Source organism: Carassius gibelio, chromosome B20 (assembly GCF_023724105.1).
Source record: "Carassius gibelio isolate Cgi1373 ecotype wild population from Czech Republic chromosome B20, carGib1.2-hapl.c, whole genome shotgun sequence".
In the NCBI taxonomy this organism is placed as follows: Eukaryota; Metazoa; Chordata; class Actinopteri; order Cypriniformes; family Cyprinidae; genus Carassius; species Carassius gibelio.
The window spans coordinates 3,256,956-3,329,044 of NC_068415.1; the positions used below are offsets into that span (position 1 = coordinate 3,256,956).

Sequence of the window (72,089 nt, forward strand, 5' to 3'; positions counted from 1 at the left end):
TTTATCATGCTATTATCATTGCATATCCTTCAACATTTTTCCACCTTTGTTCCACCTTGTGGAAAAAAGATTATAACCACGGTGTAGCCATCAGATGCCAGAATAGCCATTCATATTCAGTGCTGTGTGTACCATTCCTTAGTTACTGAGCAGTGTTTTCAGGCAATATTGTCATCACACCTTATTTATTTCTGCATTGTGGCCGATTTGTAGATTGTACACATAAAACATCTCTGTATTTTTGCGTATTTCCCGATCATTTCTCATGGCGAGCAACTATGACTATTTTTTGAAAAACACCATTAAACTTTATTTTTTTGTGTCATTGTGACTGCAATAAAATTAACCAAGTTTTGTATCATTGCCATGAAGCAGCATTTTTGTTAATTTACAAAAAAATTTTGGAACTATCAAAAATGACTAAACAACACCAGAGGGTTAAAAAAAAATTGTCATGCAAGGTAATACAATATAAATCAAAACAGAATATAAAATCATTCAAAGTATACATTTTATCAGTTCATGGATTCCCTTGGCATTCATTTGTGAAACATTTGACTCAGAAAATGCTCAAATGCATATGTTATTGTAACAATAATAGCAGACCAGAATTATTTTTCTTGCATAAATATGGTCCAAATATACTAGAAATACAAATACAACAAATTCAGTTGTTAAGTTCGATTCACCCGTTTTTTACTGCACCTATTTTGTCATTTTTTTCTTTGTTGAACAGAGCCCACAGTTGGTCCTTTCCAACGGAACAGACAGACTGAACTTGACCTGTACGATAGAGAGCACGCAGGCAAGAGCGCTAAACACTTTAGACTATTTCTGAACAGCTCCATTAGCCTCAGCCTGATGGATCGGGCTCCATCTCACATGCATATCGTTCTAATGAGGTCTACCTGTGCTATTATGTCCCATAAATGTGTCATTTGCGTGCTGAATACATTTCATGCCATTCCGAGAATTAAGAACGTGGACGAGACAAAGACAGAAAAGACAGAGAATGCTCAGATCTATTATTCATGTATTATTCATAGAGATGAGGTTGTAATTGAGTTACTTTGCCTCATTTTGTAGAAGAATATGCTATTTAGAGTTATGTAATGTAACATGGTCTGAATAGTGTCTTTGTGTATTAACAGCACTATTGTTAGATTTATCCTGCACTGATCTTGTGATACTGAGCCATAGAGAACAGAATAAACATCCAAGACTGTTGGATACAGTCAGTGTCCCTAAATGTATTTAGATATTTAAGTCACCCTGTAATGTTTGTATTGTCTTGTTAAAACAAGGTTTATTCAGTTGACTGCCTCTCAGAAAATCTTGAATTTATACAGACACGAGTAAATGATGCTTCATGCAAAAGCAAAGATTTTTTTTGTTATCGATGCCAATATGGAAACCCATCTTTCACGATCAGTCATGATTGATATTGTAACATCAGTTAGAGTCAGTACTTTATTAACAGAATGGTCAAACAGGCAATGATCAGAGGACAGCGTCAGGTATGTAAGGGGATATCCAAAATCAGAACCAGTAACAAGCAGCGGTCGGGGCAGGCAGCAGAGAATCACAGTCGAAATAAACAATCCAAGATCAGACACGGAGGGAACAAACACAGTGAAACCGCTCAGAAATGCCAGACAGAACTAAACAAGACTTTACACTTTATGAGAGTCCAAACACAGTTTATATAGGAGAGTGGTTATGGGGAACACCTGGTGGTGTTAAGTCCTAAGCACGGGATTCTGGGAAATGGAGTTGGAAATGGAAAGTGAGTGGAGTGGAGTGCCCTCTATAGGAGTTCATGGGCATTCCAGCTGATGATCATGACGGATATATTGTGTGAGAAAATGTGACAAATAAAAACTTTTTTCAAAGATGTTATTACTTTTATTCATCAAAGACACATGTGACACAAAAGTGACAGTAAAGACATTTATAATACTACTAAAGACTATTTTTAAATAAAGTCTGAGAAGAGATGATGCCAACCCTGAAACAGCAAACAGAACTATCAAATTTTGCTATAAGTTTGATTGCATCATATAATGATTGCAGTTAATAGTGTTCATCGTCTTTTTGATTATGTCTTTAATTGATTGTTCCATACATTTCTGCCATATGCACATAAACTGACATTATGTGACATATTGTGAAAAAGCGTTTTTATGAATTATGGACTCATTTTTATCAGCTGTTTGGGCTCTCCTTTTGACGGCACCCATTCACTGCAGAGGATCCATTGGTGAGCAAGTGATGTAATGTTAAATTTCTCCAAATCTGATGAAAAAACAAACTCATCTTGGCGTGCATTTTCAAAACATTTTCATTTTTTAAAGAACTGTTCCTTTAAAGGACCTTGAGACTTCCAAAAAGTGATGTTACTGAAGAGAAAAGATCATGCAGCATTTGAGACATGCAGATACAGACACTTGACATTAATAAGTGTGGCTTCAGTATCCAGGTTTTTTTTAAAGCAACAGCATGTTCTTTCCAGCTGTCCATCAAAACTGCAATCATCCATAGATCAGTGAGAATTATGACCATGAAGAGAAACACACATTTTCGCCCACCTCTGACAGCATTTAGATGCACTTATCTTCCTCTCAAGAATACTTCTCCCAACATATTATGATTGCATTAATTTTCAAGACAAAACAATGTGACGGCACTTGAGATTAAACCAGCAACATGACAAAAAGCAGCCAAATCTATGAAACAAAGAAGCTTGTTTTATAAATAATCAAAGATCTGTATGATTTTGGCTTGTCTCACCCTTTGACCTTCAATTCTGCAAAATGTTTAAACTTTAAAGCCTGATTAAATTCTTTATAATATAATATTACGAACCAAAATTTGATTCCAAAAATGGCAGCCACTTATGCTTATTGATTTCTATGTAGAATTTTTTTTTTTTCAACTTTATTTCCAGACTCAAGGTCCACTAACAAGAAACACACAATACAAACCAAAACAATACACATTAAAAAAGGCGTTATGTTTGTATAAACCTATTCTACCAAATAAACGGTTTGCAATAATGAATGAGAAATGCTAACCACACAAGGTCAACACGTTTGCTCTGGTAAAAGAGGAAATGATGCTCCGGATGTGACCTCTGTTACTGAAGGTCAGCAGGTAGAGACACAAGACACCAGGACGACTGAAGGCCAGAGACATTATTACAGCAGCTGGACGAGATCACAGCCATCTAATCCTTTCAATAGTGTAAAACGACATAATGGTTAGAAACGCAAAGAGGAGAAGCTCCTTTAAAATATTTACATTAACAATGGCAGCCGTTGAGTGTGTGACCCACATCCGTTTTCACTTTAAATGACCTAAGTGTAGCTCAGAATCTCATTAACGTGAGAGTAGGGAAGGTATCCTGGATCCTTGGTTTGTAACAGCCTTCAGACTCAGAGAGGAATAAAATCGCACAAAGCAAGGCAGAATAATTTCTAACAGCCCCTTAACATTTTAAAAGGTAACACCTACCTAACAACAGGTTGTATTAGCAAGTCCTGGGTGATCAGTTGAGTCTCTATCTAGCAAAAAGTCTTACACAACCAACATACACTCAATTTTTATCCATTTCCCAAAATATGCTGCAGCCATAATGACTAAAACTATGTTTTAGTTCTGTATTACAAGCTGAAGTAGTCTATAGATGCATGACAAATGGCTTCTGAAAATGTTTGACTCCCTCTTGTGCTGGAGGCTAACGGGAAAATGTGTTTATTATTAAAATCGTGTTCGGTGGATCCTCACCCTTGGCATCTCTATGCTAATGTGCAGGTAAGAGCCCTTGTGCTTTTGTGTTACTGGGCACAACAGGCCGCCTGCCAGTGTGGTGTCTTGCTTTTAACTGAGTGCTTTCAATTCTCATCAATTTAGCCCAATTAAAGCGCTCTGCCTGCACGAAGAGCATTTTAGAGCCACGTTACAAACCCACTCTTTTCAATTAAACTCCGTGATAAAGATCCAGGTTTCACTGATGCATTGAAATGCACTGCGCCTACTTTCTGTTCAATAGCGTAATGCAAGGTCGGCACACTTAATATGAAGCAGAATTCAATGCTTTAACATTTACTATGAATGCTACTAAGCAGTAATACTGTGCACTTGAAAAACATAACTACATTATGCACCATAAAGACAATGAACATGAACATCATAATCATAACATAAATAACCAATTTTAGGAGTTCTGATGAAAGTTTTAAATATCACATCTGTATGGTAGTGTACAACTAATCATTCATTATCAGTAGGAAACAACAAATTTGTACTCTTTCTTGAATTAAAAATAGACCCAAAATATTGATGACTCATCCTGCACCTCACACAGTTTTGTCCAATCAAATGCTATCTAGCTGTCAAGCTGTAAAAAAGAAGGAAATTAACAACAACAAAAAATCTATTTCGATATTAAATGAGAGAGGAAAGTCACCCGTTCTCATAAATTGAATTTCTCAATAATGGGACTTTTGATTACAAAATCTTTTGAACATAAAATAATATATTATGATACACAGTTATTCTACAGTTGTGCAAAATACACGCAATTTCCAAACACGTCTAACGTTATAAATAACCCCAGAGACAAATTTGATTAGTCGAGCTCTATGCTGTCTGTCTTTTCTCATAAAACCATAATTTCTATGTAGTGTATTCAATCATGTACATGTATTAATTAATTAAAATTTTAATTAATGTATCTATTGTATTTATTTATTTAAAATGTAATAGCACAAAAATTTAGTCACCTGTCATAGCATGCTATTTGTTTTTCAGTAATGACCTGCTGACAAAATTATCACTTTCTTAATTTATTGTTTTTATTTGTAAATATTTCATATTTTTACATGTTAATATAATGCTGATTCGAAGTTGGAATAATAGTTGGTGATAAATTTACAAAATTATAGCCTATCTGCTGTTTATGTACTAGAAGTTTACTGTATTAACTTATAACAGTTAGAAACGTTACATACATATTAGAGCAATTCAGCAAAACATTATAAGGATCTAATGTCTTGCCAAATTCACAGAAGCCAAAATAAGTTTACATGGCATTTGCACTCATTTGCGCCATATACCTGCCCAAATGTCCTCTTGGCTTTCATTAACACATCCTGATTGGCTTTAATAATGCTTATTAATTTTTTACCTCAATATAGATAAGAACAGAGGTAATTTTCCGTTCTTGTTTAAGAGTTTGAGTGATACTGAGGTTTAGAGTCGAGGGCAATTATGCTGTTGCCATTTATTGACTTGTATCTGTACTCCTCTATCCTATTTTCCTCAATCATGATTGCATCAAAACAAACCAAAAAAACTATTCGCTCAAAATTATGAACAGAAAAGGATGCTTTAATTGGTGTGGGTCAAACTGACCGCTTTTATATAAATAAAGTCTGGCTATTAAGCCAAAATGTTGCTGTTATTTACGTATGTTCTTCCTTCATTGCTAATTAGCGGATGTTTTAAATTCAGCTCTTTCATTCTTCTGGAAAAGTTACAGTTGTGATGTCTTTGGGTTTTTTGGCAACTGGATGATTGACTTCACAAGTCCTTGTTGCAAGCTCCGATTTCAGTCCAAAATTGTACTTTTCACTAATCCAAAATCCTGCTAGAAGATGCTAATTTTGATGGTACACGAATGAATGTCAGTTGTGTTGGGCAGGATTGCTTTTCGTTGTGTTTTTTAAAACAAAACCATCTTGAGTGGTTTCTTTTCTAAGGCATTCAGAACCAGGCCCATGGTTCGAGACCAGCTCTCAGCCTTGGGTGCATAAAATGATCCTTTGTAGCATGTGAATTGAGACAGAGCTTTTCACGTGTTCACATTCAAACTTGTAGATGCACAAAAGGGTGTGTGTTTTATGCAGTTTTTAATGTTTGTAACATCTCACAGAACATGTCCAAGTCATATTTCTCACCAAAATCCAAGGTGAAATTTCATTTTGCATGATAATTCAGCACCTTTTAGACCTTTTTGCATATTAAAATATGATGCTTGTTGAATTGCCTTATTTTATAATGTAATAACCCTCTATTTTGGATGAAGAGATGCTTATTCGTGCAACTGCTTCTGCCTAAATGCATGCATGCTCATTTGTAAGGATGCTCGTTCGCCCAGTTCATTAAGTAATTGGTCTGTGGTTGTTTATGTGAGTGTTAAGGTTGTCCATTCAGGAGCCTTTGAGAGATGTATTGTTGTCAGGTTTCATGTTGTGAATCCAGAATGAGATGTGCTGTTGAATCCTCATTGGTCAAACCTGCTACTCCACTGAAAGGCCAAAACACTTTGTCCTGCCCTGAATAATGATAATGGGAATAATGCCAATAAACCATGAGGAATAATTTACTTGGTCCTCCACAAAAGAGCAACTGTTTGCACATTTGCCATTGACATCTTTTATTTAATTGCATTGGTATAAAGAGTAATTTGATGCTTCGCCATAATTTTTACATTTGTAAAGAATGCAATGGAAAACTGGAAAATGGGTTGTAAAATAAAAAAATGCACCGTTAAATCCAAATGTGGCACATTCAGCTGAGAGTTAAATGACTTTATTGATTCAGAAAATATTTAGTTCACAGTTTCTTCTGTATACATTATAAATGTGTTTTATTTACTTCAGATGCTTTATATGGACTTCACCAAATATATATCAGAATAAATGTTTTGCAAACATGCTGTTATTTTTTATGTTTTGTCTTTGACAATTTTAGAGCATTAGACATAAACAGACATACATATACAAGCAAGAATGTGTATAGTTTGATAGAGAGTTAGCATTACTTAAGAACATTTAAAATGAGACATTAAAATAAGTGAAAAGAAAGGTATTGTCCAGTAGAGGACGCTGTTCTTCAAGTTGTAATATTTTTGGTTCTCCAAAATGACATAGGCTTAGGCTACTACCTGCTCACCTACATCTTGAGTCAGAACCTTGAACATGCAATTGTAGCCATCTGATGATTTATTTTAAAGTGTTTTATATGTCTTGTGTGTATTTCTTCAGGTAGTTACATTGTCGTTTTATTTTGTATACCTTTATAATGCTTATTTCCTAAAAAAAAATGCATACAGTTTGATTACAGAAACATGGACCCATGTCCAAATCCCTGCAGGGCATAGAAACATAATAAAACCCTAAAACAAAGTGGGCACCAATATTTGATTTTCTGGTTTTACAGGGGTTTGAAGCCCTTATCAGCTGGAGTACAATTTAACACAAATGAAAAACTGCAAGTGCTGCTTTTCCCCTTTTCACATTTTCTTGCATATGAATTTTATTTTATCTTTGAAAAGGACCATTTGTCATGCAATGCATTTTTGTTTGCATGAAAATGTTTTACATTTAAATTAAGCACTTTTATTAATGGCATAGTTCACAAAAAGGAATATTTAAATGTACTCTCCCTTAAGATGGACTCTCATTCTGACGGCACCCATTCACTGCAGAGGATCTATTGATGAGCAAGTGATGGAATTATACATTTTTTCCAAATCTGTTCCCATGAAAAAACAAACTCATCTACATTATGGATGGACTTAATGTAAGTACATTTTCAGCTGAATGTAGTTTTTGCATGAACTATTGCATTAATGTATGTTTTCATTACTTGGGAGCATCAGAGGATTCAATTTCAACATGTTTTGTTTGCTCTGTTTATTTTTAATAAAGGATCATCCTCATCTCGTTTCATTAGAGCTCTGTAGTAAATGTTGAGTCAGTACTGGCCCTGATAAAAACATTTAGAAGCTCAATAACAGAGGAAAAACGCATCTGAACTACCAAAATCCACCACAAGAGAGCAGTCAGACTATGAACGGGAATGCAGAAAGGAACTTGTTCACTGGAGAATCACCTGCATGCAGGCACTTGACCACAGATAACTAGCAGTGGTTTATATAATGAACTGAGAATTGAAACAGAATGCACTCTTATATTATTACTTTTTACTTGGATTGCTGATATGCTTATTGCTTGCTTCAAAAATGTATGTTTTTATATACATTTTAGACCAAAACACGGTTTTGTTTATGTTTATGGAGAAGTATATGATTGAAAGTAAGTATGCCATTCCTAGCTCCCACTGAATATGACTCACAAGAGCTGCTGGGATGCTGATGGCTTTTCGTTCTTTGTGTGTGATTTCAGCCACAATTGTATAAATGTGTGTGTGTGTGTGTGTGTGTGTGTGTGTGTGTGTGTGTGTGTGTGCGTGCGTGCGTGTGTGTGTGTCAATGTTTGTGTGACAAGAGGCTTCATCAGTGAATAAGCCTCTGGGTTCATGGATGTAATGTGAAGACTCAAGAGCAAATGAAGATAAGGACAAACTACTGAATTTGCATTACCAGAGATCAAACAGCTCTTCACCGAAATCAGCTGAATACTTCAAGTGTCCATAGATTGTCATATGATGTTAATTTGCATTGGAAAGGATCTACATAAATCTTCCACTGTGTAGTGAAAGAAATGCAATTAAAACACATAAACCTTTATTCACTGACACGAAATTCTGGATATATTATGGCTAAAATGTTAAATACCTAAAATTACTCTAAAAGTCTGAATATTATTATTTTTTAATATTATTATTATTATAATTATTTATTTATTTATTTATTGCCAAATGTGCTTAAGGACAACTTTTAGTTAAAACTGTAATTTAATAGGCTTAACATAATTTATAATAATATGGTTAATAAGAAATATTAAGTCTCACTTTTCATTATCTTATAATTATTTATTTATCTTTAATTCACACCTTGTTGTAAGTAGCAGTTTATTTGGAGGCGCAATTTGCTTTTTATCCAGCGCAGGGCGCGTGTAACGTCACTTCCTGATAACCCGGAAGTCACTCACAGTGTACTGGTATAAATAAACTGCGTGTTCGCTGTTTGTTAGCTGTTTTCATCCTTCTGCGTGTTCCGCTGTTTTTAACCGTTTTTAAAGTAGCACTTTCGTTCAGAAGTGCTGTATTTTTACGGGAGATGGGAGTCCCCGCGTTTTTCCGCTGGTTGAGTCGGAAGTATCCGTCAATAATAGTACACTGTCTTGAGGAGAAGGTGAGAAACACTAGCATCTCATCGACTGTTTAATTAGATGCGTAATGAGTAATTTAGTTATGATCATGTTGGTTGTAATCAAATGAGGTTTACGGTTCTGGCTCTCAGCTGTGATTTTACACTTTATTACAGGTTATATGTGTGCGTTTCAGTCCACGTGGTTTAATTGTAGTCGATGTTTTGATTGAATACATGTTTACTCTGGTTAAATTAGAGACGCGAATGTATGGTTGTGTCCCAAACACCTTTTGAAGGTTATTACCTAGTCCTAGACCGCATTTTTAGGGTACCTACATGTATAAGACCGCTCGAAAAATCAACCAATCACAGATAATTATGCAAATTTCCAGCCAATTGTAAGGATGAAGGTGGCTCAAGTACCTAATCAGTAATATTTCGCTTCAAAACGCAGCTGTAATGCATTGTAACTGAAGTAGTTTGACAGTTTACTTGGGTTTTAAGACTGCAATGTCCAAAATGTATATCACTTAGGTTTTGCTATCTTTTTATGTTTCCCTGGCAGGATCACAAAACCAGTCATAAGGGTCAAAAATCTGAAAACTGGATAGATAAGCTTTCCATTGATGTATGGTTTGTTAGGATCGGACAATATGTGGCAGAGATGCACTATTTGGAAATCTAAATATTGAGAAAATCACCTTTAAAACTGTCCAAATTAAGTTCTTAGCTATTCATATTACTAAGCAAAAAATAAATTTTACAGTAGGACATTTAGAATATATCTGTATGGAAAATTATCTGAATATACTAATGATTTTTGTCTTGAAAGAAAAATCCACAAATATACCCGTGCTTCCTAAGACTTCTGTCTGACTTTTGTGCAGGGTCATATACATGTAAATAATCATAATTTCTTCTCAGGCCAAGGAGTACAATGGTATTACAATCCCAGTTGATACCAGCAAACCCAATCCAAATGAAGTGGAGTTTGACAACCTGTATCTAGACATGAATGGAATTATTCACCCGTGCACACATCCAGAGGACAAGTGAGATTTTCTCATTAATGCATTTATTCAAAATGTTTTTTTAAGTGACTTTATTACAACATTATTTTAACTCTTTGCAGGCCAGCACCTAAAAATGAAGATGAAATGATGGTTGCCATTTTCGAATATATTGACCGTCTCTTTAACATCGTTCGCCCGAGACGGGTTCTGTACATGGCAATTGATGGTGTGGTATGTATCGTCCTTTATAACATCTCGATTAGGCCTGTTTGAGACTGGGTGCATGTTGAGCTTTTAGTATTTCTGCTTAATCTCTGTACAGAAAATTGTAGTTTCTGAGTCAATAAATTGGCTATTTCATTTAATAATGTTCTTAATTTCAGGAGTTGGCTACTGGGAATTATTACAAACTGGTGGTGAAATCATAGTTCCATTTTAAGTGCTAGAAGCTAATATTTCTGTATTTTTATTAAATGTTATAAGTTGGACATTTATGGTTAGAACATAACTCCATATGGAGTTCATAAGAGTTTGCTGAAAGATAATAGAAAACATAAAAGCTGGCATGACAAAACAAAGCTAATAAGATCGATGAAAAGTATTAGTACATAGTTTAGCAATTTGTCCGAACTCTGGTTTCCACAAATAAAGCCAGCCTGATTGATAAGGACTTGAGTACATAAAAGGACCATCGATAATCTCTCTAATACACTTATATCAGTACATTCATGCAGTTGACCATCTCAGTAACCATTTCTTGTGCTCCTCATCTGTGTTCTTGAATTGTTTGTAGGCTCCTCGTGCCAAAATGAACCAGCAGCGCTCAAGACGCTTCCGGGCATCTAAAGAAGGAGTGGAGCTTGTAGAAGAGAAAAATAAAATGAGGGAAGAAGTTATTCAGAGAGGTGAGAGATGTTGCACCTCTATTGATGTTTAAGTTGCATGTTAACACTAAATGTTGATTTGGTGTTTGTGCACATGTTCTGGTTTACCAGCCTGATAGATATTTCTCTTTTTAGGTGGTTACCTGCCACCCGAGGAAATAAAAGAGCGCTTTGACAGTAACTGTATCACCCCTGTAAGTGTTCATTTATTTTGGGTGGTTTAATGAAGTTATGCATCTTCTGATTATGTTCAGGCCAAACGTCATCTACATTTTCTCCACTTTGTTTCCTTGTTCATAATTTAAGGACGGCAGGAAAACTTTTGTCAGATGTAATGAGTAGTTTTCCTGTTTTGTGTTTAGGGGACTGAATTCATGGATAATTTGGCCAAATGTTTGCGATATTACGTCGCAGACAGACTGACCAATGACCCTGGATGGCACAATATCACAGTAGGTCATACGACTCCTCAAATCAAGTGTAACATTTGGTGTTTTTGTTCTGCTGCGGGATGTGACCAATAAATAAATACTTTGTCCTGCAGGTTTTCTTGTCAGATGCCAGTGTTCCCGGAGAAGGAGAGCATAAAATTATGGATTTCATCAGGAGACAGAGAGGTACAGCTGATAATTCGGGTTATGGTCTTGTTGTTAAAGTCTTCTGAAATATTAATTTGATTTATTGAAGACTTTTCTTTTGAGTTGAATGATTAACTTCAAATATTTTCTAATAATGCTGAAGACTAATAATGTATGATATGTGACTAGCAAAGGTTTTCTTTGGTCTAATGTCTCATTTGGGTCATTTTTCTTTTCCAGCTCAGCCAAATCATGACCCAAACACACATCACTGTCTATGTGGAGCTGATGGTAAAGTTTTAAAATGTTGAAATTAGCTGCGTATTTTAGACTTCAGTGAACAAACTCTGAAAGTGTAAACCGGAAATTAAACTTGATCCTACATACATTTTTACAGGTTGTTAATAGTCTTATTTATGAATTTGAATTTATTAGTGCATTATTTTTGTTTATAATTTTGTATTTGACTAATGTCCTTCAAATTGCACAGCTAAACACTTTCAGATTGTTTCACAATTAAAACCCCTGTTCAACTTTTCTTATTCAGTAGATTTTCACTTGAATATATACAGTATATCAATAAGTAAATTTGGCATAACTTAAATTTCATGATGACTTTAAGCTACACACAACATAATTTTGTTCACTGATTGAGGAGGGAGTTATTAAATCTGTTTGGTTTTATTAGTATGTATAAGGGGATCTGATGCACAACATTATTCCTGTAAGTGAACGAATGAGGAAACCTGTTGCTTTTGATTAGTCTGAGAGGAGATGCTTCAAAACATCCAACTGACTGAAAGCTTATGCTATTTACATTAATGAAGAACATTAGCTGCATGTTTATGTAACATAAGTGTTCATCTTTTTGTACCTGCTAGAGTCACCATTCTCTAAAACTTAGCTGGCTGAAAATATTATGAACTGCCCATTTTAAAACAACAATTCAGTTCAGTGAACCTTATACATTATTTTTTTTCAGCTGATTTGATCATGTTGGGTTTGGCGACGCATGAACCCAACTTTACCATTATAAGAGAAGAGTTTAAACCCAACAAACCCAGACCCTGCGCCCTGTGTAGTCAGATGGGCCACGAGATCAAAGACTGTCAGGGGCTGGCCCGAGAAAAACAGGGCGAGGTAATTGACTCATCCATCAGCCCAAACCGTCATATCAACTCTATTTATGAACTTATATTTTGTGTTTTCTCTCTCAGCATGATGAATTTGCAGACACAGTTCCGGTATCAGAACAGGAGTTCATATTCATCCGGCTGTCTGTGTTACGAGAGGTTTGTTTGCTCCACTTTTAAAGAAATGGTTTACTCAAAAAATGAAAAATTGCTGAATTTACTTCAGCTTGAGGCTGTACAAGATAAAGATGTTTGTTTTTCAGATTTGGAGAAATTTAGCATGACATCACTTGCTCACCAAATGATTCTCTGCAGTCTTTGTGGGTTACTTGTGGATTATTGTGATGTTTTTATCAGCTGTTTGGGCTCTCATTCTGACGGCACCCATTCACTACAGAGGATCCAAGTGTTGTCATGCTAAATTTCTCCAAATCTGTTCCCATTAAGAAACAAACTCGTTGTTGAATAACCAGTTTTCAAATTTTCAAAGGGTTTTATGCTTGTAGTTTAATTGTGTCTGACTATTGGTATATAAGAAAAATGTGATGTTTGCATGTGCACAATTTGCTGCCACAAAACCTGGGAAATGTGAATTTGTTCTAAAATGTTTTGGATGACCATATTGCTAGTATAGTTTTCTTTTCATCTCAGTATCTGGAGAAGGAGTTAACGATGGCCAGCCTGCCCTTCCCGTTCAACTTCGAGCGGAGTGTGGACGACTGGGTGTTCATGTGTTTCTTTGTGGGAAACGACTTCTTGCCCCACTTACCATCTCTTGAGATCAGGTACACTTACAGAAGCTGCTTTATTTAGTTTGTGGTTTCCGTGCGCTCTACTGTGAGTTCTGACTCTCATCTGTCTTCAAACAGAGAGGGTGCCATCGATCGTCTGGTGGGCATCTACAAAGATGTTGTGCATAAGACCGGGGTGAATATTTCAGTGTCTATATACTAAATTTTTGAAGTCCACATACATTTTTTTTTTTTAATTATTATTATATTCAATGACGTGACTTGATTTAACCGTACGAAATTGATTGAAGAGAGAAATGTATAAATAACCTCCATTTTTCTCTTTCTCTAGGGCTACTTAACAGAAAACGGCTTTGTCAATCTCGAGCGTGTCGAGCTTATTATGCAAGCCGTAGGGGTGGCAGAGGACAACATCTTCAAAAAGCGCAAAGACGACGACGTGAGACCACACAATAGATGTTGTTTGCTGTCAACACGGCACAGCAGAGGGCTTGTGACCTCTGACTCCTCACGCCGATGATTGATACAGAAATGTGCACTTCATTGGGCTCATCATGGCCTTTTATTTCTTGCAGGAGAGTTTTAAACGGAGGATGAAGGAAAAGAAAAAACGAATGAAAGTGAGTGGAAAATGTGTTTTTGGAAGCAATTAAATGTGAAGAGGTTTTACAATATTTCCTTTTGAAAGGTTAACGCATACATCTACAGTTTCTTTGAAAGACGGTGAGTTGAATTCATTCACAAGGTCGTTTCATTTAGCTGACAGTGGCTGAATGGTTTGCATCTTGACCCTGCAATAAAAATCATGCATTCACTCACAATGAATGTGCATTTATATCATGCAAATAACACACATTTTTATGGAGGTGAATTAGTAGGACTGGATGATGGAGTTGAGTAACTTTTTTTGCACAGATTTGTAAATTAAAATTAACATATGAACCAATTTAACAAATATTTCTTTCATTACTGTGAATCTAAAGTCTGCAGATGTATCTAAATCATGAACACTTGTGACTTGCCCTCTTTGCAGGCCGACAAGGGTCCATCATTTGTCCCTGGAGGCCAGTTTTCCCCTCAGGCTCTGGGCGGCAGAGACAGACCCATGGCAGTGCAGAACGCCAGACAAGCTGCATATGAAATGAGGATGCAGGGAAATCAGCGCAATCAGGTCTGTCTTTGTGATTTGTACATATGAACCACAGTAAATCAATACGAGTGCTAAGAAAACCCCTCAAATTATGGTTTACGAAAACTACAATGACGCAGCACAACAGTTTTCAACACCGCTAATAAACAGAAATGTTTCTTTAGCAGCAAATCAGCATATTAGAATGATTTCAGAAGATCATGTGACACTGAAGACTGGAGGAATGATGTTGAAAATTCAGCTTTGCATTACAGAAGTTCATTATTAAATCTATTCAAATAAAAAAGTTTTTTCATTAAATTGTAGTAGTTTCTCAATCCTGTATTTTGGTCAAATGTAGCCTTGGTGAGCTAAAGAGACTTCACAAACATTAAAGCTTTTGCAGACCTCAGAATCTTGGTAGATAAATAATCTCTTCAGATAAATAGATTTGATCATGTTTTTGCAGTGAAATAATCCTGCATTATTGTTAATCACATTCTTTGTTGATAACATGAATGGGATATTTACTGGAAGACCTGGACTTCTGTACTGCATTAAAGCTGTTGAATTCGTCCTGAGTTTCATGGTTGTTTGGTCAAGTCAGCTGTTTCTGTTCTCTTCAGGATGCAGCTCAGTCCTTGAGAGCCATGATGAGAAATGGGAAGGCATGTATCTTTTCCTCTTACTCCTGCTCTCCTGTAAAATGTGTATACATGTTTTAAATGGTTTATGCTTTGACAGTATCTGCGATTTTTTTCGAATATGACTCTCTACTTTGAAGTGTATAACAATGTTTCTGTGCTTCCTTTCAGAGTCCTGCCGGAGCCAGTAATGAAATGGATAATCGTGGTGTGAAACGTAAAGCTGAGGACAGTGACAGCGAACCAGAACCAGAAGATAATGTCAGGTAATAACAGCAAAACACTAGAAATGGGCAACAATGCAGATTTGTTGTCCAGTAGCGGACTAGACGAAATTTAGACAAATGCCTAGACAAATTAATAAGGTTTCATTGATGAAAGCATTATTTAACATTTTACTTTGAGTAATTCATTTGTTTATTCATCTTTTTTTAACCTTGATGATAATGATGACAATAATAATAAAAATAAAAAGTACTACCATTCATTGTTGGTTCATATTAGCCCAGGTCCATTAAATATTGTTTAATTTCAAAATTCCCAGTTAATGAAGCTTAATCAATACTGTAGAATTACTTTTCACTATTAAATGGAGTTTGTTAACAAATTGAACCTCATTTTAAAGAATAAGTCATGTCTTGTATCCTTTTGTTTATATAAATGTTGTTGTTTGCACCACAGAGCATTGAATTAAAATAGAAATAGTCCCGATTTCTAGCACGCATCTCGAGACTTAAGCATTTTTTTTTGGTCAATTCATGTTAACAAACGGAACGTTATTGTAAAAGATTATTATAAATGTATTCCTCTTTTCATTATTCTTTAGAGAAAAAATAGCATACATCTCGAGATTGTAATTTGTTACGTTGCTCTTGGTTTTTCAGTTTTTGAAGTTTATTAAATGCTTTAGTTAACCAACTGCATGAGAAATATGTGGTAAAGTGGTATGATGCTTTTTATTTTATTTTTATTCTTTGGAACATTGCATCTACTTGGAAGTAGTCTTGCATGCACCAAGACTTTTGCAGTCTGTTTTTAAACTGTGTATCATATGCAAAAGCCCCATATACCTTTCCAATTGTGGTCTGGTGTGTCTCATACTAGCTTAATTATACCAGCCTTCCTTAAGGCTACGAATCAATAAGGAAATCCACAAACTAGGGCTGTCCAATAATTCTTTTTAGAATTTTGAATATTCATTGAATTTAAAATAAAAATCCACATTCGAAATGAAGAAAAAAAAACGTTGCTTTGGAATTTTAGCTGTGTGTCAGCTTGTCTTATCAGTGGAGCATGAAATGCTACAACAAATGTAAGACAATGTCTTTTAAATTTGAATAGGATTTGAATATTGATTACGAAAAAAAAAAACAAATTTAGTTTAACCATTTTGACAGCCCTACCACAAAATGAATTCTTTTTTTTTTTTTTTGCACATGCCTACACGCATCCATGTGAATCCTGCAAGAGTCTTTGACTGATGCATCTCTCACAGGTGATTAATACAGCAAATGTTTCAGTCATTAGCTTTCCAACGCGGTCTAAATCAATTGGTATTCATGGAGGTCTTCCGTGTCCCATGTGGGACACTGTAGAGGTTACACTAGACAGATGCAGCTCATCCTTGATTATGTGAGCTGCATTTCCAGAGCATGTCAAAACATCTAGACCAGTGCTAAGGTGGAAAACAAGTTTCCGTCGCCTCTTAATGGAGCCAGACAAAGTGGGAATTTCTCCTAGGCATGCATATGCATATAAGTGAACCCGCTTGAGTTTGGCACAGGAGAGCTTGGTCTCGTTTTAATGAATTTGGGCCCGTCTTTGGAGAAAACGACAAACTGAGAGGTGTATGTATCTGTGACTGTTATAAATTTGTTTGGCAGGTTATGGGAGGAGGGCTGGAAACAGCGTTACTACAAAACCAAATTTGATGTGGATGCGACGGATGATGAGTTTCGGAAGAAAGTGGTGAAGTCGTACGTGGAGGGCCTGTGCTGGGTGCTCAGGTATTACTATCAGGTAAATCACTGGTACACACACCTCAAACACCATTTACAGGCTTCATTAGATCAATTGTGTGTGGTTCATGATGTCTTCAATGAATTGGGTTTCCCACAGTGTTGTTTTAGTGCCACTGAGATCCTAATATAGTTTTATTAATATTTAACAGTTCATAAAACTTATTAAAACGTTTTAATTTTAAAGTTGTTGTAATTTGTCTGTTTTTGTTTTTATACATAGTTAACTTTTTTTACACACACACTTAGATTAAAATAACACTGATTTCAGATCATGCTAAATGCTGTTCTTCGAACAATACACATGTTGTCAATATAATGAATATGTACACTCATTTATTTTTATATTAAAGCATTTAACATGCAGTTTTAACTTTTATTATAGCAGGTAAGAGGCACATTTACGCCGGTATATAAAAATAGAATTTGCACGGCATAGAATTAAGTTTTAGTTGTTAATTAATGACCTAATAATGAATGTAGTTGGTCAAAATGATTCGCAAAACCACAAATGAGTGAATAAATTGATGGATTTTTAACAATTTGAAATGCTTGCTTTGAGAACATAAAAAATAAGTTTACTAACTAGTAGATCATTAAATTTGTCCGGTTTTGTTGCTGTTTATTTGATCAAAAATCCAGTACAACAGGAATATTGTGAAGAGTTATTTATACTTTAAATAAAATGTTTAAAAGAACAGCATTTATTTGGAATTGAATCCGTTCAGTGCATCTTTGAATAAAAGGAAAACTTCCTACATTGGTTTTCTTTCACAGTTGCTAAAGCCTTGGGCCTTAACCAAAGCCAGCATGGATATAACACACTTCTGTCTTTTTGTTTTGATCAAAATCAAATCCCGTTTTAAAGCAGATCCATCAAATGCTCTAGAATCTCCTTCGCTGCTTCTGCTTGTTCACCAGCTCAAGGATCAAACAGCTTTGTGCTGTGTTTGCGCTGCTCTTTGAGCCGGTTAGTGTTATCTAGTTGAGTTTTAATGCGGGGTCTTGATCTTTAGCTTGAAATTCAGTCATTAGAGCTCTGTTCTCTCCAGCAGATCTCCGGTTGATTAGAGTTCTGTGTGCAGGGATTTGTCCGCAGTAATTGGAGCTCTATATATATATATGCACAGCCTGCACTCGCTCCATGTGCTCGGCGGACGAGAGCCGTCCCACGGGAACCACTGAACAGATTCATTATAGAGTCTCACTGCTGCGTGAGACATGTTTGCTCCCTTCTGCCACATTCGCTAATTTGCACACACACACACAGCCAAATGGTAGATGAGAGGAGGCATTACTGCTGAGTGTGTTCAGGGGCAGATCTCTACATGGCTTTTATTTACCCACATTAGGGTGTCTATTTTTTCAGTTGAGGGGTCATGAGTATAATTTCTGTTGTGCAGGTTTCTTGCACCTTTTTGCCACTTGACTGAATGGCAATTTAAATACGGGAAATTAATAGATTGGTTGACTGTAAAGGAAGCAGAAAGTTGCCACCACCTGCCAGACCAAAGAGATGCATTCTCACGCATATATTTGAGCCAATAAATCTTTCATCAATTATAAATAGAAATAAATTATATACGTGTGTGTGTGTTATGCAAAATTATAATTTATGGGCTATTTACCCATAGTAGTAGTCATAGAATGAGTACATTTATAAATATTCAGTAAATGCAAGATATTGATAGAAAGGCTTATCTTTTGAAATGAATCAGTACCGTATTTTTTGGACTAAGTGGCACCTGAGTATAAGTTGCATCAGTCCAAAAATGTCATTATGAGATAAAAAAAAAAAACCACAAGTCGCACTGGACTATAAGTCGCATTTATTTAGAACCAAGAGAAAACATTACTGTCTACAGCCACGAGAGGGTGCTCTATGATATCTATGATATTCTATCTATGATAGCATAGAGCGCCATCTGGCGGCTGTAGATGGTAATGTTTTCTCTTGGTTCATTTCTCTCGGTTCATGTCAAATTAATATTGATAAATAAGTCACACCTGACTATAAGTCGCAGGACCAGCCAAATTATGAAAAAAAAGTGCGACTTATAGTCCGAAAAATACGGTATTTAGTAATAAACTAGATTACCCTGCAATTATATTTAATGTATATGATGCATTCAACTTTAACTGCATACAGTACTTATATTAAGTGTTGTGTAAAATAAAAAAATATTAAGTGATTAATGCGCCCTTATTCTCGCAAAATGTATGCATTTATAAACCATATCTACCGAAAATGTAAAATGTCACACTGGGACTTTATGGGCAACTTTGCATGAAGAAATGAATCGTTGGATCTTGAATCTTTTGATTTCAGGATTAATTAAGTGCCATTTCAAAGAATTGATTCTCAACTCCCAACCGTAGGAAAAGAAATCCAGATACAGGCATCCATTTACAAATTTCCTATTTTCTTTCTTAATGTATTTTCCCTGCTTGTTTTTGGATCAGTTTTTTTGGGCTTGTACTTTTTTAAATCTACTTAACAATTTTGGTGACCTTAACAGTAATAGACATGGACTAAATCCAGAAATTTTGGTCTTTTTAATAGTTTGTGTCTTTTGTTGAGGCTCTCTCTTAAACTATCTGGTCTAAATGCCCTCTGGAGTGTTAATTGAGCTGTAGGTTTGACGGTGTATCAAGGTCTTCCATTGTAAGTGTGACAGGCTAATGGAAGAGGTCTTAAGAATGACTTGGATTGAAGGTCTTTCCAAAAATCGAGCGTTTCTGATTAAAGTTACTGAAGATGTATTTAACTCGTCTTTGTGTGGTGCGACGGATGTCTCTAAGTGTCTGTTTTTATGTCACAGGGCTGCGCGTCCTGGAAGTGGTATTTTCCCTTTCATTATGCTCCGTTTGCCTCCGACTTCAAAGACATCAAGGGCATGTTCAGCGATTTCGAGAAAGGGACCAAACCGGTAATTTGAAACACATTGCAGCACTGAGCCAAAACAAATAGTGCATAAGTGTTTGTGTGTCAGTGCATTGTTCTTGAATTGCTGTTGACTCTTGATTTAACTCTGTGTCATCATATTTCCTCATTTGTAGTTCAAACCTCTGGAGCAGCTCATGGGTGTATTTCCTGCTGCCAGTGGAAACTTCCTGCCACAAACCTGGAGAGCTCTGATGACAAACCCAGTGAGTGACCGATCTATAATGCTTTTTAAGTGATCGAGAATGCAGAGCTGCATTTTGATTTGTCATTTTGAGAATTTATATAGATGGGTCATGAGAATTTCTTTTATTATTATTTTTTTTTAAATGCCCAATCAGCAGATTTATTAGGAGCCAAGCACCTCAAGTATCCATCGGTTTTCTTATATCAGATTTTTCATTCCATAATTATATATTCATTTATAGCTATCTTTAAATGTGCAAGACAAGCAATTTAATTTATTTTTTTCTGAATGCAATTTAAGTTTCATAAAAAAAAAAATTGCATTCAATTTTAAAAAAAAATTTTTTTTTTTTTATTCAGCTTTATAATTTTATTGTTTTTATATTTTCTGGCATGTTGTTTTGATTTTTTTTTTTTTTTTTTTATTTTATTATTTTTTTTTTTTTTAGAAAGTTTTTCTATATTATTGACAATTGTGCACTGTAAAACCAGGGACATGTCTGAATGTAAATGGCATGAATTTGAATATTCCTAACCTTTTTTTTTTTTCTTTCTGTTTTTGAATCGGTCTTTAACAGGAATCTTCAATCATTGATTTCTACCCTGATGACTTTGCCATTGATTTGAACGGGAAGAAGTACGCCTGGCAGGGTCAGCACTCAACTTTGAGCTTCACCGTCTGAACAGGAGGAGGGAATACTGTATTATAATTTCTGTCATTGTCATTTGCTCCTCTCCTCTCAACAGGTGTTGCTTTATTACCGTTTGTCGACGAGCGGAGATTACGAGCAGCGCTAGCAGACGTCTACCCTGATTTGTCCCCAGAGGAGGGTGAGGCATATTCTTTTATAGCCGAAAAGTAGAAATACTGACCAGTCATGTTGCATAGTTTTTTTTTTAATTTAAAAATAAATAGTTTGTGCTTAAGTTTCTTTAATGTTGTAATCTTACAGTACCATCCTATGGTTGTTTTCAGTGAGAAGGAACAGTCTAGGAAGTGATGTCGTGTTTGTGGGGAAGTCCCACCCCCTTTGTGACTTCATCCGGGAACTCTACCTTGCAGAATCTCATGAGGTACTGATCTTCCTCTTATTATTAAAAACAAGATCATTTACATAAAATTATATTTTTCGTTTTTTGTCATTAGTAATTTGTGAATGAAAATTATAAATGTTGCCGTTATATCTAACTGAAATTAGTTTTTTCATCTTTATATTATTTAAAATTTCTATGCAATTTATAGGTGTGTGTTTGTATGTAATATTTCTAAAATGAAAAATTATAAATAAATTAAAAGATAATCTAAAGTGTTATCAATAATCTGTAGTCTGAAGTGTAATGTCCCAATCCTCTCTCTCAAGGAAACTGAGATCCCTGCAGAACTTTGCCATGGAATCCAAGGTATATTAAATCTAGATGAAGACCCTATTCTACCAGATAAGTAAGGGACAACACAATTATCTTGTTTTGTTTTTTTGTGCTTTTTCATGTTTTGTCATTACCTGGGTGATGTCTGTTGAGGCACTTGAAACTAAAGCCTCACAAATCCTGTGAAACACCCTTTTCTTTGTCTTTCTCAGACCAGTGGAGTCGCCCATCCCAACACTGAGAGACATCAGCAGCAACAGTGCTATTGGGTAAGAGTTGGTTTTAAACATCAACCGATTATCAGCCAATCTCAAAGTGGCCAATTATCATCTGATTCATAGGACTGATGATCAGTGCAGGGCTCGACATTAACGCTTGTCTGGGACAAGTGGATTTTGTGAAGGGGCAAGTGAAAAATTTTTACTTCCCCGACCGGTAACCTGATCAAAATTTAAATAACAAACAATAACTAGGGCAGAACCGAAACTTTGGCGAGAATGATTTTATTACCTTGTTTAAACGGCAACTAATTACGGTTAATGTATTGACCGTATCAAGGTCACGTTAGTTGAGACTCACGGAGAAATCGACGCAACAGCACACAACAATAAAAACATGAACAAACATACTGCGGTAGAAAAATATATATAAATATTCTATATAATATGTGCAACATCACATGAGCAGGAGTGATGTTTTCCCGACTTTCAGATTTTATACAGCTTTAGTTAAACAAGTAATATTAGCTGACTTAAATTTTAGACACTATGGATAGTTTTTGCTGCTTTTCAAACTAAAATAGTTATAAGCAAAGCCACAGAAGAACAGTAACACATCTGCGAGCAACACACAACAGTCTTTCGTCAAGAAATTAATCATTTTTTAACGAGTCAATGATTCAGCCAGCCATTTAGAAAAAGGTTACTTAATTTTTTTAACGAATCAGCTGAATCAATGATTCACTCATTAAGACAGTAACTTGGTTTAATTTCATATTTAGAAGTATCATTGCATTTTTCCAACATTTCATATTGTTGATTACTGATTTCATTACTGATTGGTATCAGCCGTATAGTGTCTTATTATTCTAACTTAATGTATTGATCACATGTAAGAATTCAATGTAAAAAGAGACAAGTAAATTTAATCAGTCTAGGAAAATATTGTCCTTCATAAAGTTTTTAAAAGTGTGACCGCAATCAATTTAAGGCAAATATCTAATAAAAAAGTACTATCTGATAGAGCACTGATGAAACTGCTTCAGAATAAATTATATTTTTGACAAATTTAATTGTAACAAAAAAAAAACTTTTTTTTTTTTTTTACTTAAGTGGATGGTTGATTTACTCGTCTGAAGGACAAGCTCATGTCAAAGCTTAATATCGAGCCCTGAGTGTATATAGAGCTATATTCCTTTTGAATTGCTATTTTCATTTGGGTTATTAGTTTGTGTATCAGTTATTTGAGCATTATGAGCTACTAAAGGACTCGTGTATCAGGCATTAAAACATCGGCCTTGTCCTGCTGATATTTACTGGCTCCTCTAGAGGTCAGATACGGCATGAAACCCGGATTTGTTCGATTAAAAAACTTCAGATGCAGTCTGGTTTAATGCCATCCGTCTGAATGAGATGTATCTAGGCATTGCACTTAAATGTTTGTACTTAAATGCTGATGTTTTCTGGTTGGCAGAATCAAATTCAAGGATCCGCAGTATGATGATTGTTTTGTGTTCAAGGCTGTTATCCTACCAGGGGCAAAGTAAGTATTAAGACCTTTTGAATACTCGCATGAAAGCAAGTTTGAATGGACTTTTTAGTGATGTTTAATATTTTATATTTTACAATTTCTCACTTCAGGATCCCTGACAAGGTTCTTAAACCGGGTGATTGGGAGCAGGGTAACCGCGGCCCATGGAGACCTCAACTGGGATTTAACCCAAACCGCCAACAAGCCCATCTGGACCAATCAGGTTTCAGAAAGCTGAAGTAAGTGATTAAAAATCCCACCCAATCCATCAGTTTATTTTGTTGAGTTCTTGCATGTAATGCTTTTAAGTGGTATTGAGTAAGAAGAAAGCAAATTAGCACAATAGTTGGGATAAAACGGGCTAATTTAACATCTGGTGAATTCAGGCTTCATTGATGGGAGATGAATTATGCATGGTGTTTAGAGGAGATGTATGCAGATGATGCGCACCAAAGACTTAATTTCTTAATGAAAGCTGTTATTGGGTTTGATTTGGATGGTGCAGACAGGTGTTCTTGGACTTCAGATAGTTCTGTGATCTCTAATTTGTAATCTTTATTTCATTATTAAGATTGTGTTTAAATATTTCGCCTATTAGGGATATTTTAGTAGTTTAGATCAATTATCAACCTTTTCCAATCTTGATCCTTTTATTTTATTATCAGAGATTATACTAATGTGGTTTCTTGATTATTTAATTTAAAAATTATTTTTTTGTGTGTGTGTGCACATGTTTGTTTTTATTTTAGTAGGTCAACTTTTAAATTATTTTGTTCCAATGTCATTTCTGACTGAATTTTGTTCCAGGTAATGTTAATTTAATAATTCATAATTAATCTAACAATTTTATATTGAGTTTTAATTTAGCTTTATTTCAATTTCCTAAGTTTTTAATACTTTAATTGTACTTGCTGATAGCAAGTGAACCCCAAAAAAATCTATTTACTCGACAGTCAACCAATTCTGGGACAATCTGACCAACTATGGACCAGAAATATAATTTAGGATTAAATTATATAAAGTTTTTGAAAACCTCAAAGACCTCCAGATGCTACAAACCCTGATTCTCAATGTGTATATAAACTTCCATCTTCAGTTAATGCTAATGTTTTCTTTCTTTTTTCAGTCATTATGTGGACCGAAATCAAGGGCGGGGTCAGTTTGGAGCCAGCCCATCTTATGGGGCTCAGCAAAGGGGAGGTCATTACAGCAATGCCCCGCCCCCGAGAAACTATCACCAAGGAAACTACCGTCCACCCCAAAGAGACCATTACCCTCAAAACCAGTGTGAGTTTTACACTTTCCAAGAATGGGACTTTGTCTGGTTGGCAATAGTCTTTTCATTAAAAAAAAAGGGGCTTTTCCAAAATTATAAAAAAAAAAAAGGATTGCAAAATGGCAATATTGTGTGCACTGCATGTCCCAGTAATCATTTGGATCTTAATAGCAGCATGAACATATGTTTTTGTCAAATATCCAGCAAAAGTAACTTATGACATCCAGTTCCTCACACCGATGTTTTTGTCATACAGTCACTCTTATTCCAGAGTCTGAGAGAATGTTCTCATGTCTAAGCCGTGTTTAATACAGTAATTTGGTGACACTGTGGGACAGCAGTCGCTCTTAACGTGTACAGTGAGCTTCAGTCCTCCTCAGTGTCTCTGTCGGCCCCCGTGAGCGGCTCCCGTCTCCTGTGCTGCTCTCCTCCGCCGTCACTTTGATGTGGTAATTTGCAAGTTGATGAATAATCGCATCTGTGGGCAAATGGAAGCCGCCCTGCTGCCACTTGATGCAAATAGAGGTTTGGGGTTTGTGCTGATCACTGCTGCTCTTCACTGGCCTGTGCGATGAGGCCCTCACGCAAAACCCTCCAGTTACACGTACAGCACGCTAACCACCCTGCATGCCATTCATGCTTCTATGAATAAGGCAATCAGAGTAAATATATATATATATTTATTATTAATTCTTGAGCTGATCTGATATTTGATTATAGTTTTGTATAATATATATGTATATCTATATCAGCTCCTTTGTTAGAGAATTTTAATAGTGACTTGATGTTAATTTTTGGGTAAACTATTATTTAGTTGATCCAAATTTATCATTTTCTTCTGTTACACAAAAAGAGATGTTTAGCACCTCTGTTTTTTTTAATATAAATTTTTTTTAATATAAATGTTATAGATGTTTTTTTTAATATAAATTACTATTATTCAGCAGTGATTTATTCATTTTAACAAAAGGGATTTAAAAACATTTATAATGTTACAAAAGATTTCCATTTCATATTAATGCTGTTCTTTTTAACTTTCTATTCAACAAAGAATAATGGAGAAAAAAAAAGTATCACAAAAAAATCAGTTTAAGTGACATGACATACTTTACAACTTCTATGTTAGTGCTGATTTCCTTTTTTTCTTTTCTGTGATTACTGACTTAATGTAGTACAAGAGTATTTACAGTTTTATGCAGCTCTTTTTGGTCCTCCTTGTTGCTCAACAGCCCCATTTACTTTCATTGAAAAGAGCAGCATGAACATTTTCATAAATATCTCCTTTTGTGTTCCACCAAAAAAAAGGGAGATTTCGCTTTTCTGCCAATTTTTTTTTTTTTTTACTTTAACACTTTCATCAGTCACGTCACTGCATTGATCAGCTCATGAGGTTTTCTCAGACCGCTCTGCTGGTGCCGTTTCTCTCTAGAGAAGTGAGTCTGTGCCAGTGACCAAATCCTCGTTAACTCTTCCCAGCTCGCTGTCTTTCTCCCTCTCCCTCCTGTGGTGTCGGCTCAATGCAGAGTTCCCGTGACATGCCGAAGTCTTTTGTTAACCCTAATCAAAACAGCTGGTGCTAAAGGACCAACTTGTGTATTACAGTCCTGGGGTCTTCAATCTATGGATATTGATAAGCTGTATTGTAGAGGTTCATTACAGAGATCAGGGTCCATTTGTGTGTATGTCTGCGCTCTGGGACGATGTAATCCCTGTTAAATTAATGTGAAAACCGTTTACTGTTGTGTTTTTAATGCGTAATCCTATTTGGGCTTTGTGTCAACTGGCTTTACCTTCCCAACATTCAGTGTGTGTGGACTGCGGTCGGTGTTTGTTGAGAGCAGGATGAATTGGCTGTAATTTCGTCTTTCGTTTGACTGGTTGTGAGATGAGCCGGGATGAATTAGTGTTTGATAATGGAGGTGTAAGTGGGTGGTCCGTTCTCTTTCTCTCTCAGGTCATTAGATCTCATACTGGATTTTTAAAGGTGTTTATTGGCTGTCAAATTAAAAATGTCTAGGACGTCTGACAGCAGCCGTTGATCACCTCAGAAGAGTGTCTCTCATCCTGCTTTTACACTGCATATAAGAGTTGATGGATGAAGACATTGTAGCTTATTTTTTTTATGTTTGGTATCATTCACTTTGTAAAGTTATATCCAACTTTGAATCTCCACTATGACCAAAAAACATGCAGTCTGTACAAGCACTGGAAGAGCATTAGTAAAGGAGTAGCTCACCCAAAAATATAAGACCATTGAAGATGTTACCTTTTTCTTCATGGGAACAGATTTGGAGAAACGTACGTAGCATTGCATTTTGCTCATCAATGGATCCTTTGCAGTGAATGGGTGCCATCAGAATGAGAGTCCAAACGGCTGATAAAAACATCACTATAATCCACGCCATCATCAGTTACCATCTTGTGGTGAAAAGCTGCATATTGGTTAAAAAAAAAAAAAAGTTTAGAAACAGTTTTAGACCGGTTTTATTCTTTTCTTTTAATACCCTGATGATTTTATCAGCAAATCTGATGAAGAAACACTTTACATCTTGGATAACCTGAGGTTGAACTATGCCTTTACTGAACTTTAATGCACTTTTAGGAAAATCAAATACAAACTGTACAACAGTCACATTTAAAATTTGACTGTAGAGTACTTCCATATACTTCATTGAGTTTAATTGTCTGATTTCTTCATGAGCACAGAGAGCTGTGAACTGAATGCAACCGCTCTGTTTTTTTTCTCAAAAATGTCAACTAAGCCTTAGTCTGTTAAATTAGGTGCATGCAATTTTATTATTTTCTGTGTTAAAGCTCTTCGCATTGACCCTAGGTCACTTTTTAAAGCCATAAAATCCCTTTTGGCTTCCAAACAGGGAAATTATTTTGGTTTCTTTCCATTGTTACTCCACCTTCAAGCCTACATTTGTATATGACAGCTTTCTCTTTTGGGCTGAAGTTCTTGTCTTTGTCCCACTCCTCTCTCACACACACACACACACACACACACACACACACTCATCTCTGCTCCTGCCCTATAAAACAAACAGCTCGGAGCCCCACAGCTGGTGATCACCTTGGCAACAGCGGATCAGGAAAGAAGCCGCTTGCTACTTTTTTTTAAGTCTGTCTTTGTGAAGGACCAGCAGCGCTGGAACTCGAGCACTTGAGCTCGCCGCAGCGTCGGCTGATGAATGCTTATTTCATTTAGCACGGGAAGAAATGCAAATGTGCCACTTTTGACGGCCCACCTTCCCCCTCCCAAACACTAAATCCTGTTCATATTACTGAACAACACGATTCACTTCATCTCTCAAACTGTTTTCGCTTAAATTGAAAGCTGATACAAATTAGGTTAATTAATTCTATCTCATTTATTTAGCGTTGAGACCTTTTACCCCGCTGTAGCCTGGTCTTTGGCTGTGGTGGTGGTTGTTTTGCTGCTTAATGTCAAAGAATGATTACAAAATTGATTTTCTAGAACACCTCCCACTCAGCAGTGCTTCATGTAGCGTTTGAAATATTATCTTTAGACGGCTGTAGCAGCTCTTCAGGAAATCATTGTCGTTTTAGATTCAAGGTTCTGCATTAAACCAAACAAATGAATTGAATAAAAATATATTTATTTTTTATCACATTCTGAGTGGTGCTTGCCTATCCAAAACTTGCTGTTAAAATGCTAGGGTTTTAGGGGAGGATGCCAGTGTCTTCCTAATGGTTTTTTCAGTGCCTCTATGTGATTGTTTTTAATGGTCTGTAGAACTTTTTTGTATTCTAGTGGTTACTAGGGTGTTGACAGTGTGTTTCAAATAGGTTTTGCTTATTTCTAGGATATATTTTTGTTCGTTTTAGTTGAGAGGATATGATTAGCGGTATTTTATTTATTTATTTATATATAAATCTCCTGGGTGAGGACATCTTCAATGTAAATAGCTGGGAAGATATATTTTTCAAGTTTTTCTTGAGAAAAGAGTTTTGGGAGTTATAATTTCAGTGCATGGATTTTTTTTTTTTTATTTGTTTTATCCTCAACCCAATTTTAATTCACTTAAGATTCCTCTCCGATAATTTAAGTCTGACCTTTAAGGAAAGTCACACCTCTCCTCTAGACACAATTTGAGGAATCTTTAAGTAAATGCCACTAATACAATTAATTGCCTGTTTTCATCCTCACAGATTCCCGACCAGCTCCAATGAATGACGCTGCACCGTATCCCAGGTAAGATGTTTTCTCTGTACTCATTGTCACGCATGTTTGGTCCAGAAGGTTACGGTGCACCTGTGACAGTACGGTTCCAGCTTGTCTGGATTGTGTCTCTACAAGCATACCAGGGCTGAAATGAGTATTCAGAATTATTGGCAGTGACTATAAAAAAACAAAAAACAAAAAAAATGCATGTTAACCGATGTTGTTGAATAGTCATTTAATCTCATGTGCCTTAATGTAAGGTCCTGCAATAACACTGTTTGACCATTTGGGCACTTTAGCACAAAACTGTAATCCAGCCCTCCCACATGGAGTCTAATAGAAGTCATGCAAAACCGAACCAGAAGAGTGTGGAAATTAATTTGTTTTCAACTAGAAACAGAAAACGTGGTCATGTGTAAACGTCCTTATATACTTGAGGCACAGTTTATTTTCGTTCCTCGGTTGGGGCGTCAAAAAAATCCTTTATACGCAAACAGCGCTTTACTGTTAGTGAACATCCTGATGCTGGCTGGGAGTGGCATTTAGATAGAAAAATTATGCACACTTTCCTGAAAAATGGTGTCGGTGTTCCTTTCAATTAGAATTGTAACTTGACTTTCTGATATACAGCAGATATATGAACATGCATAGAATATGTAAAACTCAATTTTACCGAACTGCAAAAGCATTAAATGCCTAATGGTGCAAAAAAGTTTAATTACAAATAACAGTGGGTACAGAAAGTATTCAGACCCCATTACATTTTTCAGTCTTTTTTTATTGCAGCCATTTGCTAAAATCATTGAAGTTTTTTTCTTTTTTTTCTCTCTCTCTCTCAATGTACACCCACAGCACTCAATATTGACAGAAAAACACTGAATTGACATTTTTGCACATTAAAAAAGAAAAACTGAAATATCACATTGGTCAAGTATTCAGCTCAGAATTTAGTAGAAGCACCCTTTTAAACGAATACAGCCGTGAGTCGTTTTTGGAAAGATGCAACAAGTTTTCACACCTGGATTTGAGGATCCTGCCATTCCTCCTTGCAGATCCTCTCCAGTTCTGTCAGGTTGGATGGAAACGTTGGTGGACAGCCATTTTCATGTGTCTCATTCAAGAACAGTCACGGAGTTGTTGTGGAGCCACTCTTTCGTTATTTTAGCTGTGTGCTTAGGGTCATTGTCTTGTTGGAAGGTGAACCTTCGGCCCAGTCTGAGGTCCTGAGAACTCTGGAGAAGGTTTTCGTCCAGGATATCCCTGTACTTGGCCGCATTCATCTTTCCCTCGATTGTAACCAGTTGTCCTGTCCCTGCAGCTGAAAAACACCCCCTCAGCCTGATGCTGCCACCACCATGCTTCACTGTTGGGACTGTGTTGGACCGGTGATGAGCAGTGCCTGGTTTTCTCCACACATACCGCTTCGAATTAAGGCCAAAAAGTTCTATTTTGGTCTCATCAGACCAGAGAGTCCTTCAGGTGGGGGCTTTCCTGTGTCTTGCACTGAGGAGAGGCTTCCGTCGGGTCACTCTGCCATAAAGCCCAGACTGGTGGAGGGCTGCAGTGATGGGTGACTTTCTACAACTTTCTCCCGACTGCTACCCCAGAGCTCAGCCACAGTGATCTTTTGGGTTCTTCTTTACCTCTCTCACCAAGGCTCTTCTCCCCCGATAGCTCCGTTTGGCCAGACGGACAGCTCTAGGAAGGGTTCTGGTCGTCCTAAACATCTTCCATCTAAGGATTATGGAGGCCACTGTGCTCTTAGGAAACTTAAGTGCAGCAGAAATGTTTTTGTAACCTTGGCCGGATCAGTTCCTTGCAACCAGTCTGTCTCTGAGCTCTTCAGGCAGTTGCTCTCACATGCGCTGTGAGCTGTAAGGTCTTATATAGACGTGTGTGGTTTTCCTAATCAAGTCCCATCAGTATAATCAAACACAGCTGGACTCAAATGAAGGTGTACAACCATCTCAAGGATGATCAGAAGAAATGGACAGCACCGGAGTCAAATATGAGTGTCAAAGCAAAGGATACTTAGGATCATGTGATATTTCAGTTTTTCTTTTTTAATAAATCTGCAAAAATGTCAACAGTTGTGTTTTTCTGTGAATATGAGGTGCTGTGTGTACATTGAGGGAAAAAAAAAAAAAAACTGATTTTAGCAAATGGCTGCAATATAACACAGAGTGAAAAATTTAAGTGGGTCTGAATACTTTCTGTACCTACTGTACAATTAGAATCTATTAAATTTGGAGATGGAAAGACAAGAATCAAAATTTGGCTGGATTAAACTACAAAAAAGAAATAGGAGCACTGTGTATCACAGTCAAAACTTGGCACATTAAATGAAGGGAACTGAACGTCTTCATACAAATATTGAAGGCTTTTTTTTTTTTTTTAAACCTTTTAATGCCTGACAAAGTAACATTTGTAAACCGCTATATTTCTGCTGCTCAAGTGCCACCTACTGGCAGAGAACTAATTTCCGTTCAGTAAGCCATCATCTGTTTTTGTTCAGACCAGGGCGAAAACTGACCCGTTTTTTTTAATCCGTTGTAAATTTGAACTGGTGGATTGATAAGAAGCTAATATGCCTTCTAAATATCTAAACGATTAAGACGGCAAGATATGTAAAAAAATAATAATAATTAAAAGGCTGAAATGTGAAGTTTGGTGAAAACCTGTATCTGAACTCTAAATCGCGTTTCTTAGTCATTTTAAGGTTTAACATGTTACAATAGACTACAGCTATTATGATGTTCCATGATATGTATTTTGCTATACTGTGGATACAGTTCACAAATTCAAATGTAGCATTTGTATAGTTTTGTTCAATTTGGTATGCTTTGTAAATTCACACAAATAATGACAGTCAAGGCTGAATGTTTTTATCGTCTGTGTGCAACGCTGTACTACACAGACATTAATAATCAAACAAATAGAGCATAGTTACAGACCAAACTAGTAGAGTGCAAATCGCCGACTGAGGGATTGTGTACGGTCAGCAGTTTTTTTGCAAAAACTATTTTTCTTTTTTTTTTTTTTAGATGGGAGTTTTTCTACATACCCTAACTGTCATGAACTGGAATGCACAGAGTTCATGCAGAACTTGACAAGACAAGCATTTGAGATTAAAAAGTATGTTAGTGAGGGTTTTTTTTTTTTTTTTTTTAAGAACATGGATGATCGTTTCACTAGATAAGACCCTTCTTTCTCAGCTTCAGAGCAGTCTAAAGTTGCATTTTTAAACTGCATTTTGAAAGTTCAAACTCGCTTGCACCATAGAGGTCCACTATATGGAGAAAATTCCTGAAATGTTTTCCTCAAAAAAAATTTATTTTCGACTGAGTAAAGACTGACATCTTGTAGGACAAGGTGGTGAATACATTATCTGCTCACTTTTGTTCTGGAAGTGAACTAATCCTTTAAATTTGATTTGAATAATCCTGCAGATGCACAAGAATAATCTACTGATTGGTCTGTGAAATACTCTGAAACGACGGAGCAGACTCCAGTAAGACTTTCCTCTCCTGGTGTTAGCGGTCTTCCTGTGCAGGATGCGAGTTATTGATGTTCTTCCTGGGGGGGCCGGACTGAATTAGTTTCTCTGCGTGCTAAACAAATGTTCTCTTAAAGAGGTTTGCAGGGCTTAATGAGGCAGCACTAATGCGGTTGTGCTTCACCGTCTCTTGTGCGCAGGGGCCACTGGGGGCCGCACAGAGCCGCCATTGATTCTGGCTCCAGACCACTTCAGGAACTAATCAGCTTCTTTTGGTTCAACTTTTTAGGCCCGGCTGCCCATTGTGGCCCCGTGTCACCTTAGGTCAGTAGTTATTAGAGCAGAGTTTCTTTAACCCTTCGGGATGGAGCCGAATGAAACTCACAAGGAACCTGGAGGAGGGATTATGGATTCCTCGGGAAGATTGTGAGCTGCGTCAGTAATGAGGGATGCTGATGTCCAGCTCTCTTCTTTAGAGAACGATAGATGTTTGGGGAGGTGAGCTGGTTTACGGTGGAGCACAGGTTACAGCAGTGTTATTTGAAGCGTTCGGGAGACTTTAGACTAGTTTTGATGGCGATGGGTGAAGTGGGAATAAAAGAACGAGCTGGCCTTTGCATTACAAAGCCACTTCAGCTGAAATCTCATTATTTGTACTGCTGGATTTGAGGTTTTTGTGGTTTCACATGAAAGATTAGTGTTTCCGTAGTCTTGGAAAACCCAAAAATATCAGGGAATGGTAAAAATGTGATCATTCAAGCCTCAGATAAGTCATGGAGGTTAATTAATTGTGAAAATATATTTAGCTAAATATGCATTATACGGTTTAAAATGTTAGGGTCTGTGAGGTTTTTGAAAGACTTCTCTTCTGCTCAACAAGGGTGAATTTATTTGATTTAAAAAAAAATGTGATTCTCTTTTTTTTTTTTTTTTGAATATATTTTAATGTAATCTTATTCCTGGGATGCACAGCTGAATTTTCAGAATCATTACTTCAGACTTCAGGGTCATATGATCTTTAAAAAAAACATTGTAATATGCTGATTAGCTGCTCAAAAAAACATTTCTGGTTGTTATGAGTGTTGAAAACCCTTGGACTGCTTAAAAAAAAATTAAAATTTTTATATCAAATTTAAAGCATTTGAATATATAAAAATGACATATGTGAAATTATTCAATATTTAGAAGCTGTTAGATTTTGTTTGGTAATTTTATTTAAACATTACACAGTATCTAAAATGACTGGAAATGAACAAGTCTTAGAATGTCCAGCAAACAATGTGTAAATATTTTTTTTTTTTTCAATTCTAGATGTGCTCTAGAAATATTTCAGTCGATAGGAATTAGTAGTGCAATAGGGATTTTATTTTTCTCTCCCTGCTAGAGCTTCTTGAAGACGTTGTTTCTCTCTCTCGCGCTCTCTCTCTCTTCTGTGAGTGTTTAAAGTGACCATTGTGTTTGCTGAAGCGAGTGCTCTGATCTCCACAGGTTCCAGCATGGATCTCACGGTTGGGACCGGTCCATGCAGTCCCAGGGCACTGCGTACCAACAGAACCAGCAGCGAGGACGAGGAGGATGGAGACCCCCTCAAAACCAGCAGGACAGCCACAGAGGAGGACAACAGCAGGTCTGACCGTCACCTCATCATTTCAATGAAAACACGCAGGTGTAAACTCTCGCGCTCATAGAAAGCTCTGCTTGTCTTTCAGGGGTTTGGAAAGGGTTATGGGTTGCCTCCGCCGTCAAGACGCAACAACTGGAACTGATCTCTCTCAGCCTTATGTGAAAGAAGGCTTCTTATTTTCTATTCCAAGCAAACATTGTCTTTTTTGGGCTTTTAATTTGTAGAGATTTTTTTTTCTTGTTTTACTGACAAAATGTTCTTATGTACTTATTTTTAAGAATATGCCTGTAAAACTTATGAAATACACAAGTGACAAGACTGCTGAGTTTTGCTTTTTGTTTTTTTCTTCGTTTGTGTGTTTTATTAGGAGTTCATTAGGTACCCAATTTTTTATGCAGATCTAGTTATTAACTGCTGTGGAGAGCAGAGTCAGTTTTTGTAGTCTATTTTAATCTTTAAATGAATATTCATTGCTTATTTCTTGGCAATTATGCAGATGGACATTTTGAGAGTTGGTTTAAAATTAGCCTTGAATTAATTAATGGATTAAACTGGTAATAATGCAGAGTGGACTAAAATGTATGAAACATTTGTTTATTTACTTAATTACGTTTTTCGTTAAATTCATGTAAAATAAGATTGAGCAATGCAAAAATAAAGGTCCATATACACAAATGATTTAAATGTAACTATTTGGGAAACAAACTATTTCTTACAAAATGTTTCATAAGGAAATACATTTTATGAAAGGTTAAAATATATAAAATAAGCTTGCTTTAATATCAGTTGTGGTTTTCAATATGAATTGAGATAAAGAAAGTATAATCGCTTTCAAAATTTAAAGCACATAAAAGTACGAAAATATATTGCTATATGTAGTTTTTAAAATCTAAATCGCCTCAATTAAGATCTTTAACAAGCTTTTTTGCACGCTCAAATGTGGGGAAATTTCACTAAGAAATGCTAGAAAGTTTCATCCTTAATTGAAATGAAACATTAAGTAAAATAATTAAACGTTACATTCGGAAGTAGAAAGACTCAAATTGTTTCAATTAAAACTTTTTTTTTTTTTTTTTTTTTTAGGATTTTCTTGGTCCGAGTTATAATTACTATAATTCTATTTTTTCTATTAAGATAGTAATTTTAGACCTATAATGCATTATAATCACTGTTTGCTCTCTAAAAAAATTGAGGAACAAAAAAGATTTAACTCTGAATTCAAGTGGTTTCTTTCATATTTGCAGCACTCATATTTATTTTGTTTCCTTTAAAACTTACAAAAGACTTCAAGAAAGCATTCTTTGTCCAGTGTTAGATATGTACACAAAACATTTCATCTACAGCTCGTATTTTACAAAGCAACAAAACTGATGTCGGATTAATGGCATCACGCTAGACTAGTCTTCATCACACACACTCCTCATCCGCACCAAGGTTTTCAGTCAATAATGATTTAATGTTACAATCCATACAAATCACGTGAGGGTCCGCAGACCGCTGCATCAGACGAATGATGTTTAAAAAAGGTCTTTGAGGAAATGCAATTGTCGTTATTATTGTCTGTGTTGGTAAAAATGCTCGCCGGCGGAAATATCACCACGTTCTGCCGTACAGCAGGTTGGAGCTCACCATGCCGCTCGTGTACTCGATGAGCGCGGCGTCAGTCTGAGAGAGGCTGTTCATCAGAGGAGGACTGGGCGACATCTCCTCCAGATCCTCGGCCGAAGCTAGAGTCTCACTGCCCAGCACGCTCTGCACCTGCTGATGGACCGACGTCGGCGTGCTGGAGCCGTTCTGACACGGTTTACCGTCTTTAACCAGCACCGGCACGGCCACGCGCCTCGGCGACTGCTGCGCGCACAGGCTTCCGCTGTCCTGCTGCTGCGACGCTTTATCCTTCGCCTGGCGTTTCATTTTATATCTGTGATTCTGGAACCAGATCTTGACCTGGGTCGGTGTCAGGTGAATCATGCTGGCCAAATGTTCCCTCTCCGGCGCCGACAGATACTTCTGCTGCTTAAAGCGGCGCTCCAGCTCGTACACCTGCGCCTGAGAGAAGAGCACGCGCCGCTTCCTCCGCGGCGCCGCGTGTAAAGTCACCATAGATTTACTTGCATCCATGCCCGGTAATGTTCCCATGTTCATGCCCGCCGATGGACCCATAAACCTGGAGACTACAGAGAACAAGCACATTACATTTAACATCGATGCGCAGTTTCAAAACCTTATGCAGTGTTTGGAAACATAACACACACACACACACACATTAGAAATAAATAAAACGAATTTGTAAATAAAGCTTTTTCCAAGAAAATAATAGTGAAACCTTTTTTATATTTAAATTTAACGTTAAATTCAGTGTGCTACTTGCTGTTTATTTGTGAAATTTACTAGTATACTTTCTGAGTAAAGAGTGTTTCTGAAATGTATTTTCGTTGTATTTGGTATAAAACTGAATTTCAAATAAGATAGAAAGAAATTATAGTAGCCTACATGTATAGCCTATAGCTGATTATTATCTATTTTTTATTTTATTTTATTTTTACAGACAAAGTGTAGCCTACAAAACGTACACAGGCTAGGTCTATTCTAAATTAAATCGAATGAATATGAGAATTAAATAAAAAATTATTTTAAATCCAAAGCCGAAAAGAGAAAATAATTCAGTGAAGTTCTTTCAACACTAAAATGGTGCAGGGTTTACTTAGAAACAATTTTTACTTGGACATTGCAATCTCTTAAATAGTGAAAGAAAACGGAAAGTAACATTGAATGAAACATGAAATTTTGAGGCAGAAAGGCCGAAATAAACGATGAAGTACGTTCTTCTAAAACGTAGTGAAATGGGCTACTCCGTTTTATTTACTATTATTTTTCACGGTCTCTATATTGGCCTATTAATTTATATCATTATTTCATGTTAAATGCGCAAGTTTTCTGACTTGTAGGCTGTGGACTTGCATTGTTATTTATTTTAAAGAAATAAATATATTCAGAACAAATTCCATAAGTCTCTATATGACAGCTCGACAGTGTGTAAACAAATGGCTAATTGATTTCTTTAAAAACGAGAGAATTACAGAAATCTTCGCTGTTCGATTTCTGTAATTCTGTAAATAACATGACGTTTTTAGATGGATATTGATCTATTGAGGCATGCAGGATGATTCTGCTGAGCGGACTCACTTGTTGGGTATCTGGGCTCCGGGTTCGAGCCGTACCAAGCCGTGGCCGTCGCGCCGGTCCTCATGCTCTCCTGATAGGACGGCAGGTCTCCCATGGTGCCGATAGGCCCGTTACAGTATCCTCCCATGGCGCTGTGCGAGAACTGCGAGTGCGGCATGTGGTAGGTGTTATGGCTCATGCTGTGCTGCTGCAGGTTCGCCTGAGACACCTGAGTCTGTCTGTACAGAGGAGACGCCAGGCTCGCGCTGCTCTCCATGGCTGCAAACTTCTTGAAGGTCTCCTCGATCGGGCTCAAAATATCGCTCACTGAGAAAGGCGTTGAGTGTTTGGGGCTCAAGGACATGGTTCAGCCCGCGAGCGAGTTTGCTGAAGCTGCCACAAGCCCGTGGATGCGCGCGCTGCCGCCAGACGCCAAGTGTCCGCCGTGCGTAACCGCGTTCTCCGAGGTCCGAGTGTGCGTCCTGGAGAAACGGACGAGTCCTGGACGCTCTTATTTCTGCCTTATTCCCGTCAGACTGCGGGTTTACGACAAACTCGGGGGGCGGAGCGACGAGCCAAACGAGCCATTGACATCCTAGTAATTGAAGAAAATACTCACAGAGCAAAAGATACGCAAAGAATGCCATCAGAACCGCTAGCAAATTTGTATCATTTTGAGATTCCAAGTGGCGTCAGCTTTTTTACATCAATCTATCTAAGCTTTCACATTATGATAAGTGGCGAATTCTCCTCCAAACATCGGAGATTTCTTTTTATGTGAACTTGAGAGCTCGGTTTGACATGCAATGCGTCAGAATCGGACGCTCGGGTTGTACAATTTCACTTGATGATAATTCATGCTAAAATCACAAGGATGGCATGTTTATTTGGTTTGAAATGACGGCACCAATCCAGAACTATAATTCAGTGTGTTCCTATTCAACCTAAAAAAAAATAAACTAAACTAAACTAAATAAAGCATAGTTTCAATTTAAACATGAAATAATTTTAAACGTTATAAAACCATTCTCAAACACAAATGTGGTCAAGAAAAGCATTCACGCGTTTAAGATCATAATGCAACAGCCAATTTAAAGTTTATTGCTAGAATTGTGGGATTTTTCAGTATGCAAATCGAGGTCCCTTTTACCCTGTAGAATATAAAGTCAGAGGGCATGGCCTACAAACTCAAAACACACCCGTGTGTCTTCAGCTCCATGCACAGTCCGCAGAGAGAAGCCTGCAACTAAAAAAAGCGAAGGAAAAAGTTCTAAATAGTCAATTCATACATTCATTGTTTTGGATTTCTCAGGAGTCAAAGGCAGAGGTTCGAATGAAATCTCCCAAATACAGCAGGTAATCAGTCAGCATGTGCTTGTTTATGGTTGTAGGCTATAGTGAAATAAGAAATGGTCTGGACGAAAACCGAGCAAAGCATTTTTAACTGGATGCTTCTCAGCAGCGGGACAGAATTTTGTTTATTCGAATTCCCTCGTGATCATTTAAATTCATCTGATCATCTGTTTTTGTTTGATAAGGTCTTAACATCGGCACATTTATTTATTTATTTATTTTTTGTAAACGAACGATTATTTATTTGGCATATTTGGTGTAGCTAATCTACATTTTATGCGCGCACAATTAAAGAAATTAGGTAATATTTTATTTATTCAACCACAACTGTAGTAGGCTAATGCAAAATAAAGCACGTTTAAAAACGCCACCACAAATACAAGTCCTGAAACTGTTGCATTATTTCCATAAAATATCACGAAACATTTGGAAAGGTCAGAGGCGCGTGGCGCAATGGTGTAAATGAATAACACGGGTTATCTCAACGCTTTCTTCATTTTTAAACAAATTCAGCCCTGAAAGGACTTCTTTTTAGGTGTGTTTAACGTCAGAATTAAACTGGATTTGTGCAATTTAGCAGACCTTCCAAAACCACGTTTTAACCGTTTGCGTAAAATACGAGACCTCACATGAATTTATTGCCTGCTCTGTTATTTTTGTTTGTTATTGATGGATATTAGCTTTAATGTTTTAAAAGATGTAAACCATGACTTTTGCTATCTCAAAAACACCTTTAGCCCATTGAAAGGTTTATTTTGTGGGCGTAATTAAATCATAAATCAGTTGTTAAATATTTGTAGCTGAGAGGTCCAAATCGGAAAGTAGAAAACAACGACTTGTCTTTGTTTAATCGCCTTTCTGTTGTCCTCCAGAGGCTTGTGCACGGTGAGTCTCCAGGTGTACATGTGGCTCCGTGGCGCTCTTGAGGACGCATTCCAGCCTGTGATGAGGTGAAAGGTCCAACGCAAGTGACAGAGCACTTAAACAGCCTTTCTTCTGCTGCCTCCCGCAATTAATGTTATTGAAGGACTGAAATGATGCTAATAGTTATAGACAGAAAGCCTCTGACAGTGTGGAACCCCAGTTCGCCATTGCATTTGAAATAGAATCGCGTTTATTAAAATGTATAAGTTACGGAGAATCCCCTGCAGGGATTTCAAATGAGGTAAGGTCTGACTGGATGTTAATAAAATCATTAGCCTTTGGAACTGTTTTAATGCATCTAAGTTTCCGCGAACAGATTTGTTTGACCTATAAAGACTCGAACTGTGTTGAAGGCCTGCAGCTCTTAATACATGCAAGACTAAATATGGTAGCCTACATTATTTCCAAACGGCTATTCATCGTCATTTTCCTTAACATATTTGTTATTCAAAATAATTATAATAAAGATAGAGTGCATGGCATAGCCTAAATGATTTCAAATAAAAATCTAACGAAATGAAAATGAGACAATCTTTTGAAACGTATATTTTCTACTATTTTACTTGAAGTAATGGGAAAACAAAATATTTGCCAATGGACTTAATTCCAATGCATTGCAGTAGGAGAGAGGCGATTTAAAAGTTTTCGATTTTTAAAACGTATTCATTAATTTTTACTTTTTAGAAGAAGTTGATTTTATTTTCTATAACGCTAACAAAACTACAGAGATTGTAGGATTTCCAGATTATCTGTAATTCAGTTCCTCGTGGACGATGTTTCGCTTCAGAACCCCAAATGTATTCTCTGCTCGTGTGTGTGTGCACGGTGCAATATTCAGTTTTTTATTAATCTTAAACTATAAAGCATGACTCATATAGAATGATATATATAGGCTTTAATATTTACAGTTTATATAAAGATTTATACATAAAGTTTGTTTAATAGTCAACAATCATTTCCCGAGTAACGTTTTTAGATATAAAGAAAATTAGACCGATTATTTTTATTTAAAATGCACAGTATTCTGTGAATATATTTGAAAGACTATAGGCTATTTAAATTTTTTTCAGGGCAGAGAAAATCGAATGTTTATGGCTAAATCATGCGAAACATAATGTGTTGTTTTTTATTAATTCTAGCTTTCAATCACGAAAAAGTGTGATTTAGAAATGAAGATTTCATGAAACATTGCTCTGCAAGAAGCACATCGAAATATTAAACCGTGACACTATATCGACATTTTCCGGGATTTTAGAAAAAAGAAAATTGTACTGATTTAAATATATTATTGCTTGGGTAAAGTATCTGTGATTGTGGTTATCAATTTATATTTGGCAAGATATTTGATAATTACATTTTTAACCCTTTGATTTTATTTCCCCCATGTAGCCAATATAATGGGATTTACAATTAAAATAACTGTAATATGTCAAAGTAAATTGCGCTATAAGGCTGTTGTGCGATTTATAGTCGTATAAGCGTATGTAATAAAAATATGCCTTTTATTTTGCATTACAAAACAAGGACACTATAGCAAAAGATTTGATGCAAATCTTACACAATATTATCCAGCCAACGTCTTTAAATATCAAATATTTGAAGTAGAAATTCCACAATATAAACAATATCTTAATATAATGTATAATATATAAGATAAACAGTATATACATATCTTACAAATTAATCTAAGTAAACATTTTTTTCCCAGTCCAAATATATCCGAAACAAAATGCATGGGTTTTTAGGCCATGTTCTCTGCTGGATTCACATCTGACCTCTAATCTCCTCCCCCTCTTCAGCTGAGCTGTCCATCGGGTCTTTCTCACATACCTACCCACCTTCTCTCCCTCTCTTTGTCCTTCCTCTTCCCCCTTACCTAAAGCAGCAGCTCTCTCTCTCTCTCTCTCTCTCTCTCTCTCTCTCTCGCTCTCTCGGGTTTAAATGAGATGAGGCCAGGCAGCTGAGCTCCTGCAGCATTTGAAGAGGCGACCCACTTTGCCCTCTTTAAAGACCACTGTTTAGACCACCTGGCATCCCCACAGCTGACACACATCACCCCACCAAACCAGTCCCTGGATAGAGTTTTTTATTATTATTATTATTACAGTTTTTCTCAGTCACTTTGGTGCATTTCTTGAATCATTCTTAATACTTGCAAAGAAGTATGTGCATTTCTCAAAACAACACGTACAGATATCCCCACACACTGGATTACTTGCAAAAGTAACATATCAGTGCCTTCAGAATGAAAAGTCATTGTGTCATAGTTCACAAACAAGATAGTCAAAATGCAAAGTCATGTTGTCAATATAACGCTGTACTCTGTTAGGATTATAATGTAAACTATGACAACAGTTTTGATGACAGTTGCTTTATTAAAATTTAGAAAGCTGCACTTCTTATGTGTGCCATAAATATCCATTTCAAAAGTACAAATTTACTGTACACATTACTGTTTGTGGGATGTTGATTGAAAGAGACTGAATAGGATTCAGTTACACTTGAGCTTTTTTTTATTATTATTGTTTTTTTTTTTTTATAAAACTGGTTTATCATTGGTTGATATATATTCTTTTTATTAGAGAATATCAAGATTCACCTGCACAATTCATGTGATACTGTATGTGTAGAAAATGTTCATGACAGTTTTACAACTAGATCAACCATTCTGCATTTATTGACTTATACGATTAACTAAAGATGTTTTGAGGGGACACAGAACTATATAATACAATTGGAGCAACAGGACATTAGCAACTGATGATGCAGGAAAACGCAGATAAATGTGTTTAATCAGTTGCATGAATATACCAAAGCAATAGCAACTTGTTTAAAAGAATTACAAACTGTTCTTATTATTATTGCTCTTATCATTATTGAATATTATTGCTTTATTATTATTTTCTTATTAATATTATTATTTAGGTTTGCTGTTCAGTATGTGTTTTGTTATTTTAGTCTATTTAGTATATTGTATTTACTCTGTTAATTACAAAGCATTTGTGCGTCATATGTTTTTGCTGGAAATGGTTGCTTTATACCTATTTATGTGTCTGTCGACACTCCACTGCAAACAAGGACATCAGGACGAACAGACATTTGCTTCTTCCTTGATATTTGCTGAAGTAAGCAGATTTTTTGTGAAGATGTTTGTCTACAGAAGAGCCCTTGAGAAAACTCCGAGCACAACCTAATGACATCTGACTTTACGTGGAGACGTTCAGGTTCAGCAAACACGAGCACACAAAGAGAAGTTCTGGGTCACAACATCTCTCCCTCGGCCATCACTTCAAAACACAGGACTCAGAAAGAGGCACCAGCCAGAAACAGCTCATGTGAGATCTACTTCATGTCTGATTCCCTAAACAACTGTTTAGGGGAAAAAAATCTTAGTGTGAAGAATTGCCTATTTTAGTAAACACACATCTTCTGAAAGAAAAAAAAGTTCCATGGATTCAATGGGTAGCCTACTAAACCATGTGATTAAACAGCAAAATGACCAGTTTTAAGACACAGGAGAGTCTTCTACACACAAGAACAGATCTTTGGATGTAGTGAAGTGATTAAACGTGTTTTAAAGTTACACTTGTTCCTTCTCGTTTTGGATCACTTACAGTCAAAACTGATGGTCTAGAGTTTTGAAATGTCGCCACCTCCAGGCCAAAGAAAATGGAACGTTTAGAATGTTCAGCCTTCCATATACTTTCAAAGCAGTTTTTTTATTTTGATATATTTTTTTAAATATATTAAAACTGTATGTATTTTGGAACGGAAATTTTAAAAGGTATTTTGCCTAAAAATTGCGATTTGTTTTGCGAATTTCAGGTGCACGTTCAAGCGCAAACCGGTGCACAGCTTTTTGGTACGGTTTCCGGGTTGAACCACGTTTCCTGGAAACGGAGTGCAATGTGTGCAACGGGATTTGAGATACGTTTTCTCTTGTTTGGTGGATGTGTCAAAAATGTCAGCCCAATGGGTCCAAGTCAAGTCCTTTACAGATGTGTCCGCTGCTGCAGCTCAGTACACGCAACAACTGAAGATATTAGAAGACATGTTTGTTCTAAGAGTTAAAAGTAAAAATATAGTATATCAACATGATGTAGTTGTTTATATTTTAAGCTTCACTGCAAGGTACGTTTAACGTTTATACCAGATGTCATACACAATAGTGATTAAGTGCTTCAAATAAAAATTTGAAAGAAAAAAACAAGGTATTAAAAAAGGAAGAAATAGAAATAAAATAATTTAAATTGGAATTGATTAGCAGGAGATTTAAAAGATAAGGACGGGATTTCGTCAGTATATGAGGCTAAATAGATGTGTTTTTAGTCTGAATTCTCAGTCCTGGTCCAATTTTTTTGTGCCCCACACCACCATGAATTAGCACATCAGATGAGTTGAGTGCAGTTTATTCAAAGAAAATATTCATGTTTTTATAAAAATCTTATAGATCATTGGATGTTATTTGTAAGTTTTAATTCAGTCAGTGATGTCATGTCATGGCTTCACATTAGCATCCATGTCTATTGTGTGGCTCAGGTAAGTAGAAGCTGGGTTAACTGGATGTTTAATGTAGCTTTGGTGGCACATGATGACTCTAATTTACAGCAGATGCAAAAGTGAAAATTTCTAAATGTATTTGTCAGAGGAAAGTGATGTTTCCTGCCTTGATCATTACTATTTTGAAGCAACCAGGTTTAATCTTTCTCTCCACTCAGGATCTTCATCAGATCCAATTGGCCCAGGACCATCATCTTCACAACCTAAGCCATCTTAAAAGAATTTGTTTCTAATTGCCACATTCTGATTGTTAGATTCTATTTTGTTTGTTTAATGGCATGATGTACAGTATATATGCTGAAGGAAATACATGCAGTCTTGATCACCTGACCTTTGTGGCTTTATATTCAATATTTTATTTCCATTATTTTATTTAACGAAAACATCTGAAAACATAAGTTAAAAAATGTAAAAAAAATTAATAATAAATAGTTAAACAGAAACTTGAATCACCCTCCACCAAAAGTAAAGCAAGTTCATTCCTTTTGATTTGAGCTGAAGTATTTTCAGTGTATCCTGCTTCACAATCATTGTCATTGTTGCCGTCCACCTCTTCACAATCCTACATTTGGTGGCCTTCCTCCCTCGAGAGGAAATTGTGTAAAACACATGCATCTGTGATAACCACTGGTACTTTTTTAAGGTCTTAAATGGGCAAATAATTCAGTAGTCTCAATTTCCCCTTTAAAAGGCCAAATGCATCTGTTTGAGATGTGGAGTGTGTTCATTTTTAATTATTTTGCCTTCGGGATAATTGCCCAATATCTCTGTATGGTGTAGGTGGAGTCTCCAAGTAGGTGGAAGTCACTTCTCATTGCATCCTGGAGATATAATGAGCAGCTCGGAAACACTCTAGCACCATGCACAGCGTCCAGGAACATCATCTGTGATGTACACAATACGTGCATGTCCTCTCCTGTTTATGTAGCTGTTTGGAGTGTGAGTGCGGGGATGGGAATGTGTGTGCCATCGATTGCTCCAGTGAATTCAGGGAAGCCGGTTATGTCCTGAAAGCCATTTGTCAGGTTTGCAAACTCATCCTCTGTGGGCCATCAAATGTATTTATTTTTCTCAGTGTACAAAGGACCTTGCAAATGTCTAAAGAAATATAATGAAGGGTTCCTTTTGACATATCAAACCAGTCTGTGACACCCCTGAAGCTCTCCAACAACCAAATAGAGCACAGTTATTTTTTCTGTGTGTCCTGTTTACCAGGAAAGGACCAACTTTCTTACAGAGAGTCTGTAGAAAAGTATGTGTAGCATAGGAAGTTTCTACATATGATGCTGTTAATCAGCTGACACAAATGTAAATGTAACATCAAAACAAATTCACAAGAGCACATATTGTTTGCACATGTTACATTAAAGGCAAAATAACTGATATAATAAGAGCAAGTATAAATCTGGAACTTCTTTAAATCTGTCTAAATAGGATTTATTAATTGCTTTCCTTAGGAAGGTGTGAATAATGTAACATTAAAATACTATACATAAGATTGTGTATTTATTTTGCTATTGTATTGTGAAGTGACACTTTCATAAATGTTCTATACTCCTCTGATTATATAATGGTAAATATTACAATACCTTAGCACAAAAACAGTGATCAGCAAGAATGATAAGCCAAATACTTAAAATAAAAATAATAAGTTCATATAGATATAACATAACACAGAAGTGGATTATCCTTTACCTGAAATGTTTGTCTTTTCATTCTGAAATGCGAGGCAAAGGCAAATGCGGGATCACAATAATTAGGAAGCGCACTTTCCACAAATCCCTTCACTCCACTGGGATTTTGCAGTAACATGTATTTCTACCCATTTCACCAGCCCTGGGAAATTCTTCAGAAAGAGCACAAAGAAAGGCCTTCTCAGCTGCTATAGTTTCAACTCTTGCGTCATCAGAACAGAGGGTTCAAAGCACCACCGTTTCCGTTTAAAAAGCGTTTTGCACTTTTTTTTTCGGGGCTGAGCGCATCCCAGGCGTCACCTTGACGTCATATCCTCCCCATCATTGTAAAACATTGAGCTCTTTAAAATAAAAACAAAAGTAGATGAGGAATCCAATGGAAAGTTGTTTGTGAGGGCAAGGTGAAGATGATCAAGATAAAAACATGGTTTTCATGAAAAGATGAATTGAGTGATGCCATGATATCATATAACTTTAAAATCTGAGCAGGGCCTACTTGAAGGTTCAAATGACAAAATAATTATCTAATATCATTTTAACATATAAATAATGCAAGGGGCATCTTTGAATTAAACTTTGTATTACTTAGATTATTCATTTAGACTGTAAACCGTTGAAGATGCATTAAATGTCATCAAACTGATCATTTTTATTTAATCTGTACATGTTCATTTCGAAATTTAGTCCAGAAGAGAAACTTTGACCGTGAATAAGCCGATGTGCTTTTATTACCAACAAAAAAAAGTGCAGTCCACTCTCAGTTCTACAGTTTAAATTAACTTGGATTTATTAGTGGATTTATCTTTTAATATATAGGCTACTGGTTGTAGCTTTTGGCTGTAAAATCATCTTTTTAAAGTTTTGCATGATCGAAACGCATTTTGAGATTACAAGTTTATGTGAGAAGTAGCCGTGGCCTATTTGCAGTTTATTTATTTTTTGATAGCCAAAGCTGAACCAAAACGAATTAGGTCTGGTCTCGTTTAAGTCATTATAAAAGGCAATGCTGCCCCCAAGTGGTCATTGAAGAGAATGCAGAGCTCGTGCGTCTCCTAACAGGCACATTTATTAGCTCGGCAGGTCGTAGATTATAGGCTATAGGGACTTTTAGTGATCTCAGTTTCATATATTATCTCATTTCCCTTTTTTTTTGCCTGTGGCACAACCTGATCTCAGCAAAAAATCACCCAGTGCCACCGAAAGTGTTTACCAAAAATACCCCAGATTAAAACAAAACTGACCCATAGTAAATTACGCAGGTTTTTTTTTTATCTCTAGTATATGATAGATAGATAGATAGATAGATAGATAGATAGATAGATAGATAGATAGATAGATAGATAGATAGATAGATAGATAGATAGATAGATAGATAGATAGATAGTTTGTGAAACAGTTTAAATCCCGTTCTGAAAACACAGAACGTCCAGAAAACATGGAACTCCACAAAAACTCCAGTTACCTTTTATGTGCTCAGAAAAAATGGCTCTGAAAAACGATTGTGGAGGCAAGAAGGTCTATCTTAATGAAATAAAATAATAATAATTGAAAATAGTGTTACATTTGAATAACTATGGCGCATTGTTCTAGGATTTTTATAAAATAAGAATGTATTTTAAAAGATTTTAAATGATTTTAAATGTTTTTTTCACAAACCAACTGTTGCAGAAAAAGAGCAGATTAAATCACAAAATAATGGCGAGGATGCGCGTGGTTATTTACAGACGATAACACACACACGTTTGTTTCTGTCAATTGTGGAGACTTTCCATAGACTTCTATTACATTCATACTGAACAAACGATATTTTTTATTCCCTAACCCAACCCTAACCCTAAATCACTTACAGAAAACCTGTTTGCATTGTTACACATTCAGTTAAACACCATTTAATATTTTTTATTTATTTTTTTCCGGTCCCCACAATGAAAAAAAAATCAGGTTTTACTATACTTGGGGAACATTTGGTCCCTACAGTGTAGCATAAACACACACACACACACACAAACAAACAAGTATTCTAATACAAATAATAATAATAATAATTGCTTTTGCGCGATTTTCAGAAGGGGGAAAGATTTTATTACAGGTTAGTCAGAATAATGAATGATTATGGTATACAAATAAGACAAAAAATAACATGAAAATGCTCCGAAACGTTGTCAAATTGTCCTCAACCTTCTATGTAAACTTGCTAAAATGTACTCATCAATACACTGTAAAGCATAAATATAACTACAGACAACACTTTTACGAGATGGCGGTGTCCCAGGGCGTATTACAGTTTTATCGAAAATAAAATTAACCGTCATTGGAAAAAACATTTAAAACACATTTAAAAATATATATGTCCACACTGTAGAAATATAGGCTAATTAGTGAAGCGAAATTTCCGCTGCGTAAAAGCTCTCCAGTAGCTCTTCACCAGGACCAAGGCTGCATGTGGCCCAGATGATGTGTCAGGACGCTGGAGCAGATGTTGTGACTGTGCTGAATTTGAGGGAACTGCTTCATATTAAAGGCAGTATATGGTGCCGCTGCTGGAAAAGTAGCAGTGATGTCCTGAGGACTGAGAACACGGCACGCTCTTCCGTCCCTCACCAGAACGGGAACAGAAACCCGGCGCGGAGACAGCAGATACGGGTCCATTCCTTTCTCAGCTCGGGCTCGTTTCACTTTGTACCGATGGTTCTGGAACCAAATCTTCACTTGCGTCGGAGTCAGTTGTAAGACCTTAGCTAGATGCTCTCTCTCAGGCGCGGATAAGTATCTCTGTTGCCTGAAGCGTCTCTCCAGTTCATACGTTTGAGTCTTTGAAAACAGGATCCTCCTTTTGCGCTTTTTCTCCGAGTCCTCTGAACTCTCTCTGTCCCGATCAACAGACTCATCCGTGGACAGTTCTGGAGTTAAACCCTCTGGAGATGCGGATGGCACTGCTAAACACACACACACACACACACACACACACACACACACACACACACACACACTTACATTATACATTAATTTAGTAGGCTAATCTATATGAGTCATCAGAAATAAATTACCAACATGTATAGATCATCATACACTCGTATAGGTTCCAAAATAGAGTTTTAGTAGCGATGCAGTACAAGAACTAATATTTTCCCTTAATAACTTTTAAAAGAACCGTTTTTTCTTAGTGTGAGACATATTTCAATATTCAAAGAATATTTTCCCACTATAAAGAACCTTTATGTTCTATAGTTTATTTACGGAACCAACGCTAGAGTAACGTTTATTTGTTAGAGGGTAATTGCGTAAATGCGTAAAACCCAGGATTATGATGAATGCATTTCTTAGAATTTATTTTATATATATATATTTTAATTATATATAATATATATATATATATATCTTTTTACATTGTTTTATTTGGTTAGAATATTTAAACATAAAATATATTTGATACATATATTAAAATAATAAAACACCAGCTTTAAGTGTTTCTTTAAATCATTAAAACGCGTAAACTTACCTGGATATGTTTGGCCACATGGCGATCCGAACCAAAGCGCATCTCCAGAGGATGCGCGCTGCTGATTTCCAGAAGAGCCTTCATCCGCCTCATCCTCAGTGTCTTCAGTCTCCGATCCTTCATCGTTCGTGTCCGGAAGGTCTAAGATATCGCGGACAGAGAATCCTGACTTGGAATCCTTTAGGGACATTTCAATATAGCCTACCGTGAGAGTGCAATATGTCCAAAAGCGTTCTGATAAATTATAAATGAAGATCCGCCGGATTGGACAGCACACACACACACAGACACACACGGATCACAGATGCTCCTCGGATGCTACAGTGCTTGACCGAACCAGTCCATTAGTCTGGTCCATTTAGGGTCGTAGATGAGTGATGGACCTGCAGAAAAAAACGTCCAAAACGATCGAGGGCGGATCTCTGGAGTCAAGTGCTCGAGCTCTTTCTGCGGGTGTGAAATAGTGAGTTGAGCTTGTATCAGCGGAACATCACAAATGCATAAGTGGGATGAGGTGACACGACTAAAACACGAAAAGGGGCTGGGGGGGGGGGGGGGCACCCAAACTCATTTACATATCAGAAGCGTCCGTGGCGCAAATGGAAACCCCTCCGTTATAATTATCTTTTAAAACGGACGCATTTTACATTTACAGCGCGTGATTGGTCGAAATACCTTGTATGTTGGGGTGATGAGCTGTCAGCGTCGAAATGGGGTTGTTTAAAATGGCAAGTGGCCAAATTATGGAAACCTTTTGGTTTTGGGTCAATATTTTGCTTAGAGCTTAAGTCAAGTGCCAAATTCATCAAGCAAACCGACCCATATTTGACGACAGAGCAGAATCCTGTTACTGCCCTCCTTCAGAATTCATGCTATATGCTGTAGCTCATTTATACTTAGTGTGGCGCTTAAAAGCTTTTCGTTAATGATGCATTCAGATGCTTGAAACTGACGGCTAAATCGACATGCTTCACTGCATACTTCTTTTAGAATGATCACAACCCAATGCATTTATTTATTTATTTATTTATTTATTTATTTATTTATTTATTTTAAACCGAAGTGCATTAGCCTACAATTACTACGTTTTACAAATCCATTCCGAATCCGTTTAGTTTTATGCTTAAACTACCATTAGCCTATTATCTTATTTTAGTTTAAAAGTTACGCAGGGAGTAATTTAGGGTAAATTCAGGTTAATTGGGATGTTTTTGTGAGTCATCTCAATGGCCCAAAGTGTGTACATTTACCTGAATTCACCCTCTATTTTATAAGCGGGTAATCTGCAATTTATTTTCATATTTTTGTCTTATTAAATTTGTTTGTCAATTATTTTTTTTATTTCGGTTTTTTTTTTCATTAGAACTTTTTTAGGTGCAAACAAACAGTTTTCAAAGACTACCTACGTGCATGCATAATAGGAATATTGAGTGCGTAAGTCTACAAGAGATTATGGTTATCATTTTGGTCAGATAACAGTGTTTTGTGCTTAGTAGGCAACTCTGAACGAATATTTCATCACTTTATTTATTCGGTTATATCATCTGAAATGATTTGTGTGTGTCTGCTTCTCTTTCTGACAGTAAGTGATGTGAATGTTCAGTGGGCTCTGCGTGCGTCATGGGTGGTCGGACTGTGCAAACACATCTACAAACCAACAGCTAAGCTCTGGACAATAGACTAATGAAAGGCTCCCTCTGGAAGTTTTTGTGCTAGATCAGGTTTTGCATTTATTTGGGGAGCAGAAATAATGGCTGATTGACGCCCTCGCACAATACACCCAAACTGGTCAAATAAAAGTGAGCGCGCTCCTTGTTGTCATGGCATTCAGCTGGCCTCAGTGAACGATGCCTTCATTCGTGTTTGGAGCTTTGACTGTCTTATAAAAAACAAATTAGACATTCATTGCGAAATATTTGAGAGTTTTCTGCAGTGCTTTAGATTTCCTGCGGTCAAAAAGACGTCGTTGTTGTAGAATACTACAGTTGAGATTGAAGATTTGAAAGCTTAATGCACACAGAACAAGCTCTCAAGAAAACGACATGAAACTCAAGGAAGTTGTAAATTGGAGAAACATGAGAATTGAACTGAAATAGCTGGATGCAGTATTTTTTTATAAGCCTTAATTTATTTGAATGAGCACTGGTTTAGTATTTATTTGGACTGACTGATCGATTATGCACCTTAGTTTTAATGGGATAATAAAAAAATGCATTTATTTATTTTATTTATTTTAAACCGAAGTGCATTAAAATTACTACGTTTTACAAATTCAGTCCGAATCCATTGAGTTTTATGGTTAAACTATCATTAGCCTATTTTAGTTTAGGATTAATTTAGGGTAAATTCGGGTTAATTGGGACATTTTTGAGAGTCATCTCAATGGCCCAAAGTGTATCAATATACCTGAATTCGCCCACTATTTTATAAGCGTGTTATCTGCAATTTATTGGATTATTTATTTTAATGTGATAATATTGGCTAGCATTTTCTGAAAAAAGAAAATCCATTCGGGGTCAAAATGTCAGGAACATAACAGGGTAAAAAAAAAACCTTTGTGTGCGTGTGTGTTATATATGTAACTAACGTTGTCTTGGGTTAGAGCGCCATCTAGTGACTGGATATAATGATAGCAGAATGGGATTGGGAATTCACTGATGGTTACACAGAAGGTTTTCTAAAGAAATATAGAACAATAACTGTTCTCTTATATGGTCTCAGACAATAAATGTTAAATCAGTTTAAATTGTATGTGTAAACTATACGCAGTAGATCACATGTATTTTTTCCCCCATTTTTATATTTTATTTTCATTATGTTATGCTATTTTAATTATTTTATGTGCTGTTATGTTCTGATGAAATTGTCTAGATAGTTATCTGGCCTACTTTGCTAGCATCAAGATACTAATAAACAATACAGTGACAATATCTGTGTTAATCAATTGCATGCAAATTAAAGTACATGTGATGTGATTTTAATTTTTCTAACCCATCATATTTCTAGTCCTCTTTCCGTTTAGAAATGTAATTTCTAGTTTTTGTCTTTTAAGTGATCAGAATATGTTAGTGCATGGTTTTTGACTAATTGACCAAATGTAGGGTTTCTTACTGTAGCCTATACAGTTACATTCAAAGTAGGTATTTTTTCTGTTTTGGCACTTTTATGGAATTCAAATTTTTTTTTTTATCATTAACTCCCTCTTTTGGTGCAGTCTGGTATGTACAAACAACTAATGGGTTAAACAAAAAACCTTTAAAAAGATCTCTAAAAACCTGATATGAAAACTCTGATATGTCTCTGAAAAAGGCATAGACATTCGTAGTTACATATTCTTAAAGGATCTGTATTAAAACGTTTCAAAGATTAAAAAACTAAGCATAATATAATAATATAGTATTTTATATGTATATACAGTACAGACCATAAGTTTGGACACACCTTCTCATTCAAAAAGTTTTCTTTATTTTGATGACTATGAAAATTGTAGAGTCACACTGAAGGCATCGAGGGCTATTTGAGCAAGAAGGAGAGTGATGGGGTGCTGCGCCAGATGACCTGGCCTCCACAGTCACCGGACCTGAACCCAATCCAGATGGTTTAGGGGTGAGCTGGACCGCAGACAGAAGGCAAAAGGGCCAACAAGTGCTAAGCATCTCTCGGGGAACTCCTTCAAGACTGTTGGAAGACCATTTCAGGTGACCACCTCTTGAAGCTCATCAAGAGAACGCCAAGAGTGTGCAAAGCAGTAATCAAAGCAAAAGGTGGCTACTTTGAAGAACCTACAATATGACATATTATCAGCTGTTTCACACTTTTTTGTTATGTATATAATTCCATATATAATTCCACATGTGTTAATTCAAAGTTTTGATGCCTTCAGTGTGAATCTACAATTTTCATAGTCATGAAAATAAAGAAAACTCTTTGAATGAGAAGGTGTGTCCAAACTTTTGGTCTGTAATGTGTATATATATAGTTAAAGAAAAAAGTAAAGGAAACAATGTTAAAATAATTAAAAAATAATGTGCTGTCATGACAAATCAAGTTTTTAGCACACTACTAACTGGATAACAAACTTTTTTTTTTTTTTTTTTTTTGTAATTCCTGAAGCAGTTGTGTTTTCTTTTTGATCAATTAATAAAAATTAATAAATCAAACAAATGTAAATAAATAAATCCCTTTGACCTATGTTTAAATTGGCCTTTATATAGATCATGTGTTGTCCCTGTAGCAATTCAATTTTTACATTTCTATTCAATAAAATATAATTTACAGTAGGGTGCCACTTAGTTTATTATTTTGTGCGAAAGGCAAAGAAAAACACCCAATAAAACTACGTGTGATTAAGTATATACGTTGTAGGGTGGTGTTTCGAAGCACGTTTCACTTGCTGCTTGTAATTCCTAAATTCACCACAAGATGACGATACTGTCATACTTTTTCTCGAATCTGAGACCAAATTCCCACTGTGTCTGTGACAGTTCATGCAGACTCACCTTCACTGTAAATAGCATTTATAACATCTTCGTTTCCGTCCTTTGACGTTACATTAACAACAATATTTGTAATGTGCATTCAATTTTTTTTGTTGTTTAGCAATTTGTTTTTCAGAGTTTCTAACTTTCGTAATTAAGTTCAAAGCAGTGGAAAAAGTTCAAAGAGCTTGTAACTGCAGATTGCAATGTTGGAACACCAAGTGTTTACTTTTTCTCTGTCACTTTTAAAATGCTTAAGCAACTAAAATGCTTAATATTTTCCTAATTTTAAGTGGGTCTACAAACCTTTTCGTGCGCCTGATGTAAAAGGGAAGTATAATTAAACTTGAAATAATGTTTATATTTATTTAATTACATTTTAATTCGAATTTATTGGGTGTAAATTTACAATTTAAATTTAATTTAAATAGTAAATTATCTACATAGAATATAATTTGTATAGAACTTTTATCGAATTATTTTAAATTATATTTTATACAATTATATTATTCAATATTTGTATAATATATTATATGTTATATAATAATACTGTGTACTTTTACAATATTATATTGTTACAAATTGGAGTTTCACACTTGACATCGCGTTGTCCGCATATTTTAATACATCGTTTTGTTTACATAAGGCTCCAAAAGGTAAAGTAAAGTCTAGACAGAGGTAAAATATGAATGCATTATACTGGGTTATTAGATATAAATTCCCACTTTCATTTCAGTTAATTTGAATATATTAAAATATTTTCAGATAAGTTTTCGTATGAAGGCGCTCCTAAAATGGCAGGAAAAGTACATTTTGATGCCGCATATCCGTGATGGGGCAGATCCTGAGAGCCAGAGGATCGGGGCGGAGTCACGCGCTCTCTTCGTTTGATTGATGCTTGTGACGCTCAAATTGAGCGCACGAGCCAGTCTACTGGACGGACGGACTTTCTTAAGTGGATCAAAGATTACTGTAAAAAGCTTCTCAGTCCTAAACTCAGACACTTCAGCCGTAAAAAAGAGGGAGAGGGCAGTCCTTAACGGGAGACACGGGGAGAGCCCTCCAGCGCTGCACGAGACTTACAGCAGCACCGTTAAAGGTTAAAGGAGCACTGTAGGGAAATAGCACTATGCAAATGGGTAAGTTCCTCTTGATCTGTTAGAGCTAGTCAGAATGACGCCTCTGAGACAGGAAAAAATATTAATAACAATATTAATAACAATACACTCTTTAAACCAAAGGTTCGTATTGGCATCGATGGGTCCATAAGCAATATTTATAATCTATGGAATTTTTACGTTACAAAGGTTCTTTTCACTTTTAAAATGTAAAGAACCTAAAGAAACCTGTTTGGTTTATTTTAAAGAGAGTATATGCACCTACACCGTTCAAATCATGTATTTCGTGTAAATACTATGTGTCTTTGGATGCTTATAGAGCAGAAATGGCACAAAACTTTTTATGCATCTAAATATTCGATAGCTCAAACATACGTTACATTAGATTAAATTCGATCACTTTACATCCATGCGCTTTTACTATTAAAATAATTATTGATGTTTTTAAGATCTACAGTTTTTGTCTGAATTTTCCATTAGCTAGTCCATGTTTTTGTTCCCCATTTCCCAATTGATAACCGCCAGAAAACCCCTTGAATTTCAAAGAAACCATTTAGTAAAATTGTCCATAATAATAGGCTACATATATTTATAAGATTATTTGTGTTATCATGGAGCTTTAATTTTTTGTGTGTTTTTCTATTATTATTTTGAGCGATGATTTAATTTACATTTCAGCCGAAATGGTGCAATTAATGCAGCTAAACTACACTCTAAAAAAATAAGGTTCTTAATCAATGGTTCTAAAGAGAACCTTACAAATCCATGCAACGTTTCAAATACAGAAAAGGTTCGAATTAAATTTTTCGAACGTTCATCAAAATGATTCTTTTCGGAACTGTTCACCAAAAGGTTCTTTGGAATCCAAACCATATGACATCATTGCAAAAACACACTTTTGGGACCTTTATTTTTAAGACCTCGAATATGTTGAATGTAGAGTTTTTGGTTGTTGCAGATCAGACGTACGGGGAGGTGAATCAGCTCGGCGGGGTGTTTGTGAACGGTCGGCCTCTTCCTAACGCGATCCGGGTCCGGATCGTCGAACTGGCGCAGCTCGGGATCAGGCCTTGCGACATAAGCCGACAGCTCCGGGTCTCTCATGGCTGTGTGAGCAAAATTCTGGCCAGGTACAACGAGACCGGCTCCATTTTACCGGGTGCTATCGGTGGGAGTAAACCCCGGGTCACGACGCCAAACGTGGTGAAGAGCATACGGGATTACAAACAGGGCGATCCTGGAATATTCGCTTGGGAAATACGCGACAGACTCCTGGCCGACGGAGTGTGTGACAAATATAACGTCCCCTCTGTGAGCTCCATCAGTCGCATTTTGAGAAACAAGATTGGGAACCTGTCTCAGCCGAGTCAGTACGACAGCAAACCCTCTCCTCCGCAGATCTCGTATAATCCCATGTATCCGTATTCATACCAGAACGCCATGTCTCCAACCGGCTCCAAACTCGGCAGTCCTCCGGCTGTGTCTGTCAGCCTGTCCCGGGCCTGGCCCTCCGTTCACACCGTCAGCAACATATTAGGAATACGGGCTTTCATGGACCCCGCAGGTAATCCTCCTTCTGGATCATCGATAGCCTTCAATATCCTCACACTCTTAAAAATAAAGCTTCTTTATTGGGCTCAATGGTTCCACAAAGAACCTTTTCCATCAATGGAACATTTTCATTCCACAAAATGTTCTTTAGATTATTAAAGTGTCCATCACTCCTTAAGAAGAAGAACAAAATGTTCTTTAGAATATTAAAGTGTCCATCACTCCGTAAGAAGAAGAACAAAAGGTTCTTTAGGGAGCCAAAACTGGTGACATCGCTGTGGAAACCCCTTTTTGAAACCTTTATTTTTAAGAGTGCATTACTGTTTTTTTTCCGATTAATTGGAATATTATTAGATATAAAATGTATCTGCTATTGTAATTTTAATGTCTCACCAGTTTATCACCCAGAGCGAAATTCAGATATATGCGAAGTAGGACAGAGTGTTTGTATGAAAACTCAAAATGAGTGTAATCTTTGGGGAATCTTTTCTGCATCTGGAATATAAGTGTTGCGTTGCTTCTGCACTCTTGTTGTGCTCCTTCTGCCTTTTGGAGAATAAAAAATGACTGATGTTATTCTGTAGGTTCTTCAGATCAGTGTTTAAAAGCATGAATGCAGAGAATAAAAGAAAAGGTTTTCTTAAAGCATCATGCATAGCTGTGAACTAATTTGAGTTAATAAACTAAAAACTCGAACGCTCTCACAATAGTCTGATAATGCACTAGTAGGCCTAGTGTTTCTGTTTTAAACGTGACCAGTGTTGTTTGCATAAGAAGCCCGTATCATTTTCAGACTGAGCCAATTTGAAGTTCAGTTCTTTAGGTTTTCTCCAAGATTATAATAATAATCAACAGTTATTTGATTTGTTGATGTTTTTGTTTACGTGCAGCAACTGCAACTATTAAACGAGTTTTATTTTTATTCATTTTTACAGCTCTTGCTGGAACAGAGAGTTACCAGCAGAAAATGGAGGACTGGACGGGCGTTAACAGACCTTCATTTCCTTCCGTTCACGGAGTCAACGGGATCGACAAACCTCCAATAGAAAGTGACATTAAGTACACACAGGTGAACTTTTAATGGAGGCCTACTGGTTTATTTATTTTAGTATATGCATAATTTACGCGGACATGTTTAATTTCCAATTTGGATCACAATATAAACAAACATTCTTGAAAGTAAAAGTTATATGGGTGTTTTCTCAGAAAAAACATTTTTGGTTCTCCAAAGAATATTTCAGAATAATAAGAATACTTATTTTTTTTGTATAAAGATCATTTGAATAACTTTAAGAATTTTTTTCCACTGTAAAGAACGTTTTGTGCATTAAAAAGGTTCGATGGATGTTAAAAGTCCATGGCTTCTAATGACTAATCTGTTTATTTAAGAGTTGGAGAGGTCTGTGTAAATGTTTCTTTTATTTTTTTCATTCATAATTTAACTAATTTGAGTCAAATTGGATCTTGTGAGCTTCATGGAATGATGTTGTTCTTATTAAGAGTTCATAATAAAAAAATGATCAGTAGTTGGTTAATTGCATTTCATTTTCTCATATTATTTATTTATGTATTTATTTTATTATAAATTATTTGTTGTCGTTCTTTTCGTTGCAAATATAAATATAAAGTTTATTTTTTATTTTTAGGGTTCATCAAATTTATCGGCGTATGTTCCTGCGTGCGCATACTCCGCCACTAATCAGTACGGCGTTTACGGTGGACACGCCGGTAACTACGGGCACTGGCAGTCTCAGGGCGCGAGCCTCACCCATCCAAACACCGGGACCATGATACAGAGCCCTATGCACACCGCCATATCATTCAAAAACCCGCCCAGAGAAGGTGAGACTGAACCCTCAATCATTAACATGAAAACATGAACAAATGAAATAAATAAAAATAATATGCACATATGCATTTATAGCTTATATGATATAATAATAATGCAATATTAAAAATGCATGTATTTTATGTGTAAAACGTTAAAAATAAATTATTAACAGAGCAGTTTTGTTAAGAAATCATTAAGTTTAACTTTTTTATAGAGAAAAATAAAAAGCAGTCGCTCGTGGTGAAACGACTTTCCTGCATAAACCATCATATTTATTTATATTTATATTTATATTTATATTTTGTGCATTGAAGTGTTTTATTTTTCATTTTATGTTATTTAGCTCATGTGAATTGCATTATTTCCTTGTGTTGCTTATTATTATTTTAGACCGATTTTAATGAACTTTTAAGACATCTGTGGCCTTTCACTGTCCCACAGCTGCCAGTTTGTACCTTAGATGTACCCCAAACAAATAAAGTGATGCTGTAAGGGAAGTAGTAGCCTTTACAAACAGCTGAAAGGCTCATTTACACCTTGTTTGCTACATAAACACCTCTCTCTTTTGGCTCCAGCAGAAAGAAAGAGTCCTCTGAGCAAACAGCAGCATGAGGGTCTGAACGGCGTTCATGGACTCTCAGAGTCATAAGAACACAAAGACCACCAGAGAAAATAACTCTCATCTGTTCATCCTTCATGTGCAGCTTCAAGTAGTCACTCAGCAGTAAGTTCTGGATAAAACACACCTGAATGTTTCACACCATTATAGAAAAGTGGGATCTGGAGCTGTGGAAATACCACAGAGGATTTCTGCAATATTTGCAGTAGATTTTTTTTTCTAGTTCTTTGGTGCAAATAAATTTAGCGTCAGGCTGTTGTTATAAATGGGCTGCAATTTGTTTGAATATTTTCTTGTTAGCAAAACAACATTGTTAGAGGGGATATGAAATGAAACTGTCCATGTCATTGCATTTTCTTGTCTGTTTGATTATGAATGGCATATTGAGTAATACTCATCTATTTTTATCATTTCAATTTCTGCTTAATAAAGGCATGTCAAAAGTCTTCAATGGCTGATTTCTGCTCAAGAGTCACAGTCTAGATAACATGTTTACAGAGAGATCATGTGGGATTTTGCTGTCGATGTTTGACAACCATAAAAATAAACAGACGGACGATCCAATCAAACTGGTGCAATCAGTTTATGTGACCTGGATGTAAAAGTTTAAGAACTTTTATAAACATAAACTGTGCAAAATATTTCCAATAAATTAAGTAGTGAAAATAACAATTTAATAAATGAAGCAAGTAACAAATGAGATGCATTAAGAAAAAGAAGGCCAGTAAAACAACTATCTAATAGATAAAACAAACTTTGAAAAAGCTAACGAAGAACAGACGAAAAATGCATCCGCACTCATATTTCCAGACCTTTATATATATCAATATTTATTATTATTATTTTTTTTTAAATTTTGAACTTGAATTAATACACTTTTATTTGCAATTTTAATATATTTAATATTTGTAATTGATTTTTAATTTATATGCTACTTATTAAAGGCTTACTATAGGCTGCCTAATTCTCCGATGCAAACTAATTTTTGATGTTTTCATTTGGAGTAAGCTAAACCTGGTTTATTTGATATCGCCTTTCCACTTATTAGTTGTTTGATTTTCCTAAAAAATATCTATAATAAAAGGCATATTATAATTATTATAACTAAGCCAAAAAGTTAGGCTTTATGTTTTGGCAATTTAGCGAATTTTTAGGCTCAGCGATTTTTATTTTGGTATTTAAGTGTTTGTTAAATCTGCAGGACCTAATTCAGCGCTTCAAAATCTCGAGATATCTTTTTGTTGTTTTGTAAAGCTTTCTGAAGCAGGGCTGAATGTTACTCATTTTGTGGATGAAGTTATTGGTCACACTGTAAAGAGTGTTGAACTTGAGGAACATCTGGTTTCACTTTTAGGAGAAGGCAAGCCTAAAAGGCCGTTCACACCAAGAACGATCTAGAATATAGATAACTTTAAAGTCCACGCCGGCCGATAACGTGTATTACAAACGCGCATGCGCAGATATTGTTTGCTGTTTTAAATTCTCGTGCTAATTAAAGCATTATGGATTCTGATTGGCTTTAAAAGTTATTATTGTTCATCAAAAAAAAAAAAAAAAAAAAAAAAAAAAAAAAAACGTCTCCTATCATTCCCATGTATCCTAATCATTAACATTGATTTAGAACAATACCTTCTTCCTAAACACACACACAAAACTATATTTTCAAGAATGTGGGTAACCCATCTGATTGGTCATCACTGAATTTCAAACAAAGTATTTTTTTTCTTCCACATAATGAAAGTCAATGGGGAGCATGCAGCTACTGTTTAGTTACCCACATTTTTCAAAATATCTTCCTTTATGTTCAGCAGATAGACCGAAACTCTCACGGCTTTGGAAATACATAAGGGTGAGTAAATGATGACACAGTTTTTATTTTTGGGTGAAGTCTCCCTTTAAATGCTTGCATTCATAATTAAAAGCGTATTCATTCATTTAACGTTGTTAAGGGGAAGTCTTGGCCAAGTGAGATGAAGAATCATTTTATATTAACCTAATGCTTCCAACAGTATTTTAAAGCTCTTTTTTTTTTTTTTATAAAACCAACAAACACAGACTCAAAAATGAAAGAATCAGAAACCATCCTTAAGTTTTATTGCAGATTTAAACACAACTATTAGATCTAAGCATATGCATGCATCAGTTGTCATGCAAGATATTTAGATATTTAAGAAATATAAAATCAAACCAGGCACACCCAGAAAAAAAAGTTGGTCATTACAATTCTGGGCAATAGTTTTTGTACCATCCTGCTCTTGTTTAGCAGAATGTGTGTATATGCTCTCATCTGAGTGAACTATTGGTCCTTATCTGTTCGTCTAGAGCATCTTCTTTCTTATTCAAAGCTTACCTCTTGTGTTAGCTCAGGCATGTTTGGCAGGTAACGTGAGATGTAACATGGTCTAGTTGCAAACATCTCTATCTGAATGAGGATGTGCAGCACTCTGTTTGCTGCAGGTGACTTGAGCCTTTAGGAGCTCTCAGTAATGGCTCGGCTCGATGAACCAAAGGGTTTTACAATCATGTGACTAATGAGAAAAAATGCAAGAGAAGTTATAGTGAATTCCAATAGGTTTTAAAAACTACTTGGAATATTCTGGACTGTTTCCGTATACGGCCCCAGGTTGCAATAAAGCTTTTAATAAAAAATCTGGAATATTTTCATTTAGAGATGGAAATAAACATCGTTTTAGAGTTTTATTATTTAAAAAAAAAGTTATGCCAAAAAATATAATTAATATATAAAAACTATAATATATAAAAACTATATATATATATATATATATATATATATATATATATATATATATATATATATATATATATATATATATATGGTAATAATATAATTCATTCTCTTAAATCATTTTGTTAAAATAGTATAAAACAAAATTATAATACATATATAGGCTCTTTCTCTCTATTTATATAAACATTATGTATGTATACAGTATATATACATTATACATGTATGTATGTGTGTGTGTGTGAGTGTGTGTGTGTGTATATATATACAGTTTTCATTCGTTTTGTTTTCATTTTGTTATACAACACAAAAATTTAACATAATATTTTACATAATACAACAATTAAATCAATTTACATAATAAAAACAAGTTTTTAATAGTATCATTACAATTATATTAAATCATTATATAGATAATTAAATAATATAATTATCTGATAATATACTTTGCAATAAAACTGGAAAACTGTTCAATATAATGCCTCTATATAAATATAAATATATAGATATATAATATAACCACTGTATTCAAAGGACTTGATTAGCTGTTTGAATCGTTTGGGAGTCATTCGAGCTTTAGGTTAAAATAAATACATATTAGAAGATAATGAAAGTGTTTTTTGACCTTGTATGCATGTCGACCTGTTGTTGGGGACTCCCGAAACCAAAATAAGAACCTTTCATTACCCATAATAGGGGCACTTTAAGACTTTGCAGGCAGACAAAGAGCCGGTAAAGAAACATTTTACATCTTTATCCATCATAATCCATCAAGTAACATTATAATCCACAGACATCTCAGACATAATCCTACAGAAAATCCTAATTTTCAATGAGCACGCTCACAGCATCACAAGAAGAGACAAACGTCAAAGCCTGAAGGTAATTATGGGTATTATGCTACATGCCTTGTTGTGTAAAACTAGTTTTGACTTTTGTTAGTTATGATTGTCCTCCACACCTCAAAACATCGTTAATCTTGTCCAAGTCAAACACGATTAGAGCAACACACAGCTCTATTTCAGGCCACAGGGTTTGAATGTCTCTGAGCAGCGCAGACAGCAGGCGCCGGGAGATGCACTATACAGTCAGAGCGTGAAACCACAGCCTGAAGTCTCCTGCCTTACTGCTGTCTTCTGTGTAGGACTACCTATCACACACTCATTCACAAGCACCACACACATTCATTACCGCACACGTTCATACAAATAAAACTATATAAAACACAAACAAATGACAAAATACACACAGTTTCGGTTCCAGAGTAATTCAAACAGTCTTAGTCAATCCTCAACAATGACACAAGGCCTCAAGTGTGCACCTCATAGACCAACTGATGAGTTGCTGTATAATTCTGCATTGCATAAAATAATAAATAGGCTTATCAAATTTTAAAAGGGAGGAGGAAACACTTCCCGCATCTTTTGTTGGTGCTGACGTCAAAGGTTTAGTGTCCAATCAAACTGTGCAGTACTTTGACGCCAGTTCAACACGGACAGGTTGTTGCGTGACAAGCCCTCATCTTCAAAAACCATGAACAAACTAAGTAAAATAAAAAATGTACCATTGAATACAGGTGTACTGCCAATGTGGATGAACATGTTTTGTGCTGACTACAATGTGTTTCCTATCATGCACTGTCGGCCTTTGAAACTCAAAATGTAGACATTTGCAAGTAAAAAAAATATATATATGTATGGTAAAAAAATGTTTTATTATTGGGTCTAAAAGTTCATGATAATCTTTTAAAAAGACTTTTGCTTCTAAATTTTGTATTGAATCAATTCTGTCATCCAATGTAAAAACCATTTGGTTTGGATGCATAAAATCAGTTTACACATTTGGCAGATGTTCTCATCCAAAGCAACTAACACTTTAGTTAGGATATACATTTACATTTATGAAATTCTGAAATGTGAGCTGAAACATCTTCACATTTTAAATTGCTGCATGTTTATTATTAAAAATGCAAAATTTAAGCTAAATTTCATTTATAAAAATATTATTAGAAATAAATTATTAGGCCTATACAGTTCATGACATTAGTTTTATTATGTTTGATTTGAAACATGTATTTTCTTATAATTTATATGACAAACAATTTTGTCATAGCCACTTGTTATCTAATATATAAAATGCAATTCATTTGTATTAAGAATAATATATATATATATATATATATATATATATATATATATATATATGTGTGTGTGTGTATGTATACATACTGTTCAAGGTTCATGAGAATACTGTTTTAATCTTAAAAACATTTGTTCTTTCAGTTTTGCATGACAATTTTTTTTCCTCAGCATGTGATGTCTAATGCACAAAATACAACACATTTTTTTATAAAACAAAAAAACTAAATAAATTAAATTGAATTATTGGGCGTGCAAGGTTCATGATAATTAAAATATTTTTTATTATTTTAAAAACATTAGTTTTTTAATTTTGCATGACAAATAATTTTGTCACAGCCATCTGTTGTTCAATGCATAAAATACCAAACATTTATATATATATGTATATATATAAATGTTAGGTATTTTATGCATTGGACAACAGATGGCTGTGACAAAATTATTTGTCCAATTTTAAACCTTTTGATTTTGATATATGAAATCGTTTGTCAGGTTTGTAAATTAATAATTCTTTGAACTTGTTTTCTTTAATGAATTAGTTTTTTTTCTAATCCAAAATCATCAATGTGTTTGTTTTTAATAAGATATACATTTGGCAAACACTTTTATCCAAAATATTTTTTGCTATTTTGTAGGCTGTACAATGAGATTATAATGTAAATTGAAACACTCCTCACAAAGAGCAAAAACACAATTTAAATACATATTTGAATACAAAGGAATTGCTGAATCTTTTCTTTTACAGTTAGTTGAGTTCAAAAGAACCAGTCCGGTAAAATGAGTCTGCTTGTTCCTTATACATGTGACACCAAATGCGTTTAAATAAAGAATCACAATATGACTCTTGCTACTGTGTTACTTCCCCATTCATTCATTCATTCATCAAACACATCCTGATGTGCAGCTTCATGGGAAATGAGCTAATGGATGCTCAGTAGTATAGGGTTACTATGTTTGTCGAGCACTTACGTGTGTGTGTGTGTGTGTGTGTGTGTGTTGCCCATTTATATCATGTCTTGGTCTTCTAAACAGTCTCTGTTTGCTCTTGGGCCGTGGGCCGCTCCGGAAGCCTGTGGTTCTGATCCAGTACGGGCTCAGCACTTCTAGTGTTTGTGTGATATGGAGGCATGGCTTTGAAAGAAGACTGGACTGACTGACCTTTAAGAAGCCCGCCTTACTAAAAATATGAATTATTGTCCATGGTTTTAAGAGGTCACAATGAGCTTCAATAGAAAGAGTCAGGGCTGAATCTGTTTTAGTTGTGGCTTGTGTTCGAGGCCAGGCTGCAAAAACAGCACGATGATGCCTAGAATATTTGCATGATATAAACTGGAATTTCCTCTTTTTTTTATTTTGGGATTTTCAGACACACAAACAGTACAATCACACCTACTCAGGTATGAGAAGAAGAAGGGAAAAAAATCAAGGAGGAAAAAACAGTTTTTTGCTCAGTGTGACATTATGGACAAGGTCAGCTAATAATAATAAAAATTATGACTACCACCTAGGTATTTTAACATTAAAACAAGGGTGATACTTAAAGAAAGTGACAGTAGAAATAGGCAGCAGATTTTCAAGTGTCAACATTGAGGCTAGTTTAACAAATAATTGAAAAGATTCAAATATTCAAATTAGGTACTTAAAACACACACACACACAAATGGGAATTAACATTGACACAGAAATTAAACAAAATTGCAATTACAAAGTGGTGTCATGGTACTTGAAAATTTTAACAGGTGATTGAAAAGAGACCGCCGAGAAACTTCAAATACCGGTAGATCTGTATTTCCACATAATATACACCTTTCTACATGAAGGGTGGAGGAAAGCTCTGACAGCCAGATTTTGATTAGTGGTCTCTACTTTTTCTTCCACATGCACCATACTTTATTGTATGTCACTTCACTTTTTTTTTTTTAAATAGATTTTTAGATTTTTGTGATCGTCATATCATAATGTATGCAATCAGAATGCATGGTTAAGATGCTGCAAGGATGCTGACCAGCCAAGGACAGCAGTTGCTGGATCTAAAGGAACGCCATGCAGAAGCTTCTGAAAGAGATTGAAACACTTCTGATCAAGTTTTGGGAATGCCCAGAAAAGCTGACCAAGAGAGCCCTCTGTAGATTCACACTTATTGCAGAGGGGAAACAGTAGAAGAGAAAGTATTAAGTTTAACCCTTGAGTAAAGCAATCTATGCATCACCTTATACCGAATAAGTTGGTGACTGGCGTTAATATAACATATTTTTAAGACATTTTGCCTGGTCTGGAATTTCCTCTTGTTGACCCAAAAAGAGTCAAGAATTCAACTAAATGGTTTAGAAAATGTTGCAGATCTGAGGCTTGTTTAATGTCCTGAATCAAACAGGCTGAATGGTTTGTGCCCTTAATTAACCAAAGTACAAGAATCCTCCTCTCTGAACACCAGCACTTCACTGTGTCCCATAATGCAATGCTCCCATTGTTTACAGCTTCCTCATCTGTGGGCGATGCAAAAAACAGATGTAAAACACTGCAGCACTATGCCAGCGTTTCTCAAAATTTCGTTTTGTTATGCAGTCAGCCTCATGATTCAAAGTGGTTGCATGTTCCTGGGGGCGGGGTTTATCTGGTTTCATGATGTAACAAACCCGGGAAGTAACTTATTGTAGTCACTGTAAAAAATTATTGTGATTTTAACAGTAAAAGACTGTAAAAATGTTACAGTAAAAACCTGTTAACTGGTTAACAGTAAGTTTCCATATTATATTCGGTGAATAAATGTAACTATATCTAATGTAATTTAAGATTAAAATGCTGTTAAAAATAGGGTTTTTGAAAGTGAAAAGGAAAAAGTAATTGTATAATTCACAGTGAAAAATTAAAATGGCACTCCCAGAATTCCCTGTATGAAACTTTATATTTTATGTTTTTTTATTGAAATAACTGTTTCTTCTTAGTTTTTTCTTATCAGTTGTGTACATTAGGGTTCAATCTTACATATACTGTTTCTAACTTAATGTTTATTGCATTATTTCAGTATCATGTGTGTCACATGATGGGGTTTAGTGTAAGTGTGAATGACACTGTGTAACTTCTGTAAGTATTTCTCTTCTCAGCTCGTAGAAAAGCTGTTTGTGATGACCTTTGGTTCATCATGTGACTTTCTGATCACCACCAGTTTTTTTGTGGTTATCAATGCATTATAATGGTTCAAAACAGATATTAATACTTTAATATGTTTATTAACATTACATCAGTTAATGAAAAACTGTGTTTCATTGTGAATTTCAGTCAAGTCTATAAAACATAATATGTTGTCACCATATTTTTTACAGTAAAGTTCTGGCAACCACAGATGTCTGTGTTTTACCGTAAATGCCACAGATTTATTTATTTTTTTACAGAGTATCACCCATTTTGTCTAAACTGCCAAAATTTTAAAAAGATGATATCTTAGTTTGCATTGAACTTTCAGCCCCACAACTTTGCAGATATTGTTTATGCTCAAACAGCAATTACACAACATTAAAAAAGTGAAATTGCAATCAAACACCCTTTTAAAGATATAAAAATAAAAAAGAAGAATCTGAAGAAGAATGATTACATCTTTCTGCATTAGCAAAAGTCTAAAGTCTGTCTACAGTTTTATTTTTATTTTTAAATATAATTTTTAATTTGTTATTGACATAAATAAGTTTAATATTCATTTATTATATATACTGTATGTAAGTTATATATAAGTTGGAATATATATATATATATATATATATATATATATATACATATATATATATATATATATATATATACATATATATATATATATATATATATATATATATATATATATATATATATATATATATATATATATTTTTTTTTTTTTTTTTTTTTTTTAAAGTTTGGATAGGTTGTATTATTAAGAAATTGTTTTATTTATACAATATACATTTGTATAGAAAACATTATATAAATAAATTGTAATAGGCCTATATTATTAAGAAATTCCTATAGGCACAATGTTTTACATAGGCTAATATTTAGACCTATAGCAATATTTGCCTGCAAAACTAACTTCAAAGCAGACGCCTTTAAATCACAACGTCTTTTAGAGCATTCAGTCAAGTGTCTCCAAACATTTATCTTATATTATATTATATAGAATTTTGCAATAATAAATTAAAGTTTGTCTTTCCACAGAATCTACTGAATAGTTTAGATTATATTCTCCTGAAGAGAGAGAAAAAAAGAAAAGAAATCACGCCTTAGCTTGTTAAAAGGCTTTCTGAGGCAGACCGTGATGACAACAGTGTTTTAAACTGGGTCTATTTCAAAATCATCTACCATGATTGAAAGACTTGGACAAGAGCTTTTTGTGGTCATGTGACGCCGTGTTCTGTTTCATCTTTTGCACTGACTCTCTGCTGACCTCGGAAGAGTGTTTCATTATTAACGGTGGTTGGCAACCGTCAAACTAGTTTTTCCACTGCAGCAACACGACTGTCTCTAATCTGAGCTCCACTAAACTCAGTCTCCACATCGGACAAAAGAAAGAAAGAAATGAAAAGAAAAGAAAAGTGAGGTACTGAGATGCTTTTCATTGATGTCATTGTGTTGATTGCTCCTGAAAACACGTTATGAATATGTCTGCGAGTCAAAAGCATCTTTAATGAAAAAGCTGCACGCACGCATGAACAGAAGCGATCGCTATCTCCTCCTGAGGAGAGAAAATTCAAGTCTTGACTGTAATCGGGAAATTCCATCTCAACTTAATGGCTGACGTCCACAGAATATCTCAGGCCACCGATATGGAAGAAGTTCAATTCACACCTCCCAGATTAAAAAAAACAAAACAAGACAAAAAAGTATGTGCATCTGTGTGTGCACGTCATGATTATGATTTTTGGTAGTTTATAGCAACATCCACCCCTCAACAAAGAAATTATATGAAATAAATCCAAAACAAAATGTTATATCAAATAAGTAAATAAATAAATAATATAACATAAAACAAAATAAGAATTTAAGAATAAAATAATAGAAAATAAAATAATAAAAATAAATAAACAAAAATAAACAAAATAAAAATAAAATATAAAAATGTAAATAAAATTGATAATGGGATCAAAATGACACAACTTCCAATTAAATATTTTTAAAAGGTTACACAATTTAGAAGTTGTAAGTAAAAAAATGTGTCTTTCTAAAAGCGAAATCTTCTCTTAGCGTCTAAATTTGCCAAGTCCAATCGAGTCACACTTCCGCAGATCGTTTAGTTCGGAATGAAATATCTGTCATCATCCACCCACTCCTGTGTCACTTGAAACTCCTGACATTTTCCTCGCTGAACACAAAAAAGCCATTATCAAAATGTCATGTTTTTCAGGCAACAGAACTGCAATGATCACCGGCTGTCAAGGTCAGGTGCGGTTTTAGTTTTGTTAAGGCAAATACAACGTAAATGTTCTTGGTTTCTTTCGACACCAAATATTGGGCCACGGTCACACAACCAAAGGGGTACGCCACTCACAACACAACTCCTCACCAATCATATTAGTAATAAGAATAAGTTTATCATTATGCCCCCCACCTCCAATCAAAGGGCCCCTGTTACTCAGTTCCACTGTAACCCCATATCTGACGCCCCTGTTCAAAACTAAAGAAAAAGTGTTCAAATTGTGAACTGTCTACTAAAATATTAAAAAATGTAGAAAAAATAAAAAATTTAGCAGTTTATTTTGCTTTAATCTTTGGTCATGTCTTATCTCGCCTATGCAAAAAAGTGAGCCTTCAACTGGAGACCTTAAAGTGCATGACGCCCCTGTGTGTGTCTCTTTTGACCTTATCAGCAGCTCTGAGCTGCTGCACTGATGGCAGTGACTGATAGAAGAGAGTGTTGTAAGTAACAAACCCGCCCCCAACCTCATGGAAGTGAACCAGGGAACAGATCACAGCCAATAACCACCGAGAAGCTGACTTTACCCTGCCGTGCCACACAGCACGGCCCCAGTCCTCCATTTCCTACTTCACTTTATCACCAGCCTTGGCGAACGACTGGGAACAATTATCAGGGGCACAGTACTGATTCTCTAATAGCTCCATTAGTCGGAGAGAGTCGTTTCTGACGCTGGGTGCAGGTTTAATCCGAATCCATCAGTGCTGAGGCGGCACATTCAGAAAAGCTTTAGATTTCTTGAAATAGATTCAGCAAAATGCAAACTTCAGTGTTTTATACACAATTATGATTGTATCAGTGTTTTTTTCCTCTTTGACATTAGTTGGGTTTAAATCTGTGCTGATCTTAGTGTCTTTTTTGGGTGTGTGTGTGTATAGTAAGTGTTCATAGTGTGACTAAAGTGCCAAGCTAAGTGAGGGCGTTACTGTGACCCAGTGTACACCTGGATTTAACATTCGTTTTTTTTTTTTATCATCAGATCAAAAGAGTTTCTAAAACCTGTTTTAAACATTTTGCGATTGGATCACTGTCTAAAAACTCATAGGTTGTCAGAAATGCATGTAACCAGAGATTATTTTACTACAGGGAGATGAGACGGTCTGTATTACTTACTATTGGAGAAAGTGTAATGGCTAACTTGGATCACGTCAGCCTTAAGCAGTTATATTACAGCCTTGATGTCATTGAATTTCAGAGTTGAACGGCTCTCAATAGGTGTTTACGGATACCATAGGAATGAATGGGAAATGCTTTAAGCTGTAGCCTATCCCATCTGTCGCAAAAAGTCAGAGATGTGTATAAAATGGCATTTTTTGAGAATAGATAAATCCAAAAGTATTGCTTAGTGTAAAACATGTTGAAGATTAGCTGATAGGCTTTCGGTTTACTAAATGATAAACTGTTCTCTCTAAAAAGCTGTTTATTCAGCGTAGTGAAGCATCTCCTCCATTGACATCAATTAAAAAAAAAGCTCGATTTACAGTGTGAAAAATTTGATGCTAGAGCTAGATTTTGAGAAAAACATTATTTTTACACACTATTTTGAGCCAAATTTAGAACGCTTATTGTTTTCATTCGATACACGTCTTTTTTAAGTTTTAGAAATATATTTAAATCACTGCCAATAGTAAGGTGTCTCTAATCCATCTTTAAGTCACATTTAAATGGAGGTCAGTGTTAACAGTAAAGGTAAAATCAAGTGGGTCTCATGGGGAGACGGTCCTCGAATCTCATTTTGTTTCCCCTGTCGTGAAACCTGAAGCTTTAGCGTTGACAGACGAGTGAGTGACTGAGCCACACCTCATTCCCAGAGGAGCTTTAAAAGCTTCTCTCCTAATTCCTTAACTAAATATTCTCAGATTATTCTGTCTTTTGATGCAGTGAAGGTGTTTGCTTTTCCAGAAAAGCTCCGGAGATTAAGAGATCAGGAACGTTCAGGTGAAGGTGAAGACCATGACCGAGATGTCAGTGAAAGGAAAAACAGACGGGATTCAGGGGAGGATTCAAATGTGTTTTATGTTTCATTGAAATCTCAATTCTGTCTCTTTATTTTTGACGTATTTTCTCAAGTGAAAAATCTGTGAAGCAGGAGACTTTTCCATTTTATCTCATTGCATTCTACACTTTTAAAATTAAAGACTCTTTAGCATTGATGGTTCCATTAAGAACTTTTAAACAACCATGGAACCTTTCCATTGGACAAAAGGTTCTTTAGTGGAAAAACTAAAAAAATAGTTGTTTTAAGAACTGTTCACTGAAAGTTTCTTTAATGTCACAAAAATTATTATATATAATAATTATATATAAAACCTAGGAGAAACGAAGATTGTTGTGTCGATGGACATACTTATGATCACTTCATTATTCTTCAAATAGGCTAAATAAAATGTTATTGTGTCTCATGTGAAGCTAATATTCATCCGTCATTCGTGTGCGAGCAGAGTGAGTGTGGATGTGTTGTTTCCTCTCAGCTCATCAGCTCTGAAAGGGTTCTGTGGACACACTGGTGTGAGAGAGATCCATCGAATGGGGGCTCATTCAGGACCTGCAGTGGAGGAGGATGTTTTCAGCCCTTCTGGGTGGTACTGTGGACGCCCCTGATGCAGATAGTATTGTTAATGTGAAAAGGTGATGTATTACAAAAGAAAAGAAGGAAGGGCAAGAGAGATGCATGCTGGGATACATGTGCAGGTAGACTGTCTGTAGCATTGGTGCTCTTTGGCTGTCAAGAGACTATAGTGACCATTAGATGAACATATCCAGACATACACATACACATATCCATGAAGTGTGTTGATATACACTGAAAACAGATATCTGGGAAAAATATGTTAAAAAGTTTCAAAATTTAATGAATTTTAAATAGACTGACAATTAGACATGTGCCCATTGACACTAAACTGTCTTTGAATGATCAAAAGGC

The 72,089-nt window shown here is 35.6% G+C and overlaps 4 protein-coding genes across 5 annotated transcripts; 2 read left to right on the forward strand and 2 right to left on the reverse strand.

Annotated features, from left to right (window-relative positions):
• Window positions 1-8,877: 8,877 nt before the first annotated feature.
• Window positions 8,878-34,362, forward strand: xrn2 (5'-3' exoribonuclease 2). Its single transcript, XM_052586443.1, has 31 exons — window positions 8,878-9,103; window positions 9,986-10,113; window positions 10,194-10,305; window positions 10,868-10,979; window positions 11,094-11,152; window positions 11,321-11,410; window positions 11,503-11,575; window positions 11,777-11,827; window positions 12,519-12,676; window positions 12,754-12,828; window positions 13,321-13,454; window positions 13,539-13,596; window positions 13,753-13,860; window positions 13,997-14,041; window positions 14,455-14,592; window positions 15,177-15,218; window positions 15,366-15,460; window positions 17,078-17,213; window positions 20,035-20,142; window positions 20,273-20,362; window positions 20,921-20,993; window positions 21,090-21,173; window positions 21,319-21,416; window positions 21,704-21,783; window positions 21,923-21,979; window positions 23,403-23,471; window positions 23,570-23,698; window positions 24,586-24,746; window positions 28,912-28,954; window positions 33,909-34,047; window positions 34,130-34,362. Exons 1-31 carry the CDS (start codon window positions 9,029-9,031, stop codon window positions 34,184-34,186), a joined length of 2,877 nt encoding a protein of 958 aa, XP_052442403.1. The 5' UTR covers window positions 8,878-9,028; the 3' UTR covers window positions 34,187-34,362.
• A 908-nt stretch (window positions 34,363-35,270) lies between these two features.
• Window positions 35,271-37,899, reverse strand: nkx2.4b (NK2 homeobox 4b). Its single transcript, XM_052586444.1, has 2 exons — window positions 37,231-37,899; window positions 35,271-36,218 (listed from the first exon to the last, which is right to left on the reverse strand). Exons 1-2 carry the CDS (start codon window positions 37,571-37,573, stop codon window positions 35,638-35,640), a joined length of 924 nt encoding a protein of 307 aa, XP_052442404.1. The 5' UTR covers window positions 37,574-37,899; the 3' UTR covers window positions 35,271-35,637.
• A 9,852-nt stretch (window positions 37,900-47,751) lies between these two features.
• Window positions 47,752-49,718, reverse strand: nkx2.2b (NK2 homeobox 2b). Its single transcript, XM_052587226.1, has 2 exons — window positions 49,240-49,718; window positions 47,752-48,676 (listed from the first exon to the last, which is right to left on the reverse strand). Exons 1-2 carry the CDS (start codon window positions 49,427-49,429, stop codon window positions 48,162-48,164), a joined length of 705 nt encoding a protein of 234 aa, XP_052443186.1. The 5' UTR covers window positions 49,430-49,718; the 3' UTR covers window positions 47,752-48,161.
• Window positions 49,719-54,642: 4,924 nt separating this feature from the next.
• pax1b (paired box 1b) lies at window positions 54,643-59,354 on the forward strand. 2 transcript variants are annotated; one of them, XM_052586925.1, is made up of 5 exons: window positions 54,643-54,856; window positions 55,794-56,399; window positions 57,322-57,455; window positions 58,033-58,228; window positions 58,796-59,354. In XM_052586925.1, exons 1-5 carry the CDS (start codon window positions 54,847-54,849, stop codon window positions 58,864-58,866), a joined length of 1,017 nt encoding a protein of 338 aa, XP_052442885.1. In that variant the 5' UTR covers window positions 54,643-54,846; the 3' UTR covers window positions 58,867-59,354. The 2 variants fall into 2 exon arrangements, with proteins under 2 accessions (XP_052442885.1, XP_052442884.1); XM_052586924.1 differs by having other exon boundaries at window positions 58,793-59,352.
• Window positions 59,355-72,089: the final 12,735 nt, after the last annotated feature.

Coding starts and splice junctions, on each gene's coding strand:
- pax1b (XM_052586924.1), top strand. Junction 56,400..57,321: donor GGCTTTCATGGACCCCGCAG/GTAATCCTCCTT, acceptor TCATTTTTACAG/CTCTTGCTGGAACAGAGAGT. Junction 58,229..58,792: donor CAAAAACCCGCCCAGAGAAG/GTGAGACTGAAC, acceptor TTTTGGCTCCAG/CAGAAAGAAAGAGTCCTCTG.
- nkx2.2b (XM_052587226.1), bottom strand. CDS start 49,429: ATGTCCCTAAAGGATTCCAAGTCAGGATTCTCTGTCCGCGATATCTTA. Junction 48,677..49,239: donor ATGTGGCCAAACATATCCAG/GTAAGTTTACGC, acceptor GTGTGTGTTTAG/CAGTGCCATCCGCATCTCCA.
- xrn2 (XM_052586443.1), top strand. CDS start 9,029: ATGGGAGTCCCCGCGTTTTTCCGCTGGTTGAGTCGGAAGTATCCGTCA. Junction 10,114..10,193: donor TGCACACATCCAGAGGACAA/GTGAGATTTTCT, acceptor AACTCTTTGCAG/GCCAGCACCTAAAAATGAAG. Junction 23,699..24,585: donor TCAGGTTTCAGAAAGCTGAA/GTAAGTGATTAA, acceptor TTCTTTTTTCAG/TCATTATGTGGACCGAAATC.
- nkx2.4b (XM_052586444.1), bottom strand. CDS start 37,573: ATGTCCTTGAGCCCCAAACACTCAACGCCTTTCTCAGTGAGCGATATT. Junction 36,219..37,230: donor GGAGCCCAGATACCCAACAA/GTGAGTCCGCTC, acceptor TGTTCTCTGTAG/TCTCCAGGTTTATGGGTCCA.